Genomic DNA, 60948 nt, shown 5'->3' on the forward strand with positions numbered 1-60948 from the left:
TTTTCCACATTTTGGAAAAATTCTCGATATTGATGCATCTGGGAGCAAAAATGTTACAGACCATTGCGTTAAGGGCACAATTTGCTACAATTTTTGTAGTAAAAGTTTTTCTGTACTATGCTTCCGATACCGTTTTTTTTCAACTCTCTTCTATCTTTAACATTCTTGAAAAATTTTCGACATTGATGCATCTGGGATCAAAAATGTTACAGACCATTGCGTTAAGGGCACAATTTGCTACAACTTTTGTAGTAAAAGTTTTTCTGTACTCTGCTTCCGATACCGTTTTTTTCAACACTCTTCTATTTTCCACATTTTTGAAAAATTTTCGACATTGATGCATCTAGGAGCAAAAATGTTACAGACCATTGCGTTAAGGGTACAATTTGCTACAACTTTTGTAGTAAAAGTTTTGCTGTACTCTGCTTCCGATACCGTTTTTTTTCAACACTCTTCTATTTTCCACATTTTGGAAAAATTCTCGATATTGATGCATCTGGGAGCAAAAATGTTACAGACCATTGCGTTAAGGGCACAATTTGCTACAATTTTTGTAGTAAAAGTTTTTCTGTACTATGCTTCCGATACCGTTTTTTTTCAACTCTCTTCTATCTTTAACATTCTTGAAAAATTTTCGACATTGATGCATCTGGGAGCAAAAATGTTACAGACCATTGCGTTAAGGGCACAATTTGCTACAACTTTTGTAGTAAAAGTTTTTCTGTACTCTGCTTCCGATACCGTTTTTTTCAACACTCTTCTATTTTCCACATTTTGGAAAAATTCTCGATATTGATGCATCTGGGAGCAAAAATGTTACAGACCATTGCGTTAAGGGCACAATTTGCTACAATTTTTGTAGTAAAAGTTTTTCTGTACTATGCTTCCGATACCGTTTTTTTTCAACACTCTTCTATTTTTAACATTCTTGAAAAATTTTCGACATTGATGCATCTGGGAGCAAAAATGTTACAGACCATTGCGTTAAGGGCACAATTTGCTACAATTTTTGTAGTAAAAGTTTTTCTGTACTATGCTTCCGATACCGTTTTTTTTCAACTCTCTTCTATCTTTAACATTCTTGAAAAATTTTCGACATTGATGCATCTGGGAGCAAAAATGTTACAGACCATTGCGTTAAGGGCACAATTTGCTACAACTTTTGTAGTAAAAGTTTTTCTGTACTCTGCTTCCGATACCGTTTTTTTCAACACTCTTCTAGTTTCCACATTTTTGAAAAATTCTCGATATTGATGCATCTGGGAGCAAAAATGTTACAGACCATTGCGTTAAGGGCACAATTTGCTACAACTTTTGTAGTAAAAGTTTTTCTGTACTATACTTCCGATACCGTTTTTTTTCAACACTCTTCTATTTTTAACATTCTTGAAAAATTTTCGACATTGATGCATCTGGGAGCAAAAATGTTACAGACCATTGCGTTAAGGGTACAATCTGCTACAACTTTTGTAGTAAAAATTTTTCTGTACTCTGCTTCCGATACCGTTTTTTTTCAACACTCTTTTATTTTCCACATTTTTGAAAAATTTTCGACATTGATGCATCTAGGAGCAAAAATGTTACAGACCATTGCGTTAAGGGTACAATTTGCTACAACTTTTGTAGTAAAAGTTTTTCTGTACTCTGGTTCCGATACCGTTTTTTTTCAACACTCTTCTATTTTCCATATTTTTGAAAAATTCTCGATATTGATGCATCTGGGAGAAAAATGTTACAGACCATTGCGTTAAGGGTACAATTTGCTACAACTTTTGTAGTAAAAGTTTTTTCTGTACTCTGCTTCCGATACCGTTTTTTTTCAACACTCTTCTATTTTCCACATTTTGGAAAAATTCTCGATGTTGATGCATCTGGGAGCAAAAATGTTACAGACCATTGCGTTAAGGGCACAATTTGCTACAATTTTTGTAGTAAAAGTTTTTCTGTACTACGCTTCCGATACCGTTTTTTTTCAACTCTCTTCTATCTTTAACATTCTTGAAAAATTTTCGACATTGATGCATCTGGGAGCAAAAATGTTACAGACCATTGCGTTAAGGGTACAATTTGCTACAACTTTTGTAGTAAAAGTTTTTCTGTACTCTGCTTCCGATACCGTTTTTTTTCAACACTCTTCTATTTTCCACATTTTTGAAAAATTTTCGACATTGATGCATCTAGGAGCAAAAATGTTACAGACCATTGCGTTAAGGGTACAATTTGCTACAGCTTTTGTAGTAAAAGTTTTTCTGTACTCTGGTTCCGATACCGTTTTTTTTCAACACTCTTCTATTTTCCACATTTTTGAAAAATTCTCGATATTGATGCATCTGAGAGCAAAAATGTTACAGACCATTGCGTTAAGGGTACAATTTGCTACAACTTTTGTAGTAAAAGTTTTTCTGTACTATGCTTCCGATACCGTTTTTTTTCAACTCTCTTCTATCTTTAACATTCTTGAAAAATTTTCCACATTGATGCATCTGGGAGCAAAAATGTTACAGACCATTGCGTTAAGGGTACAATTTGCTACAACTTTTGTAGTAAAAGTTTTTCTGTACTCTGCTTCCGATACCGTTTTTTTTCAACACTCTTCTATTTTCCACATTTTTGAAAAATTTTCGACATTGATGCATCTAGGAGCAAAAATGTTACAGACCATTGCGTTAAGGGTACAATTTGCTACAGCTTTTGTAGTAAAAGTTTTTCTGTACTCTGGTTCCGATACCGTTTTTTTTCAACACTCTTCTATTTTCCATATTTTTGAAAAATTCTCGATATTGATGCATCTGGGAGCAAAAATGTTACAGACCATTGCGTTAAGGGTACAATTTGCTACAACTTTTGTAGTAAAAGTTTTTTCTGTACTCTGCTTCCGATACCGTTTTTTTTCAACACTCTTCTATTTTCCACATTTTGGAAAAATTCTCGATGTTGATGCATCTGGGAGCAAAAATGTTACAGACCATTGCGTTAAGGGTACAATTTGCTACAGCTTTTGTAGTAAAAGTTTTTCTGTACTCTGCTTCCGATACCGTTTTTTTTCAACACTCTTCTATTTTCCACATTTTTGAAAAATTCTCGATATTGATGCATCTGGGAGCAAAAATGTTACAGACCATTGCGTTAAGGGCACAATTTGCTACAACTTTTGTAGTAAAAGTTTTTCTGTACTATGCTTCCGATACCGTTTTTTTTCAACACTCTTCTATTTTTAACATTCTTGAAAAATTTTCGACATTGATGCATCTGGGAGCAAAAATGTTACAGACCATTGCGTTAAGGGTACAATTTGCTACAACTTTTGTAGTAAAAGTTTTGCTGTACTTTGCTTCCGATACCGTTTTTTTTCAACACTCTTCTATTTTCCACATTTTGGAAAAATTCTCGATATTGATGCATCTGGGAGCAAAAATGTTACAGACCATTGCGTTAAGGGCACAATTTGCTACAATTTTTGTAGTAAAAGTTTTTCTGTACTATGCTTCCGATACCGTTTTTTTTCAATTCTCTTCTATTTTTAACATTCTTGAAAAATTTTCGACATTGATGCATCTGGGAGCAAAAATGTTACAGACCATTGCGTTAAGGGCACAATTTGCTACAACTTTTGTAGTAAAAGTTTTTCTGTACTCTGCTTCCGATACCGTTTTTTTCAACACTCTTCTATTTTCCACATTTTTGAAAAATTCTCGATATTGATGCATCTGGGAGCAAAAATGTTACAGACCATTGCGTTAAGGGCACAATTTGCTACAATTTTTGTAGTAAAAGTTTTTCTGTACTATGCTTCCGATACCGTTTTTTTTCAACTCTCTTCTATCTTTAACATTCTTGAAAAATTTTCGACATTGATGCATCTGGGAGCAATAATGTTACAGACCATTGCGTTAAGGGTACAATTTGCTACAACTTTTGTAGTAAAAGTTTTTCTGTACTCTGCTTCCGATACCGTTTTTTTTCAACACTCTTCTATTTTCCACATTTTTGAAAAATTTTCGACATTGATGCATGTAGGAGCAAAAATGTTACAGACCATTGCGTTAAGGGTACAATTTGCTACAGCTTTTGTAGTAAAAGTTTTTCTGTACTCTGGTTCCGATACCGTTTTTTTTCAACACTCTTCTATTTTCCATATTTTTGAAAAATTCTCGATATTGATGCATCTGGGAGCAAAAATGTTACAGACCATTGCGTTAAGGGTTCAATTTGCTACAACTTTTGTAGTAAAAGTTTTTTCTGTACTCTGCTTCCGATACCGTTTTTTTTCAACACTCTTCTATTTTCCACATTTTGGAAAAATTCTCGATGTTGATGCATCTGGGAGCAAAAATGTTACAGACCATTGCGTTAAGGGCACAATTTGCTACAATTTTTGTAGTAAAAGTTTTTCTGTACTATGCTTCCGATACCGTTTTTTTTCAACACTCTTCTATTTTTAACATTCTTGAAAAATTTTCGACATTGATGCATCTGGGAGCAAAAATGTTACAGACCATTGCGTTAAGGGTACAATTTGCTACAACTTTTGTAGTAAAAGTTTTTCTGTACTCTGCTTCCGATACCGTTTTTTTTCAACACTCTTCTATTTTCCACATTTTTGAAAAATTCTCGATATTGATGCATCTGGGAGCAAAAATGTTACAGACCATTGCGTTAAGGGCACAATTTGCTACAACTTTTGTAGTAAAAGTTTTTCTGTACTATGCTTCCGATACCGTTTTTTTTCAACACTCTTCTATTTTTAACATTCTTGAAAAATTTTCGACATTGATGCATCTGGGAGCAAAAATGTTACAGACCATTGCGATAAGGGTACAATTTGCTACAACTTTTGTAGTAAAAGTTTTGCTGTACTCTGCTTCCGATACCGTTTTTTTTCAACACTCTTCTATTTTCCACATTTTGGAAAAATTCTCGATATTGATGCATCTGGGAGCAAAAATGTTATAGACCATTGCGTTAAGGGCACAATTTGCTACAATTTTTGTAGTAAAAGTTTTTCTGTACTATGCTTCCGATACCGTTTTTTTTCAATTCTCTTCTATCTTTAACATTCTTGAAAAATTTTCGACATTGATGCATCTGGGAGCAAAAATGTTACAGACCATTGCGTTAAGGGCATAATTTGCTACAACTTTTGTAGTAAAAGTTTTTCTGTACTCTGCTTCCGATACCGTTTTTTTCAACACTCTTCTATTTTCCACATTTTTGAAAAATTCTCGATATTGATGCATCTGGGAGCAAAAATGTTACAGACCATTGCGTTAAGGGCACAATTTGCTACAACTTTTGTAGTAAAAGTTTTTCTGTACTATGCTTCCGATACCGTTTTTTTTCAACACTCTTCTATTTTTAACATTCTTGAAAAATTTTCGACATTGATGCATCTGGGAGCAAAAATGTTACAGACCATTGCGTTAAGGGTACAATTTGCTACAACTTTTGTAGTAAAAGTTTTTCTGTACTCTGCTTCCGATACCGTTTTTTTTTCAACACTCTTCTATTTTCCACATTTTTGAAAAATTTTCGACATTGATGCATCTAGGAGCAAAAATGTTACAGACCATTGCGTTAAGGGTACAATTTGCTACAGCTTTTGTAGTAAAAGTTTTTCTGTACTCTGGTTCCGATACCGTTTTTTTTCAACACTCTTCTATTTTCCATATTTTTGAAAAATTCTCTATATTGATGCATCTGGGAGCAAAAATGTTACAGACCATTGCGTTAAGGGTACAATTTGCTACAACTTTTGTAGTAAAAGTTTTTTCTGTACTCTGCTTCCGATAACGTTTTTTTTCAACACTCTTCTATTTTCCACATTTTGGAAAAATTCTCGATGTTGATGCATCTGGGAGCAAAAATGTTACAGACCATTGCGTTAAGGGCACAATTTGCTACAACTTTTGTAGTAAAAGTTTTTCTGTACTATGCTTCCGATACCGTTTTTTTTCAACACTCTTCTATTTTTAACATTCTTGAAAAATTTTCGACATTGATGCATCTGGGAGCAAAAATGTTACAGACCATTGCGTTAAGGGTACAATTTGCTACAACTTTTGTAGTAAAAGTTTTTCTGTACTCTGCTTCCGATACCGTTTTTTTTTCAACACTCTTCTATTTTCCACATTTTTGAAAAATTTTCGACATTGATGCATCTAGGAGCAAAAATGTTACAGACCATTGCGTTAAGGGTACAATTTGCTACAGCTTTTGTAGTAAAAGTTTTTCTGTACTCTGGTTCCGATACCGTTTTTTTTCAACACTCTTCTATTTTCCATATTTTTGAAAAATTCTCGATATTGATGCATCTGGGAGCAAAAATGTTACAGACCATTGCGTTAAGGGTACAATTTGCTACAACTTTTGTAGTAAAAGTTTTTTCTGTACTCTGCTTCCGATACCGTTTTTTTTCAACACTCTTCTATTTTCCACATTTTGGAAAAATTCTCGATGTTGATGCATCTGGGAGCAAAAATGTTACAGACCATTGCGTTAAGGGCACAATTTGCTACAATTTTTGTAGTAAAAGTTTTTCTGTACTATGCTTCCGATACCGTTTTTTTTCAACACTCTTCTATTTTTAACATTCTTGAAAAATTTTCGACATTGATGCATCTGGGAGCAAAAATGTTACAGACCATTGCGTTAAGGGTACAATTTGCTACAACTTTTGTAGTAAAAGTTTTTCTGTACTCTGCTTCCGATACCGTTTTTTTTCAACACTCTTCTATTTTCCACATTTTTGAAAAATTTTCGACATTGATGCATCTAGGAGCAAAAATGTTACAGACCATTGCGTTAAGGGTACAATTTGCTACAGCTTTTGTAGTAAAAGTTTTTCTGTACTCTGGTTCCGATACCGTTTTTTTTCAACACTCTTCTATTTTCCACATTTTTGAAAAATTTTCGACATTGATGCATCTAGGAGCAAAAATGTTACAGACCATTGCGTTAAGGGTACAATTTGCTACAACTTTTGTAGTAAAAGTTTTTCTGTACTCTGCTTCCGATACCGTTTTTTTTCAACACTCTTCTATTTTCCACATTTTTGAAAAATTTTCGACATTGATGCATCTAGGAGCAAAAATGTTACAGACCATTGCGTTAAGGGTACAATTTGCTACAGCTTTTGTAGTAAAAGTTTTTCTGTACTCTGGTTCCGATACCGTTTTTTTTCAACACTCTTCTATTTTCCATATTTTTGAAAAATTCTCGATATTGATGCATCTGGGAGCAAAAATGTTACAGACCATTGCGTTAAGGGTACAATTTGCTACAACTTTTGTAGTAAAAGTTTTTTCTGTACTCTGCTTCCGATACCGTTTTTTTTCAACACTCTTCTATTTTCCACATTTTGGAAAAATTCTCGATGTTGATGCATCTGGGAGCAAAAATGTTACAGACCATTGCGTTAAGGGCACAATTTGCTACAATTTTTGTAGTAAAAGTTTTTCTGTACTATGCTTCCGATACCGTTTTTTTTCAACACTCTTCTATTTTTAACATTCTTGAAAAATTTTCGACATTGATGCATCTGGGAGCAAAAATGTTACAGACCATTGCGTTAAGGGTACAATTTGCTACAACTTTTGTAGTAAAAGTTTTTCTGTACTCTGCTTCCGATACCGTTTTTTTTCAACACTCTTCTATTTTCCACATTTTTGAAAAATTTTCGACATTGATGCATCTAGGAGCAAAAATGTTACAGACCATTGCGTTAAGGGTACAATTTGCTACAGCTTTTGTAGTAAAAGTTTTTCTGTACTCTGGTTCCGATACCGTTTTTTTTCAACACTCTTCTATTTTCCATATTTTTGAAAAATTCTCGATATTGATGCATCTGGGAGCAAAAATGTTACAGACCATTGCGTTAAGGGTACAATTTGCTACAACTTTTGTAGTAAAAGTTTTTTCTGTACTCTGCTTCCGATACCGTTTTTTTTCAACACTCTTCTATTTTCCACATTTTGGAAAAATTCTCGATGTTGATGCATCTGGGAGCAAAAATGTTACAGACCATTGCGTTAAGGGCACAATTTGCTACAATTTTTGTAGTAAAAGTTTTTCTGTACTATGCTTCCGATACCGTTTTTTTTCAACACTCTTCTATTTTTAACATTCTTGAAAAATTTTCGACATTGATGCATCTGGGAGCAAAAATGTTACAGACCATTGCGTTAAGGGTACAATTTGCTACAACTTTTGTAGTAAAAGTTTTTCTGTACTCTGCTTCCGATACCGTTTTTTTTCAACACTCTTCTATTTTCCACATTTTTGAAAAATTTTCGACATTGATGCATCTAGGAGCAAAAATGTTACAGACCATTGCGTTAAGGGTACAATTTGCTACAGCTTTTGTAGTAAAAGTTTTTCTGTACTCTGGTTCCGATACCGTTTTTTTTCAACACTCTTCTATTTTCCATATTTTTGAAAAATTCTCGATATTGATGCATCTGGGAGCAAAAATGTTACAGACCATTGCGTTAAGGGTACAATTTGCTACAACTTTTGTAGTAAAAGTTTTTTCTGTACTCTGCTTCCGATACCGTTTTTTTTCAACACTCTTCTATTTTCCACATTTTGGAAAAATTCTCGATGTTGATGCATCTGGGAGCAAAAATGTTACAGACCATTGCGTTAAGGGCACAATTTGCTACAATTTTTGTAGTAAAAGTTTTTCTGTACTATGCTTCCGATACCGTTTTTTTTCAACACTCTTCTATTTTTAACATTCTTGAAAAATTTTCGACATTGATGCATCTGGGAGCAAAAATGTTACAGACCATTGCGTTAAGGGTACAATTTGCTACAACTTTTGTAGTAAAAGTTTTTCTGTACTCTGCTTCCGATACCGTTTTTTTTCAACACTCTTCTATTTTCCACATTTTTGAAAAATTTTCGACATTGATGCATCTAGGAGCAAAAATGTTACAGACCATTGCGTTAAGGGTACAATTTGCTACAACTTTTGTAGTAAAAGTTTTTCTGTACTCTGGTTCCGATACCGTTTTTTTTCAACACTCTTCTATTTTCCACATTTTGGAAAAATTCTCGGTGTTGATGCATCTGGGAGCAAAAATGTTACAGACCATTGCGTTAAGGGCACAATTTGCTACAATTTTTGTAGTAAAAGTTTTTCTGTACTATGCTTCCGATACCGTTTTTTTTCAACTCTCTTCTATCTTTAACATTCTTGAAAAATTTTCGACATTGATGCATCTGGGAGCAAAAATGTTACAGACCATTGCGTTAAGGGTACAATTTGCTACAACTTTTGTAGTAAAAGTTTTTCTGTACTCTGCTTCCGATACCGTTTTTTTTCAACACTCTTCTATTTTCCACATTTTTGAAAAATTTTCGACATTGATGCATGTAGGAGCAAAAATGTTACAGACCATTGCGTTAAGGGTACAATTTGCTACAGCTTTTGTAGTAAAAGTTTTTCTGTACTCTGGTTCCGATACCGTTTTTTTCAACACTCTTCTATTTTCCATATTTTTGAAAAATTCTCGATATTGATGCATCTGGGAGCAAAAATGTTACAGACCATTGCGTTAAGGGGTCAATTTGCTACAACTTTTGTAGTAAAAGTTTTTCTGTACTCTGCTTCCGATACCGTTTTTTTTCAACACTCTTCTATTTTTAACATTCTTGAAAAATTTTCGACATTGATGCATCTGGGAGCAAAAATGTTACAGACCATTGCGTTAAGGGTACAATTTGCTACAGCTTTTGTAGTAAAAGTTTTTCTGTACTCTGGTTCCGATACCGTTTTTTTTCAACACTCTTCTATTTTCCATATTTTTGAAAAATTCTCGATATTGATGCATCTGGGAGCAAAAATGTTACAGACCATTGCGTTAAGGGTACAATTTGCTACAACTTTTGTAGTAAAAGTTTTTTCTGTACTCTGCTTCCGATACCGTTTTTTTTCAACAATCTTCTATTTTCCACATTTTGGAAAAATTCTCGATGTTGATGCATCTGGGAGCAAAAATGTTACAGACCATTGCGTTAAGGGCACAATTTGCTACAATTTTTGTAGTAAAAGTTTTTCTGTACTATGCTTCCGATACCGTTTTTTTTCAACACTCTTCTATTTTTAACATTCTTGAAAAATTTTCGACATTGATGCATCTGGGAGCAAAAATGTTACAGACCATTGCGTTAAGGGTACAATTTGCTACAACTTTTGTAGTAAAAGTTTTTCTGTACTCTGCTTCCGATACCGTTTTTTTTCAACACTCTTCTATTTTCCACATTTTTGAAAAATTTTCGACATTGATGCATCTAGGAGCAAAAATGTTACAGACCATTGCGTTAAGGGTACAATTTGCTACAGCTTTTGTAGTAAAAGTTTTTCTGTACTCTGGTTCCGATACCGTTTTTTTTCAACACTCTTCTATTTTCCATATTTTTGAAAAATTCTCGATATTGATGCATCTGGGAGCAAAAATGTTACAGACCATTGCGTTAAGGGTACAATTTGCTACAACTTTTGTAGTAAAAGTTTTTTCTGTACTCTGCTTCCGATACCGTTTTTTTTCAACACTCTTCTATTTTCCACATTTTGGAAAAATTCTCGATGTTGATGCATCTGGGAGCAAAAATGTTACAGACCATTGCGTTAAGGGCACAATTTGCTACAATTTTTGTAGTAAAAGTTTTTCTGTACTATGCTTCCGATACCGTTTTTTTTCAACACTCTTCTATTTTTAACATTCTTGAAAAATTTTCGACATTGATGCATCTGGGAGCAAAAATGTTACAGACCATTGCGTTAAGGGTACAATTTGCTACAACTTTTGTAGTAAAAGTTTTTCTGTACTCTGCTTCCGATACCGTTTTTTTTCAACACTCTTCTATTTTCCACATTTTTGAAAAATTTTCGACATTGATGCATCTAGGAGCAAAAATGTTACAGACCATTGCGTTAAGGGTACAATTTGCTACAGCTTTTGTAGTAAAAGTTTTTCTGTACTCTGGTTCCGATACCGTTTTTTTTCAACACTCTTCTATTTTCCACATTTTTGAAAAATTTTCGACATTGATGCATCTAGGAGCAAAAATGTTACAGACCATTGCGTTAAGGGTACAATTTGCTACAACTTTTGTAGTAAAAGTTTTTCTGTACTCTGCTTCCGATACCGTTTTTTTTCAACACTCTTCTATTTTCCACATTTTTGAAAAATTTTCGACATTGATGCATCTAGGAGCAAAAATGTTACAGACCATTGCGTTAAGGGTACAATTTGCTACAGCTTTTGTAGTAAAAGTTTTTCTGTACTCTGGTTCCGATACCGTTTTTTTTCAACACTCTTCTATTTTCCATATTTTTGAAAAATTCTCGATATTGATGCATCTGGGAGCAAAAATGTTACAGACCATTGCGTTAAGGGTACAATTTGCTACAACTTTTGTAGTAAAAGTTTTTTCTGTACTCTGCTTCCGATACCGTTTTTTTTCAACACTCTTCTATTTTCCACATTTTGGAAAAATTCTCGATGTTGATGCATCTGGGAGCAAAAATGTTACAGACCATTGCGTTAAGGGCACAATTTGCTACAATTTTTGTAGTAAAAGTTTTTCTGTACTATGCTTCCGATACCGTTTTTTTTCAACACTCTTCTATTTTTAACATTCTTGAAAAATTTTCGACATTGATGCATCTGGGAGCAAAAATGTTACAGACCATTGCGTTAAGGGTACAATTTGCTACAACTTTTGTAGTAAAAGTTTTTCTGTACTCTGCTTCCGATACCGTTTTTTTTCAACACTCTTCTATTTTCCACATTTTTGAAAAATTTTCGACATTGATGCATCTAGGAGCAAAAATGTTACAGACCATTGCGTTAAGGGTACAATTTGCTACAGCTTTTGTAGTAAAAGTTTTTCTGTACTCTGGTTCCGATACCGTTTTTTTTCAACACTCTTCTATTTTCCATATTTTTGAAAAATTCTCGATATTGATGCATCTGGGAGCAAAAATGTTACAGACCATTGCGTTAAGGGTACAATTTGCTACAACTTTTGTAGTAAAAGTTTTTTCTGTACTCTGCTTCCGATACCGTTTTTTTTCAACACTCTTCTATTTTCCACATTTTGGAAAAATTCTCGATGTTGATGCATCTGGGAGCAAAAATGTTACAGACCATTGCGTTAAGGGCACAATTTGCTACAATTTTTGTAGTAAAAGTTTTTCTGTACTATGCTTCCGATACCGTTTTTTTTCAACACTCTTCTATTTTTAACATTCTTGAAAAATTTTCGACATTGATGCATCTGGGAGCAAAAATGTTACAGACCATTGCGTTAAGGGTACAATTTGCTACAACTTTTGTAGTAAAAGTTTTTCTGTACTCTGCTTCCGATACCGTTTTTTTTCAACACTCTTCTATTTTCCACATTTTTGAAAAATTTTCGACATTGATGCATCTAGGAGCAAAAATGTTACAGACCATTGCGTTAAGGGTACAATTTGCTACAGCTTTTGTAGTAAAAGTTTTTCTGTACTCTGGTTCCGATACCGTTTTTTTTCAACACTCTTCTATTTTCCATATTTTTGAAAAATTCTCGATATTGATGCATCTGGGAGCAAAAATGTTACAGACCATTGCGTTAAGGGTACAATTTGCTACAACTTTTGTAGTAAAAGTTTTTTCTGTACTCTGCTTCCGATACCGTTTTTTTTCAACACTCTTCTATTTTCCACATTTTGGAAAAATTCTCGATGTTGATGCATCTGGGAGCAAAAATGTTACAGACCATTGCGTTAAGGGCACAATTTGCTACAATTTTTGTAGTAAAAGTTTTTCTGTACTATGCTTCCGATACCGTTTTTTTTCAACACTCTTCTATTTTTAACATTCTTGAAAAATTTTCGACATTGATGCATCTGGGAGCAAAAATGTTACAGACCATTGCGTTAAGGGTACAATTTGCTACAACTTTTGTAGTAAAAGTTTTTCTGTACTCTGCTTCCGATACCGTTTTTTTTCAACACTCTTCTATTTTCCACATTTTTGAAAAATTTTCGACATTGATGCATCTAGGAGCAAAAATGTTACAGACCATTGCGTTAAGGGTACAATTTGCTACAGCTTTTGTAGTAAAAGTTTTTCTGTACTCTGGTTCCGATACCGTTTTTTTTCAACACTCTTCTATTTTCCATATTTTTGAAAAATTCTCGATATTGATGCATCTGGGAGCAAAAATGTTACAGACCATTGCGTTAAGGGTACAATTTGCTACAACTTTTGTAGTAAAAGTTTTTTCTGTACTCTGCTTCCGATACCGTTTTTTTTCAACACTCTTCTATTTTCCACATTTTGGAAAAATTCTCGATGTTGATGCATCTGGGAGCAAAAATGTTACAGACCATTGCGTTAAGGGCACAATTTGCTACAATTTTTGTAGTAAAAGTTTTTCTGTACTATGCTTCCGATACCGTTTTTTTTCAACACTCTTCTATTTTTAACATTCTTGAAAAATTTTCGACATTGATGCATCTGGGAGCAAAAATGTTACAGACCATTGCGTTAAGGGTACAATTTGCTACAACTTTTGTAGTAAAAGTTTTTCTGTACTCTGCTTCCGATACCGTTTTTTTTCAACACTCTTCTATTTTCCACATTTTTGAAAAATTTTCGACATTGATGCATCTAGGAGCAAAAATGTTACAGACCATTGCGTTAAGGGTACAATTTGCTACAACTTTTGTAGTAAAAGTTTTTCTGTACTCTGGTTCCGATACCGTTTTTTTTCAACACTCTTCTATTTTCCACATTTTGGAAAAATTCTCGGTGTTGATGCATCTGGGAGCAAAAATGTTACAGACCATTGCGTTAAGGGCACAATTTGCTACAATTTTTGTAGTAAAAGTTTTTCTGTACTATGCTTCCGATACCGTTTTTTTTCAACTCTCTTCTATCTTTAACATTCTTGAAAAATTTTCGACATTGATGCATCTGGGAGCAAAAATGTTACAGACCATTGCGTTAAGGGCACAATTTGCTACAACTTTTGTAGTAAAAGTTTTTCTGTACTCTGCTTCCGATACCGTTTTTTTTTCAACACTCTTCTATTTTCCACATTTTTGAAAAATTTTCGACATTGATGCATGTAGGAGCAAAAATGTTACAGACCATTGCGTTAAGGGTACAATTTGCTACAGCTTTTGTAGTAAAAGTTTTTCTGTACTCTGGTTCCGATACCGTTTTTTTTCAACACTCTTCTATTTTCCATATTTTTGAAAAATTCTCGATATTGATGCATCTGGGAGCAAAAATGTTACAGACCATTGCGTTAAGGGGTCAATTTGCTACAACTTTTGTAGTAAAAGTTTTTCTGTACTCTGCTTCCGATACCGTTTTTTTCAACACTCTTCTATTTTCCACATTTTTGAAAAATTCTCGATATTGATGCATCTGGGAGCAAAAATGTTACAGACCATTGCGTTAAGGGCACAATTTGCTACAACTTTTGTAGTAAAAGTTTTTCTGTACTCTGCTTCCGATACCGTTTTTTTTTCAACACTCTTCTATTTTCCACATTTTTGAAAAATTTTCGACATTGATGCATCTAGGAGCAAAAATGTTACAGACCATTGCGTTAAGGGTACAATTTGCTACAGCTTTTGTAGTAAAAGTTTTTCTGTACTCTGGTTCCGATACCGTTTTTTTTCAACACTCTTCTATTTTCCATATTTTTGAAAAATTCTCGATATTGATGCATCTGGGAGCAAAAATGTTACAGACCATTGCGTTAAGGGTACAATTTGCTACAACTTTTGTAGTAAAAGTTTTTTCTGTACTCTGCTTCCGATACCGTTTTTTTTCAACAATCTTCTATTTTCCACATTTTGGAAAAATTCTCGATGTTGATGCATCTGGGAGCAAAAATGTTACAGACCATTGCGTTAAGGGCACAATTTGCTACAATTTTTGTAGTAAAAGTTTTTCTGTACTATGCTTCCGATACCGTTTTTTTTCAACACTCTTCTATTTTTAACATTCTTGAAAAATTTTCGACATTGATGCATCTGGGAGCAAAAATGTTACAGACCATTGCGTTAAGGGTACAATTTGCTACAACTTTTGTAGTAAAAGTTTTTCTGTACTCTGCTTCCGATACCGTTTTTTTTCAACACTCTTCTATTTTCCACATTTTTGAAAAATTTTCGACATTGATGCATCTAGGAGCAAAAATGTTACAGACCATTGCGTTAAGGGTACAATTTGCTACAGCTTTTGTAGTAAAAGTTTTTCTGTACTCTGGTTCCGATACCGTTTTTTTTCAACACTCTTCTATTTTCCATATTTTTGAAAAATTCTCGATATTGATGCATCTGGGAGCAAAAATGTTACAGACCATTGCGTTAAGGGTACAATTTGCTACAACTTTTGTAGTAAAAGTTTTTTCTGTACTCTGCTTCCGATACCGTTTTTTTTCAACACTCTTCTATTTTCCACATTTTGGAAAAATTCTCGATGTTGATGCATCTGGGAGCAAAAATGTTACAGACCATTGCGTTAAGGGCACAATTTGCTACAATTTTTGTAGTAAAAGTTTTTCTGTACTATGCTTCCGATACCGTTTTTTTTCAACACTCTTCTATTTTTAACATTCTTGAAAAATTTTCGACATTGATGCATCTGGGAGCAAAAATGTTACAGACCATTGCGTTAAGGGTACAATTTGCTACAACTTTTGTAGTAAAAGTTTTTCTGTACTCTGCTTCCGATACCGTTTTTTTTCAACACTCTTCTATTTTCCACATTTTTGAAAAATTTTCGACATTGATGCATCTAGGAGCAAAAATGTTACAGACCATTGCGTTAAGGGTACAATTTGCTACAGCTTTTGTAGTAAAAGTTTTTCTGTACTCTGGTTCCGATACCGTTTTTTTTCAACACTCTTGTATTTTCCACATTTTTGAAAAATTTTCGACATTGATGCATCTAGGAGCAAAAATGTTACAGACCATTGCGTTAAGGGTACAATTTGCTACAACTTTTGTAGTAAAAGTTTTTCTGTACTCTGCTTCCGATACCGTTTTTTTTCAACACTCTTCTATTTTCCACATTTTTGAAAAATTTTCGACATTGATGCATCTAGGAGCAAAAATGTTACAGACCATTGCGTTAAGGGTACAATTTGCTACAGCTTTTGTAGTAAAAGTTTTTCTGTACTCTGGTTCCGATACCGTTTTTTTTCAACACTCTTCTATTTTCCATATTTTTGAAAAATTCTCGATATTGATGCATCTGGGAGCAAAAATGTTACAGACCATTGCGTTAAGGGTACAATTTGCTACAACTTTTGTAGTAAAAGTTTTTTCTGTACTCTGCTTCCGATACCGTTTTTTTTCAACACTCTTCTATTTTCCACATTTTGGAAAAATTCTCGATGTTGATGCATCTGGGAGCAAAAATGTTACAGACCATTGCGTTAAGGGCACAATTTGCTACAATTTTTGTAGTAAAAGTTTTTCTGTACTATGCTTCCGATACCGTTTTTTTTCAACACTCTTCTATTTTTAACATTCTTGAAAAATTTTCGACATTGATGCATCTGGGAGCAAAAATGTTACAGACCATTGCGTTAAGGGTATAATTTGCTACAACTTTTGTAGTAAAAGTTTTTCTGTACTCTGCTTCCGATACCGTTTTTTTTCAACACTCTTCTATTTTCCACATTTTTGAAAAATTTTCGACATTGATGCATCTAGGAGCAAAAATGTTACAGACCATTGCGTTAAGGGTACAATTTGCTACAGCTTTTGTAGTAAAAGTTTTTCTGTACTCTGGTTCCGATACCGTTTTTTTTCAACACTCTTCTATTTTCCATATTTTTGAAAAATTCTCGATATTGATGCATCTGGGAGCAAAAATGTTACAGACCATTGCGTTACGGGTACAATTTGCTACAACTTTTGTAGTAAAAGTTTTTTCTGTACTCTGCTTCCGATACCGTTTTTTTTCAACACTCTTCTATTTTCCACATTTTGGAAAAATTCTCGATGTTGATGCATCTGGGAGCAAAAATGTTACAGACCATTGCGTTAAGGGCACAATTTGCTACAATTTTTGTAGTAAAAGTTTTTCTGTACTATGCTTCCGATACCGTTTTTTTTCAACACTCTTCTATTTTTAACATTCTTGAAAAATTTTCGACATTGATGCATCTGGGAGCAAAAATGTTACAGACCATTGCGTTAAGGGTACAATTTGCTACAACTTTTGTAGTAAAAGTTTTTCTGTACTCTGCTTCCGATACCGTTTTTTTTCAACACTCTTCTATTTTCCACATTTTTGAAAAATTTTCGACATTGATGCATCTAGGAGCAAAAATGTTACAGACCATTGCGTTAAGGGTACAATTTGCTACAGCTTTTGTAGTAAAAGTTTTTCTGTACTCTGGTTCCGATACCGTTTTTTTTCAACACTCTTGTATTTTCCACATTTTTGAAAAATTTTCGACATTGATGCATCTAGGAGCAAAAATGTTACAGACCATTGCGTTAAGGGTACAATTTGCTACAACTTTTGTAGTAAAAGTTTTTCTGTACTCTGCTTCCGATACCGTTTTTTTTCAACACTCTTCTATTTTCCACATTTTTGAAAAATTTTCGACATTGATGCATCTAGGAGCAAAAATGTTACAGACCATTGCGTTAAGGGTACAATTTGCTACAGCTTTTGTAGTAAAAGTTTTTCTGTACTCTGGTTCCGATACCGTTTTTTTTCAACACTCTTCTATTTTCCATATTTTTGAAAAATTCTCGATATTGATGCATCTGGGAGCAAAAATGTTACAGACCATTGCGTTAAGGGTACAATTTGCTACAACTTTTGTAGTAAAAGTTTTTTCTGTACTCTGCTTCCGATACCGTTTTTTTTCAACACTCTTCTATTTTCCACATTTTGGAAAAATTCTCGATGTTGATGCATCTGGGAGCAAAAATGTTACAGACCATTGCGTTAAGGGCACAATTTGCTACAATTTTTGTAGTAAAAGTTTTTCTGTACTATGCTTCCGATACCGTTTTTTTTCAACACTCTTCTATTTTTAACATTCTTGAAAAATTTTCGACATTGATGCATCTGGGAGCAAAAATGTTACAGACCATTGCGTTAAGGGTATAATTTGCTACAACTTTTGTAGTAAAAGTTTTTCTGTACTCTGCTTCCGATACCGTTTTTTTTCAACACTCTTCTATTTTCCACATTTTTGAAAAATTTTCGACATTGATGCATCTAGGAGCAAAAATGTTACAGACCATTGCGTTAAGGGTACAATTTGCTACAGCTTTTGTAGTAAAAGTTTTTCTGTACTCTGGTTCCGATACCGTTTTTTTTCAACACTCTTCTATTTTCCATATTTTTGAAAAATTCTCGATATTGATGCATCTGGGAGCAAAAATGTTACAGACCATTGCGTTAAGGGTACAATTTGCTACAACTTTTGTAGTAAAAGTTTTTTCTGTACTCTGCTTCCGATACCGTTTTTTTTCAACACTCTTCTATTTTCCACATTTTGGAAAAATTCTCGATGTTGATGCATCTGGGAGCAAAAATGTTACAGACCATTGCGTTAAGGGCACAATTTGCTACAATTTTTGTAGTAAAAGTTTTTCTGTACTATGCTTCCGATACCGTTTTTTTTCAACACTCTTCTATTTTTAACATTCTTGAAAAATTTTCGACATTGATGCATCTGGGAGCAAAAATGTTACAGACCATTGCGTTAAGGGTACAATTTGCTACAACTTTTGTAGTAAAAGTTTTTCTGTACTCTGCTTCCGATACCGTTTTTTTTCAACACTCTTCTATTTTCCACATTTTTGAAAAATTTTCGACATTGATGCATCTAGGAGCAAAAATGTTACAGACCATTGCGTTAAGGGTACAATTTGCTACAGCTTTTGTAGTAAAAGTTTTTCTGTACTCTGGTTCCGATACCGTTTTTTTTCAACACTCTTCTATTTTCCATATTTTTGAAAAATTCTCGATATTGATGCATCTGGGAGCAAAAATGTTACAGACCATTGCGTTAAGGGTACAATTTGCTACAACTTTTGTAGTAAAAGTTTTTTCTGTACTCTGCTTCCGATACCGTTTTTTTTCAACACTCTTCTATTTTCCACATTTTGGAAAAATTCTCGATGTTGATGCATCTGGGAGCAAAAATGTTACAGACCATTGCGTTAAGGGCACAATTTGCTACAATTTTTGTAGTAAAAGTTTTTCTGTACTATGCTTCCGATACCGTTTTTTTTCAACACTCTTCTATTTTTAACATTCTTGAAAAATTTTCGACATTGATGCATCTGGGAGCAAAAATGTTACAGACCATTGCGTTAAGGGTACAATTTGCTACAACTTTTGTAGTAAAAGTTTTTCTGTACTCTGCTTCCGATACCGTTTTTTTTCAACACTCTTCAATTTTCCACATTTTTGAAAAATTTTCGACATTGATGCATCTAGGAGCAAAAATGTTACAGACCATTGCGTTAAGGGTACAATTTGCTACAGCTTTTGTAGTCAAAGTTTTTCTGTACTCTGGTTCCGATACCGTTTTTTTTCAACACTCTTCTATTTTCCATATTTTTGAAAAATTCTCGATATTGATGCATCTGGGAGCAAAAATGTTACAGACCATTGCGTTAAGGGTACAATTTGCTACAACTTTTGTAGTAAAAGTTTTTTCTGTACTCTGCTTCCGATACCGTTTTTTTTCAACACTCTTCTATTTTCCACATTTTGGAAAAATTCTCGATGTTGATGCATCTGGGAGCAAAAATGTTACAGACCATTGCGTTAAGGGCACAATTTGCTACAATTTTTGTAGTAAAAGTTTTTCTGTACTATGCTTCCGATACCGTTTTTTTTCAACACTCTTCTATTTTTAACATTCTTGAAAAATTTTCGACATTGATGCATCTGGGAGCAAAAATGTTACAGGCCATTGCGTTAAGGGTACAATTTGCTACAACTTTTGTAGTAAAAGTTTTTCTGTACTCTGCTTCCGATACCGTTTTTTTTCAACACTCTTCTATTTTCCACATTTTTGAAAAATTTTCGACATTGATGCATCTAGGAGCAAAAATGTTACAGACCATTGCGTTAAGGGTACAATTTGCTACAGCTTTTGTAGTAAAAGTTTTTCTGTACTCTGCTTCCGATACCGTTTTTTTTCAACACTCTTCTATTTTCCACATTTTGGAAAAATTCTCGATGTTGATGCATCTGGGAGCAAAAATGTTACAGACCATTGCGTTAAGGGTACAATTTGCTACAACTTTTGTAGTAAAAGTTTTTCTGTACTCTGCTTCCGATACCGTTTTTTTTCAACACTCTTCAATTTTCACATTTTTGAAAAATTTTCGACATTGATGCATCTAGGAGCAAAAATGTTACAGACCATTGCGTTAAGGGTACAATTTGCTACAGCTTTTGTAGTCAAAGTTTTTCTGTACTCTGGTTCCGATACCGTTTTTTTTCAACACTCTTCTATTTTCCATATTTTTGAAAAATTCTCGATATTGATGCATCTGGGAGCAAAAATGTTACAGACCATTGCGTTAAGGGTACAATTTGCTACAACTTTTGTAGTAAAAGTTTTTTCTGTACTCTGCTTCCGATACCGTTTTTTTTCAACACTCTTCTATTTTCCACATTTTGGAAAAATTCTCGATGTTGATGCATCTGGGAGCAAAAATGTTACAGACCATTGCGTTAAGGGCACAATTTGCTACAATTTTTGTAGTAAAAGTTTTTCTGTACTATGCTTCCGATACCGTTTTTTTTCAACACTCTTCTATTTTTAACATTCTTGAAAAATTTTCGACATTGATGCATCTGGGAGCAAAAATGTTACAGGCCATTGCGTTAAGGGTACAATTTGCTACAACTTTTGTAGTAAAAGTTTTTCTGTACTCTGCTTCCGATACCGTTTTTTTTCAACACTCTTCTATTTTCCATATTTTTGAAAAATTCTCGATATTGATGCATCTGGGAGCAAAAATGTTACAGACCATTGCGTTAAGGGTACAATTTGCTACAACTTTTGTAGTAAAAGTTTTTTCTGTACTCTGCTTCCGATACCGTTTTTTTTCAACACTCTTCTATTTTCCACATTTTGGAAAAATTCTCGATGTTGATGCATCTGGGAGCAAAAATGTTACAGACCATTGCGTTAAGGGCACAATTTGCTACAATTTTTGTAGTAAAAGTTTTTCTGTACTATGCTTCCGATACCGTTTTTTTTCAACACTCTTCTATTTTTAACATTCTTGAAAAATTTTCGACATTGATGCATCTGGGAGCAAAAATGTTACAGACCATTGCGTTAAGGGTACAATTTGCTACAACTTTTGTAGTAAAAGTTTTTCTGTACTCTGCTTCCGATACCGTTTTTTTTCAACACTCTTCTATTTTCCACATTTTTGAAAAATTTTCGACATTGATGCATGTAGGAGCAAAAATGTTACAGACCATTGCGTTAAGGGTTCAATTTGCTACAGCTTTTGTAGTAAAAGTTTTTCTGTACTCTGGTTCCGATACCGTTTTTTTTCAACACTCTTCTATTTTCCATATTTTTGAAAAATTCTCGATATTGATGCATCTGGGAGCAAAAATGTTACAGACCATTGCGTTAAGGGGTCAATTTGCTACAACTTTTGTAGTAAAAGTTTTTCTGTACTCTGCTTCCGATACCGTTTTTTTCAACACTCTTCTATTTTCCACATTTTTGAAAAATTCTCGATATTGATGCATCTGGGAGCAAAAATGTTACAGACCATTGCGTTAAGGGCACAATTTGCTACAACTTTTGTAGTAAAAGTTTTTCTGTACTCTGCTTCCGATACCGTTTTTTTTTCAACACTCTTCTATTTTCCACATTTTTGAAAAATTTTCGACATTGATGCATCTAGGAGCAAAAATGTTACAGACCATTGCGTTAAGGGTACAATTTGCTACAGCTTTTGTAGTAAAAGTTTTTCTGTACTCTGGTTCCGATACCGTTTTTTTTCAACACTCTTCTATTTTCCATATTTTTGAAAAATTCTCGATATTGATGCATCTGGGAGCAAAAATGTTACAGACCATTGCGTTAAGGGTACAATTTGCTACAACTTTTGTAGTAAAAGTTTTTTCTGTACTCTGCTTCCGATACCGTTTTTTTTCAACAATCTTCTATTTTCCACATTTTGGAAAAATTCTCGATGTTGATGCATCTGGGAGCAAAAATGTTACAGACCATTGCGTTAAGGGCACAATTTGCTACAATTTTTGTAGTAAAAGTTTTTCTGTACTATGCTTCCGATACCGTTTTTTTTCAACACTCTTCTATTTTTAACATTCTTGAAAAATTTTCGACATTGATGCATCTGGGAGCAAAAATGTTACAGACCATTGCGTTAAGGGTACAATTTGCTACAACTTTTGTAGTAAAAGTTTTTCTGTACTCTGCTTCCGATACCGTTTTTTTTCAACACTCTTCTATTTTCCACATTTTTGAAAAATTTTCGACATTGATGCATCTAGGAGCAAAAATGTTACAGACCATTGCGTTAAGGGTACAATTTGCTACAGCTTTTGTAGTAAAAGTTTTTCTGTACTCTGGTTCCGATACCGTTTTTTTTCAACACTCTTCTATTTTCCATATTTTTGAAAAATTCTCGATATTGATGCATCTGGGAGCAAAAATGTTACAGACCATTGCGTTAAGGGTACAATTTGCTACAACTTTTGTAGTAAAAGTTTTTTCTGTACTCTGCTTCCGATACCGTTTTTTTTCAACAATCTTCTATTTTCCACATTTTGGAAAAATTCTCGATGTTGATGCATCTGGGAGCAAAAATGTTACAGACCATTGCGTTAAGGGCACAATTTGCTACAATTTTTGTAGTAAAAGTTTTTCTGTACTATGCTTCCGATACCGTTTTTTTTCAACACTCTTCTATTTTTAACATTCTTGAAAAATTTTCGACATTGATGCATCTGGGAGCAAAAATGTTACAGACCATTGCGTTAAGGGTACAATTTGCTACAACTTTTGTAGTAAAAGTTTTTCTGTACTCTGCTTCCGATACCGTTTTTTTTCAACACTCTTCTATTTTCCACATTTTTGAAAAATTTTCGACATTGATGCATCTAGGAGCAAAAATGTTACAGACCATTGCGTTAAGGGTACAATTTGCTACAGCTTTTGTAGTAAAAGTTTTTCTGTACTCTGGTTCCGATACCGTTTTTTTTCAACACTCTTCTATTTTCCATATTTTTGAAAAATTCTCGATATTGATGCATCTGGGAGCAAAAATGTTACAGACCATTGCGTTAAGGGTACAATTTGCTACAACTTTTGTAGTAAAAGTTTTTTCTGTACTCTGCTTCCGATACCGTTTTTTTTCAACACTCTTCTATTTTCCACATTTTGGAAAAATTCTCGATGTTGATGCATCTGGGAGCAAAAATGTTACAGACCATTGCGTTAAGGGCACAATTTGCTACAATTTTTGTAGTAAAAGTTTTTCTGTACTATGCTTCCGATACCGTTTTTTTTCAACACTCTTCTATTTTTAACATTCTTGAAAAATTTTCGACATTGATGCATCTGGGAGCAAAAATGTTACAGACCATTGCGTTAAGGGTACAATTTGCTACAACTTTTGTAGTAAAAGTTTTTCTGTACTCTGCTTCCGATACCGTTTTTTTTCAACACTCTTCCATTTTCCACATTTTTGAAAAATTTTCGACATTGATGCATCTAGGAGCAAAAATGTTACAGACCATTGCGTTAAGGGTACAATTTGCTACAGCTTTTGTAGTAAAAGTTTTTCTGTACTCTGGTTCCGATACCGTTTTTTTTCAACACTCTTCTATTTTCCACATTTTTGAAAAATTTTCGACATTGATGCATCTAGGAGCAAAAATGTTACAGACCATTGCGTTAAGGGTACAATTTGCTACAACTTTTGTAGTAAAAGTTTTTCTGTACTCTGCTTCCGATACCGTTTTTTTTCAACACTCTTCTATTTTCCACATTTTTGAAAAATTTTCGACATTGATGCATCTAGGAGCAAAAATGTTACAGACCATTGCGTTAAGGGTACAATTTGCTACAGCTTTTGTAGTAAAAGTTTTTCTGTACTCTGGTTCCGATACCGTTTTTTTTCAACACTCTTCTATTTTCCATATTTTTGAAAAATTCTCGATATTGATGCATCTGGGAGCAAAAATGTTACAGACCATTGCGTTAAGGGTACAATTTGCTACAACTTTTGTAGTAAAAGTTTTTTCTGTACTCTGCTTCCGATACCGTTTTTTTTCAACACTCTTCTATTTTCCACATTTTGGAAAAATTCTCGATGTTGATGCATCTGGGAGCAAAAATGTTACAGACCATTGCGTTAAGGGCACAATTTGCTACAATTTTTGTAGTAAAAGTTTTTCTGTACTATGCTTCCGATACCGTTTTTTTTCAACACTCTTCTATTTTTAACATTCTTGAAAAATTTTCGACATTGATGCATCTGGGAGCAAAAATGTTACAGACCATTGCGTTAAGGGTATAATTTGCTACAACTTTTGTAGTAAAAGTTTTTCTGTACTCTGCTTCCGATACCGTTTTTTTTCAACACTTCTATTTTCCACATTTTTGAAAAATTTTCGACATTGATGCATCTAGGAGCAAAAATGTTACAGACCATTGCGTTAAGGGTACAATTTGCTACAGCTTTTGTAGTAAAAGTTTTTCTGTACTCTGGTTCCGATACCGTTTTTTTTCAACACTCTTCTATTTTCCATATTTTTGAAAAATTCTCGATATTGATGCATCTGGGAGCAAAAATGTTACAGACCATTGCGTTAAGGGTACAATTTGCTACAACTTTTGTAGTAAAAGTTTTTTCTGTACTCTGCTTCCGATACCGTTTTTTTTCAACACTCTTCTATTTTCCACATTTTGGAAAAATTCTCGATGTTGATGCATCTGGGAGCAAAAATGTTACAGACCATTGCGTTAAGGGCACAATTTGCTACAATTTTTGTAGTAAAAGTTTTTCTGTACTATGCTTCCGATACCGTTTTTTTTCAACACTCTTCTATTTTTAACATTCTTGAAAAATTTTCGACATTGATGCATCTGGGAGCAAAAATGTTACAGACCATTGCGTTAAGGGTACAATTTGCTACAACTTTTGTAGTAAAAGTTTTTCTGTACTCTGCTTCCGATACCGTTTTTTTTCAACACTCTTCAATTTTCCACATTTTTGAAAAATTTTCGACATTGATGCATCTAGGAGCAAAAATGTTACAGACCATTGCGTTAAGGGTACAATTTGCTACAGCTTTTGTAGTCAAAGTTTTTCTGTACTCTGGTTCCGATACCGTTTTTTTTCAACACTCTTCTGTTTTCCATATTTTTGAAAAATTCTCGATATTGATGCATCTGGGAGCAAAAATGTTACAGACCATTGCGTTAAGGGTACAATTTGCTACAACTTTTGTAGTAAAAGTTTTTTCTGTACTCTGCTTCCGATACCGTTTTTTTTCAACACTCTTCTATTTTCCACATTTTGGAAAAATTCTCGATGTTGATGCATCTGGGAGCAAAAATGTTACAGACCATTGCGTTAAGGGCACAATTTGCTACAATTTTTGTAGTAAAAGTTTTTCTGTACTATGCTTCCGATACCGTTTTTTTTCAACACTCTTCTATTTTTAACATTCTTGAAAAATTTTCGACATTGATGCATCTGGGAGCAAAAATGTTACAGGCCATTGCGTTAAGGGTACAATTTGCTACAACTTTTGTAGTAAAAGTTTTTCTGTACTCTGCTTCCGATACCGTTTTTTTTCAACACTCTTCTATTTTCCACATTTTTGAAAAATTTTCGACATTGATGCATCTAGGAGCAAAAATGTTACAGACCATTGCGTTAAGGGTACAATTTGCTACAGCTTTTGTAGTAAAAGTTTTTCTGTACTCTGCTTCCGATACCGTTTTTTTTCAACACTCTTCTATTTTCCACATTTTGGAAAAATTCTCGATGTTGATGCATCTGGGAGCAAAAATGTTACAGACCATTGCGTTAAGGGTACAATTTGCTACAACTTTTGTAGTAAAAGTTTTTCTGTACTCTGCTTCCGATACCGTTTTTTTTCAACACTCTTCAATTTTCACATTTTTGAAAAATTTTCGACATTGATGCATCTAGGAGCAAAAATGTTACAGACCATTGCGTTAAGGGTACAATTTGCTACAGCTTTTGTAGTCAAAGTTTTTCTGTACTCTGGTTCCGATACCGTTTTTTTTCAACACTCTTCTATTTTCCATATTTTTGAAAAATTCTCGATATTGATGCATCTGGGAGCAAAAATGTTACAGACCATTGCGTTAAGGGTACAATTTGCTACAACTTTTGTAGTAAAAGTTTTTTCTGTACTCTGCTTCCGATACCGTTTTTTTTCAACACTCTTCTATTTTCCACATTTTGGAAAAATTCTCGATGTTGATGCATCTGGGAGCAAAAATGTTACAGACCATTGCGTTAAGGACACAATTTGCTACAATTTTTGTAGTAAAAGTTTTTCTGTACTATGCTTCCGATACCGTTTTTTTTCAACACTCTTCTATTTTTAACATTCTTGAAAAATTTTCGACATTGATGCATCTGGGAGCAAAAATGTTACAGGCCATTGCGTTAAGGGTACAATTTGCTACAACTTTTGTAGTAAAAGTTTTTCTGTACTCTGCTTCCGATACCGTTTTTTTTCAACACTCTTCTATTTTCCACATTTTTGAAAAATTTTCGACATTGATGCATCTAGGAGCAAAAATGTTACAGACCATTGCGTTAAGGGTACAATTTGCTACAGCTTTTGTAGTAAAAGTTTTTCTGTACTCTGCTTCCGATACCGTTTTTTTTCAACACTCTTCTATTTTCCACATTTTGGAAAAATTCTCGATGTTGATGCATCTGGGAGCAAAAATGTTACAGACCATTGCGTTAAGGGCACAATTTGCTACAATTTTTGTAGTAAAAGTTTTTCTGTACTATGCTTCCGATACCGTTTTTTTTCAACACTCTTCTATTTTTAACATTCTTGAAAAATTTTCGACATTGATGCATCTGGGAGCAAAAATGTTACAGACCATTGCGTTAAGGGTACAATTTGCTACAACTTTTGTAGTAAAAGTTTTTCTGTACTCTGCTTCCGATACCGTTTTTTTTCAACACTCTTCTATTTTCCACATTTTTGAAAAATTTTCGACATTGATGCATCTAGGAGCAAAAATGTTACAGACCATTGCGTTAAGGGTACAATTTGCTACAGCTTTTGTAGTAAAAGTTTTTCTGTACTCTGGTTCCGATACCGTTTTTTTTCAACACTCTTCTATTTTCCATATTTTTGAAAAATTCTCGATATTGATGCATCTGGGAGCAAAAATGTTACAGACCATTGCGTTAAGGGTACAATTTGCTACAACTTTTGTAGTAAAAGTTTTTTCTGTACTCTGCTTCCGATACCGTTTTTTTTCAACACTCTTCTATTTTCCACATTTTGGAAAAATTCTCGATGTTGATGCATCTGGGAGCAAAAATGTTACAGACCATTGCGTTAAGGGCACAATTTGCTACAATTTTTGTAGTAAAAGTTTTTCTGTACTATGCTTCCGATACCGTTTTTTTTCAACACTCTTCTATTTTTAACATTCTTGAAAAATTTTCGACATTGATGCATCTGGGAGCAAAAATGTTACAGACCATTGCGTTAAGGGTACAATTTGCTACAACTTTTGTAGTAAAAGTTTTTCTGTACTCTGCTTCCGATACCGTTTTTTTTCAACACTCTTCTATTTTCCACATTTTTGAAAAATTTTCGACATTGATGCATCTAGGAGCAAAAATGTTACAGACCATTGCGTTAAGGGTACAATTTGCTACAACTTTTGTAGTAAAAGTTTTTCTGTACTCTGCTTCCGATACCGTTTTTTTTCAACACTCTTCAATTTTCCACATTTTTGAAAAATTTTCGACATTGATGCATCTAGGAGCAAAAATGTTACAGACCATTGCGTTAAGGGTACAATTTGCTACAGCTTTTGTAGTCAAAGTTTTTCTGTACTCTGGTTCCGATACCGTTTTTTTTCAACACTCTTCTATTTTCCATATTTTTGAAAAATTCTCGATATTGATGCATCTGGGAGCAAAAATGTTACAGACCATTGCGTTAAGGGTACAATTTGCTACAACTTTTGTAGTAAAAGTTTTTTCTGTACTCTGCTTCCGATACCGTTTTTTTTCAACACTCTTCTATTTTCCACATTTTGGAAAAATTCTCGATGTTGATGCATCTGGGAGCAAAAATGTTACAGACCATTGCGTTAAGGGCACAATTTGCTACAATTTTTGTAGTAAAAGTTTTTCTGTACTATGCTTCCGATACCGTTTTTTTTCAACACTCTTCTATTTTTAACATTCTTGAAAAATTTTCGACATTGATGCATCTGGGAGCAAAAATGTTACAGGCCATTGCGTTAAGGGTACAATTTGCTACAACTTTTGTAGTAAAAGTTTTTCTGTACTCTGCTTCCGATACCGTTTTTTTTCAACACTCTTCTATTTTCCACATTTTTGAAAAATTTTCGACATTGATGCATCTAGGAGCAAAAATGTTACAGACCATTGCGTTAAGGGTACAATTTGCTACAGCTTTTGTAGTAAAAGTTTTTCTGTACTCTGCTTCCGATACCGTTTTTTTTCAACACTCTTCTATTTTCCACATTTTGGAAAAATTCTCGATGTTGATGCATCTGGGAGCAAAAATGTTACAGACCATTGCGTTAAGGGCACAATTTGCTACAATTTTTGTAGTAAAAGTTTTTCTGTACTATGCTTCCGATACCGTTTTTTTTCAACACTCTTCTATTTTTAACATTCTTGAAAAATTTTCGACATTGATGCATCTGGGAGCAAAAATGTTACAGACCATTGCGTTAAGGGTACAATTTGCTACAACTTTTGTAGTAAAAGTTTTTCTGTACTCTGCTTCCGATACCGTTTTTTTTCAACACTCTTCTATTTTCCACATTTTTGAAAAATTTTCGACATTGATGCATCTAGGAGCAAAAATGTTACAGACCATTGCGTTAAGGGTACAATTTGCTACAGCTTTTGTAGTAAAAGTTTTTCTGTACTCTGGTTCCGATACCGTTTTTTTTCAACACTCTTCTATTTTCCATATTTTTGAAAAATTCTCGATATTGATGCATCTGGGAGCAAAAATGTTACAGACCATTGCGTTAAGGGTACAATTTGCTACAACTTTTGTAGTAAAAGTTTTTTCTGTACTCTGCTTCCGATACCGTTTTTTTTCAACACTCTTCTATTTTCCACATTTTGGAAAAATTCTCGATGTTGATGCATCTGGGAGCAAAAATGTTACAGACCATTGCGTTAAGGGTACAATTTGCTACAACTTTTGTAGTAAAAGTTTTTCTGTACTCTGCTTCCGATACCGTTTTTTTTCAACACTCTTCTATTTTCCACATTTTTGAAAAATTTTCGACATTGATGCATCTAGGAGCAAAAATGTTACAGACCATTGCGTTAAGGGTACAATTTGCTACAACTTTTGTAGTAAAAGTTTTTCTGTACTCTGCTTCCGATACCGTTTTTTTTCAACACTCTTCAATTTTCCACATTTTTGAAAAATTTTCGACATTGATGCATCTAGGAGCAAAAATGTTACAGACCATTGCGTTAAGGGTACAATTTGCTACAGCTTTTGTAGTCAAAGTTTTTCTGTACTCTGGTTCCGATACCGTTTTTTTTCAACACTCTTCTATTTTCCATATTTTTGAAAAATTCTCGATATTGATGCATCTGGGAGCAAAAATGTTACAGACCATTGCGTTAAGGGTACAATTTGCTACAACTTTTGTAGTAAAAGTTTTTTCTGTACTCTGCTTCCGATACCGTTTTTTTTCAACACTCTTCTATTTTCCACATTTTGGAAAAATTCTCGATGTTGATGCATCTGGGAGCAAAAATGTTACAGACCATTGCGTTAAGGGCACAATTTGCTACAATTTTTGTAGTAAAAGTTTTTCTGTACTATGCTTCCGATACCGTTTTTTTTCAACACTCTTCTATTTTTAACATTCTTGAAAAATTTTCGACATTGATGCATCTGGGAGCAAAAATGTTACAGGCCATTGCGTTAAGGGTACAATTTGCTACAACTTTTGTAGTAAAAGTTTTTCTGTACTCTGCTTCCGATACCGTTTTTTTTCAACACTCTTCTATTTTCCACATTTTTGAAAAATTTTCGACATTGATGCATCTAGGAGCAAAAATGTTACAGACCATTGCGTTAAGGGTACAATTTGCTACAGCTTTTGTAGTAAAAGTTTTTCTGTACTCTGCTTCCGATACCGTTTTTTTTCAACACTCTTCTATTTTCCACATTTTGGAAAAATTCTCGATGTTGATGCATCTGGGAGCAAAAATGTTACAGACCATTGCGTTAAGGGCACAATTTGCTACAATTTTTGTAGTAAAAGTTTTTCTGTACTATGCTTCCGATACCGTTTTTTTTCAACACTCTTCTATTTTTAACATTCTTGAAAAATTTTCGACATTGATGCATCTGGGAGCAAAAATGTTACAGACCATTGCGTTAAGGGTACAATTTGCTACAACTTTTGTAGTAAAAGTTTTTCTGTACTCTGCTTCCGATACCGTTTTTTTTCAACACTCTTCTATTTTCCACATTTTTGAAAAATTTTCGACATTGATGCATCTAGGAGCAAAAATGTTACAGACCATTGCGTTAAGGGTACAATTTGCTACAGCTTTTGTAGTAAAAGTTTTTCTGTACTCTGGTTCCGATACCGTTTTTTTTCAACACTCTTCTATTTTCCATATTTTTGAAAAATTCTCGATATTGATGCATCTGGGAGCAAAAATGTTACAGACCATTGCGTTAAGGGTACAATTTGCTACAACTTTTGTAGTAAAAGTTTTTTCTGTACTCTGCTTCCGATACCGTTTTTTTTCAACACTCTTCTATTTTCCACATTTTGGAAAAATTCTCGATGTTGATGCATCTGGGAGCAAAAATGTTACAGACCATTGCGTTAAGGGCACAATTTGCTACAATTTTTGTAGTAAAAGTTTTTCTGTACTATGCTTCCGATACCGTTTTTTTTCAACACTCTTCTATTTTTAACATTCTTGAAAAATTTTCGACATTGATGCATCTGGGAGCAAAAATGTTACAGACCATTGCGTTAAGGGTACAATTTGCTACAACTTTTGTAGTAAAAGTTTTTCTGTACTCTGCTTCCGATACCGTTTTTTTTCAACACTCTTCTATTTTCCACATTTTTGAAAAATTTTCGACATTGATGCATCTAGGAGCAAAAATGTTACAGACCATTGCGTTAAGGGCACAATTTGCTACAATTTTTGTAGTAAAAGTTTTTCTGTACTATGCTTCCGATACCGTTTTTTTTCAACTCTCTTCTATCTTTAACATTCTTGAAAAATTTTCGACATTGATGCATCTGGGAGCAATAATGTTACAGACCATTGCGTTAAGGGTACAATTTGCTACAACTTTTGTAGTAAAAGTTTTTCTGTACTCTGCTTCCGATACCGTTTTTTTTCAACACTCTTCTATTTTCCACATTTTTGAAAAATTTTCGACATTGATGCATCTAGGAGCAAAAATGTTACAGACAAAAATACAAAAATGTTACAGAATGCCGGTTCTAGACCGGAAGTTAATCCTGCCAATCCTGCGGTGACGTCACGCCTCAATGTATTAGGTATAGGGGGGATACCAACCAAAGTTTGGGGGAAAAAAAATTAGGTTGGTATTAAAAGTAACTAGAGATCTAGGGATTTTTAGAAAATTAAATAGAAAAATTTAAATACAATGGCGCCACCTATGATTGAGTGGGAATATGGGATTAAAAATAAAAAAAAATCATTACATTTCAAATTAACAATAAATTATATTAGCATAATATATAAAAAAACCAATATATAATATAATCTGTGATTAACTTGAAATGACTACATTTAAGAAATAGATGCCGATGGAATTTCATCATTTGAACCAATATTCTTTTTCTTCTTCTTTATAAATTCAATCTTTTGCACAGTACATGTCTTGTTAAGTTCAAGTTCTCCAAGATATACCAAACACATTTCACGTAGTTCAACAATTTCAGCATCGGAAATCACTTCAGCAATACGTTTAGGTAGAAACACAATAAATCCAGCTTCCAGTTCAACAATTACCGTAGGCCAAGCTCGGCTTGGAATACGTTTAGCTGCTACAATTGGATACGGTGTATGTAAATGTAAATCACTCACTTTTTTCTTAGGTAAAAATTCACACTGTCCTAAACGATTTAGATGTTCCATCTTTTCAATAAGCGGTGTATAAACTTCAAGTGAACAGTTTGGAGTGTAAGTTCGGAATGAATAAATTTCGCACCAGGCGGTAGAGATAATGTAACCGCAAAAAAAAATAATGTGGTTAGACGCAATAACATCTCTCTAGATAAACAAATTTCCAATAACAACTGTTGATAAAATTAAAAAAAACAAAATTATCAAAAGGAAAATTCAAGAAACAATAGAAATTACTCACAGTATAAAAAATAAATCGATCCTAAGTGTTCCCAACACATCCCAATGGTTGGTAAACCATGTTCTCCACAATCTCAATATGATTTCGATGGGCAACATCCCGTAAAGCTCAAATACATGAATTCTTTTTTTAGTCTTAAATTCACAAAGAATTGATTGAAGATTTTAAAATTGCAAACGTATCGTCCTTTAAAATCTCATTTTCATAACGTTTAGGTATATAGACTTTAAAATCCTGCAATTGAATTAAAACAATAAAAAAAATCTTGATGGTGTAAATTAACATACTTACCAATGAGATTTGAACCATAGCTAAAGTGTGATGTAAACAGAAAGTAAAGCGAATAAACAATTAAACCATCGAGAACTTTTCAATAAATTACAATAAATACGAATAAATTAACTTAAAATTAAACTATGTACTATCGTCATTAATACTATAATGACCCCAAGCGAATGTATTAATTCCATTATTACAAATATATCGCTTGGAATCATTTGGTGATAGAACCAATTTATTTTGTAATGCTGTAAATATGTTATGATTGAAACTTCTAAATAACGTTTGTTTTTTAAATAAAACCGATTTTGAATTTAAACAATCTAAATAATTTTGAAAAGATATGTTATGTTTAACAATAGCTTTCTTAACACCTTTAGATTTCTTTGTAACCCGACCATCAGCGACCCTATTCGCATACACTTTAGACCTCAAACCGATAAATTCAACCATTATGTTTCCGCAATTCTCGTCTTTCATTTTACCCAAAACAGCTTTATTATGTAACGGTATGTCAAACTGATTATCAGGACTGTAGTTCGATGTGTCAAATTTATCTAAATTCAATTTCACGTCTCTATAAACATCATCGGAATCAATTAGTACGGTGAAGCTATCGGTATCCATGTAACATAAGCGAATAGATTCACCGTACTTTGGTTTTAAGAAATCATAATAAAAATTATACATTAACAATTTAGACAATTCTAAAACCGTAAAACCAACATATAGAGGTTTATCGTAAACGACATGGAGACGATCCACTTGAATTGCCGAAAACGTTTCTGTGAATATGCTTATGCTTTTAAAATTTAATTTCGCAATTAAACTCCGAGCTCCTAAACGAGGACGACCGGAGATTTCGCTAGTATGAACATCATCCCAACTGGTCACTAATCTTACATCGACTCGCTTATCTACATTTTCCATGGTTTTACCAAAAACCGCATTATTCATTAACTTGAAAAAATCTTTTTCAAAAGAATTATTAGCGGATTGGCGTAATGCTGTATTCTTATCGATGTAAGATTTCAACCAGATAGACTGTCTGAACGATAAAACTCTATTAATTTTAGAAACTTTAAGACCGTTAGCAACGGCCTGCTTTAAATTTCTATAATGCACAACATAATTTGTTTTATTAAATAAATTTGGAATCAATCTTTTATCGCTTTCACATCTACCGTTAGGTGGTAAAATGTTTTCACATAAAAAAGGTAAATCATTATGCGTATCATGCAAATACTCGGGGTATTCGATATCTACATCTAAAATGTAACCGTAATCTGAAGTATCGGATATATTATTAAAATTAAAATTTAGAATTTGGGTATCATCTAACCACTTGAAACTGGAAACCGGTAAATATTGCGACATCGCCCATCCATACAAATTATTCGCGTCCCAATACATTAAATGCGATGATGGTAAATTGGGGTTATAATTATCCATATATTTATTATTAGCTTTAGCGTACCGTAGGGAGCATTGAGAAATACCTCCACGGATACCTTTCTTAATAAAATGAACTTGATCTATATCCGTCAATAATTCTAATTTAATTTTGGTGAATTTTAACATGGCATCCCAAGATAGCCCCGGTGCCGTATAATAATGCGCGGGATCTAAATCGTAAGTTTTAAAACAAACTTGCCTGAATTTTTCAAATACATCAGTCAATAAAAGAACATCTGTCTTTAAATACAAGTCGGAATATTGTTTCAAATTTTGACAATTAAATTCTTTCCACACACATTGAGCGTGCGAATATTGCTCATCGCTTATGTCTTCTAAATTTAATTTGTTGTAAAACATGCTTTTAGATGGTAGTGATGTATCATTTAGTTTGTCGAAAGAGGCTATATAATTGTATGGAAATACACCCTTTTTCGTTAACAATTTAAAATGTTCCGGGTGTGGAAAGAATTTACGTATATTGATAAAGTCATTTATTTCGAGGTTACCGGCTAAAGAGTCTAATGAAGATGCCATAAATCTAAACGAATCAACAAATCTTAATTTTAAAAAAATATTTTCAACAGTTTTATCTTCATTGATTAATTTATCGACAAACACTCTTTTACTGAAACTGATATATTTTTCTTTATTGTTCGGCAATACATCAAGTCCATATTCATCAGCATCAGCCATTTCTTTAATAAATAAATGGCAATCATAACCGCTAAAATTATGAAAGAATATTGGAATAGAATTTGGAAGTTTGAAATTTAGATTGCAATTTGCATGGGCGGGTCCCCGGTATTTACCACCAATATGACAATGATCGCGTACCTTAACCTGGTCAGATGTGAAAGGATTTTGACAAATATAACAATTTTCAGCTGAATCGAAATTGCGTTGCTCATCGGTTGTTAAAGGTATCATTGGTTTTACGGTTTTCAAGTATTTATTATAAATAGATTTAACATCATCGATTAATTTTGTGATAAAAACGTGAGATGCATCAAGTCCTGTATACGTTTCAAATTTATTAAAACTACTATCAATCGTGGAAACGATATAATAAGCGAAACTATAGGGTTGATGCATCTCAACTTTTTCGGTAAAAGATTTAGATGAATTGGGCTCACAAAAATCGATGGGTTGTAGAATCGATTCGAAGTCTGCATATATAACGAACGGGACCATCTGTGTGAATTTATAGTTATTAAATGATAAAATATTTTCGGGAGTGTGTAAGCCAAAATAATTAGGTTTTGATTTTAAATTTATCGTGGGAACAATTGTTTTTATATGATTACAATCGTGATTCTGATGTGTAATTAATTTTTCAGCAGATGGAAATCGGGTTAAACATCCATCACAAAGGTGTATAGAATGCTCATGGCGTGAAAACTGACGTGATATAAGCCTGGATAGGTTCTTAATTAATACAAAATGACTTTTCCCGCCGGTTTCATATAAATAGAGTAAATTTATATGAATTTCGCGTCTTTGTTTGGTAAAATAAATTGGTCCTTCCACCGTATACTTATTCGAATTCCTAACTAACTCATACACATTAATGCTTAAATTATTTAACTTTTCCACTTTAACAATGTCGTTAAAAGTAATGGGGAATCTAATACCTTGTAAATTAAGTGTTTCACTATAGTGAGGGTAGCTTGAAGTCCGGTCTTGATGAAGTTTTGCGGGATAAAGAGCTGCCATCAAACACCACGCTAGACATGCATCGTCTTCATAATTCTTAATATTGATGCATGCCTTTTTCTTTTCGATATCATGAGGTAAACGAATATATGATGACCCGGGTATGGGCTCAAATTTATTGATGTTCAGGAGCAGGTGAGATATAGAGTGGAAAGCCCACCCCGACCCACGCTCCTGAAACTCTTCGCTTTGAGTTAGAATATCCCGAGTCATCTCATCATAAACCTCATTCAACACAGTGGCGGCAGTGATAATTCTAAATTTTGTATTAAAATTTTTCTCCGACATAATAATTTCCTCATTCCCGTCATCATCATCAAATCCGGACTTAATATAATTTGCTAATAACTCAATTTGAGCTTTTACCGAACCATTCCTATTGAGATGTTGTTCAATCAGTCGATTAACTGTTTCACAACATTTCAATAGATATGACGGTATATCATCATCAGGTTGAGCTCCATCAATTCTATAGCAAACTACCCTATTTTTATAGCAAGACTTAAATTTTTTAACATTATCATCGATTATTTCAACATGCTCAGTTCTAAGATGGCATTCAAGCGAGATAAGTGATGGTAGTAAATCGCCACAAACTTGACATACCCTTCCATCGTTTTCGATCATGGACTCTAGACGTGCTGAATATCGATGACGCTTATTACCTAGTGGTGGTGGGGATGTTAATGGTGTTGGTACTACCATCTCCAAATTTGATTGATGTTTAGTAGATGTACCGGGAACTTCCATTTCTAGATTTGATCGATGTTCGATGGTTGATGGTAATGGTGGTGGTGGTGCTTGACGTTTCATAGATAACCCATGAGATCGTTTCAGATGTACGTTCAAGTTATCTCGTCTTGAAAATTTTCCTCCACACACGGTACAATCGAAATTAGTTTGACCATGTTTACCTCGCATATGCCTGTCAAGATTATGTTTCGCCGTAAAAGACACTTGACAGAACTCACAAATAAACATGTTTAGAGTTTTTTCTTTTCACTTTCGGAAATAAAAAATAACACGGTGTCTACGCGATCACGAACAAATGCTATTAACTATTAACTTTTCGGTAACCAGAACATCCTTTATATATCTATTGTCTTTAAATAATAAAACAAGTTGTAGATAATTGCGGTGAAAAACAGATAGTAGTTTCAAAAGAAAACAAAAAACCACAAACGGATGACAGTTGGACAAGATAATTAATTCTACTTCAAAAAACAAAAAACCACAAATGTATAAACAAGTGGAAAAATTTTTATTTACATAGAACCCAAATAAGTTTGTCGTTACATAGATTAAATCACATTTGATACATAACATATTTAATTTTCCGCTGGAATTGTGATATTTGATGAAATTATTGTAGATAATATATATTTGAGTTGATCAATTAAAGACTTATAGGGACAAGATATACCCAATAAAGATAGGTTCTTTTCCGAACTACTCACAACCTCTTTTAAATATTCATTGTAACGGATAATTATATTCCCAACAAAGAAATTTAATAAACCATCAGACGTTTTATATACACCACTGAAGTTGTTTGGAATTCCCGGAAAGAATTCATCTGCAGACATTATAATCTTTTTTCTTCTGTAAAAGTACTCATCTACCTGGATGATGTAATGTTTATCGAAAAAGATGTATGTCGAACCGTAATTACTGGTAACCACACCTCTAATTTTACTTACATCAGTTAAACCTAATTCCGTTTCAGAAAATCTATATTTATACCTTACAGTTAAACTCTTAATTTCAATTATATATATTTCATTTTTGATAATAAATGTGAATAGGCCATTTGAATCTACTGACACTACATAGTCATAGTCGCTATTGTCTAAAACCCCTCTCAAGGGGTGTATCCAATCTAAAATGTTTACAGCTTCGGATTGAATCGGTTTTTTAGTCTTTAGATCAATTAACCAAACCCACTGCTTAAAGAAAACGTAGTCTATTTTATCGTAAATTAAAAATGCTGTGAACTTTTCATCCACATCACATATATGGGAGACGTTTACAGTTGAGACTGATGTTGACCTTATTGTTGTTGTTGATGGTGATGGCCTTACTGTTGTTGTTCTTGTTGTTGTTGTTCTTGTTGTAGTCGAAGTTTGAGTTCTATTTGTAGTGGGAATTGAGGTTGTTGTAGAGATACTAGGTTTATCAAGTGATTTACGTCCATAGATTCTCTGTATATTATCAATGTCATGCCGACTTAAGGTTTCAACTCCACCATAATATGCATACATTACGGAATCATTTCGATTATTATGATCTAACCCTAAAGAGTGTCCAATTTCATGTATAATAACTGGTAATAAATTGACTTCATTTTCGTTATTATTAGTGAAATTCCAATTCTCGTCTATGTCTATATGAATTTCAACTTTATCTTTATGTATACTCGGATACTCTGCGTGAGCTAGCACACCTCCTTTACAGTCAAATTTAGCGGGGCAATTTATCCTAGGATTTTGGATAAGTGTATGATTCACACTTCGAAACCCGATTAAAATGTTAATATCTCGATAAGTTTTTTGAAATTGTAAATTTATATGCTCAGACCAAACGTTAAACGCCTTTCTAAATAGCTCTACGGACTGTAGATGATATGGTTGGAACAAACCCCATTTAATTTTAGTAAAGTTCCACTTACGCGTTATATGTTTATAGTTTAAATTTGTATAAACATCCAAATTACCACATCGGAGTTTTAACAGTAGCTTTAACGTATCATTATCAGCCTCCCCTGTTATAGGGAGATGATAGTAATTTTGAAAGTGAGATAGACCTTCAGCTAATATTTCCTGACGATCTAAATGTAAATTGGGTTGTTCGTCAAAGTCCACCGCCGAAATATGTCCATACTTAACAAGAAGGTTATAAATATCATCAGTATCGTCGTTTAACATTCCAGATATATATTTCAATATATATATCAACAGGTAAATAGATTTAAAATTAATATGGGGGTACATCTTAACTTGTTGTATGTTAAGGACTGAATGAATGAAAGTTCAATAGTTTACAAAATATATATATTTATTTTTTATAGTACAATACATTTTGATTGGTTTACAGCATAAATTTCGATTGGTTTACATAATTTTTTAATATTAATGCGTTGTTTTGCGAACATACGGCTGGGAACCCGTTATGACACCAACACACATCTAACGAAACATTTAATTTAATCTCTTCGGCTACATTACATTTTTCTAGCGATAGGTCGATAATCTTTAAATTCCTACAACATCGATTTGGATGGCATGGACGATTTTTCAAAAAATGTGCCTTCTGGTTCCCCTTCACATAGATGAGATCATAGTTTGAAATGGTATCATCGAGCAGCTTCAAACCCATACCTTGACTGATCCAGCCATCGTTAAAACCCAATCGATGATGATGCCGTTCTAAATATCTACAAGACTTCTGGTCCTTTTCGTTCAGCGCTCGGAATGGTTTGCTTGACTGAAGATGTAAATGTAACGTGTGGGATGTGTCTAAATCTATGAGAGTGACTTCTCTGGCTTCAAATTCTGAATCGACTTGAACACCTTGAATATCTACAACTGCCGTACGTCTGAATGTCATGATGGTAACTAATGTGTGTGCATAGCATGGACGTCATATATATAGTCAATGGTAGTTGTTTTTTTCCACGGTTAACCACATTTTATCATTGTGGACATCCTGTTTGTCTATAACGTCCTGCACCTGCATCTGCACAGTTGTTTTTCTCTGTGGCTGACCACATTTTTTTATCAATGTGGATATCCTGTTAGTTTATGATTACCGACACCTCACCACTCAATGGTTTATATGTATACATGCAGTCTCGAATTTGTTTTTTCTAAAGGGGTTGTTACTGCTATATATTGCTCTTGAAGCAAAGGTTCAGATGTATGGTTCCTTGTTTTAATGGGGTTTGTTCCAACCATATCCTCCACAGTCCGTAGACGTTCCCCATTAACTATAAGAATTCCATCCGCCAACGGTATAATTTGATCAGAAACCAATCTGTTTTACCCATCCAACCGATTTTCAGTTTGAAAAAGTATCGGTGTTACAACCGATAAAAGCGGTTGGTCAGATAAAACAGATCGGTTAAAACCGGCCTGTTAAAATTTATCTGTTAAAACAGTTTATATAACAACTTGCGACAATCCTTAACGTCCCCCAGTAACTATAAGAATTCCATCCGTCAACGGTATAATTTGATCAGAAACCAATCTGTTTTACCCATCCAACCGCTTTTCAGTTTGAAAAAGTATCGGTGTTACAACCGATAAAAGCGGTTGGTCAGATAAAACAGATCGGTTAAAACCGGCCTGTTAAAATTTATCTGCTAAAACAGTTTATATAACAACCTGTGACAATCCTTAACGTCCCCCAGTAATTATAAGAATTCCATCCGTCAACGGTATAATTTGATCAGAAACCAATCTGTTTTACCCATCCAACCGCTTTTCAGTTTGAAAAAGTATCGGTGTTACAACCGATAAAAGCGGTTGGTCAGATAAAACAGATCGGTTAAAACCGGCCTGTTAAAATTTATCTGTACCAATCTGTTTTACCCATCCAACCGCTTTTCAGTTCGAAAAAGTATCGGTGCCGATAAAAGCGGTTGGTCAGATAAAACAGAAGGCTCTATAAATACTTTAGTCTTTACGGGAATCATAAATGGTTACATCTTTTGAATGACGTAGCTAAAATTTATAACGCTTCAAAGCATAGGACTACAAAGCTAGCTCCTAATTTAATAAATTCTAAATCTATTGAAAATCAGCTTCTCAGTACAGTCTACAATTTCGTAAAAATTACTGGTAAATGAAAGTCTAAAGTTGGTGATACGGTACGAATCAGTAGACATAAACATGTTTTCGATAAAGGATACCTACCAAATTGGACTACTGAATTGTTTAAAATTGCTAAAGTTCAGATAACAAACCCTGTAACATATTTGTTGGAGGATATGAATGGTCAACCCATTTCAGGAGCATTTTATGAATTTGAGCTCAGTTTATCTAAACAACCTGACGTTTATCTCGTTGAAAAAGTGATAAGAAGGAGGAAAGGGGATAGATTGTACGTGAAATGGTTAGGTTTTGATTCGTCTCAGAACAGTTGGATTTCTAAAGAAAATGTATTGTAAAGATTAAATATACATTTTATTGGTTTAAATAAATTTTTTCATTTAATACATTGTTTTTTATTTAAAATATAGTTGTTTTTTCACGCGCATTTGCGCTTGTGGTTAACAAACTTTCCATAGCAACTGTTGGTAAAAGATAAAAAGATAAAAATAAAGATTATCGAAAGGAAAGTTCGAGAAACAATAGAAATACTCACATTATAAAAAAATTAAACTTCATTTAAATTTATAAAATTTAAAATATCCATTAGATAGGTAGAACCTTTAAAGATCAATCCGATAGAATTGATTGAAGATGTTAAAATTGTAAACGTATCATCCTTTAATATCTCATCTTCATAACATTTAGGTATATAGACTTTAAAATCCTCCAATTCAATTAAAACTTTGGGATATGTACTACTCGAATTAACATGTCTCTCAATTCCTATTATACGATATACTCTATTACACTCCAAACGAGAGACTCTAACCAAGGTTTTACTGGATCTTGCATATATATTGTTAAGTAAATCAAGTTTACTATTCAATGACGCACCAATTTGATTAAAATTTTCCATTTTTAACCGATATAGAACCGATGAAATCAATCTGTGGGACACAACTGATTAAAATGTTATTCTAAGTAAATAGATAATAAAATAAAAAAATAACACGTGCATAATAAAGTGAAACCACAAAAACCGCAATTATCACAACTGAGAAATACATCTGCAAAAAATACAGTGGCGAACAAACGAAATACCACGAAAAACAAATTACCACAAAAAAAACAGATAAATTTCTTCGGATGACAACATCGGGAAATAGGACAGATAGAAAATTAATATAAAATGTAGTGAAAAAGACATTATAGAATTAGTTCAATCTAAACCAGAACATAAACATCAAATTATAAAAGGATGAGTTATAAACAGCCATCAAGCCTATCTGATTCAGCAGCCGAGGTTGTGAATTTAAGACTAAAAAGAGAATTCATGTATTTGAGCTTTACGGGATGTTGCCCATCGAAATCATATTGAGATTGTGGAGAACATGGTTTACCAACCATTGGGATGTGTTGGGAACACTTAGGATCGATTTATTTTTTATACTGTGAGTAATTTCTATTGTTTCTCGAATTTTCCTTTTGATAATTTTATTTTTTTTAATTTTATCAACAGTTGTTATTGGAAATTTGTTTATCTAGAGAGATGTTATTGCGTGTAACCACATTATTTTTTTTTTGCGGTTACATTATCTCTACCGCCTGGTGCGAAATTTATTCATTCCGAACTTACACTCCAAGCTGTTCACTTGAAGTTTATACACCGCTTATTGAAAAGATGAAACATCTAAATCGTTTAGGACAGTGTGAATTTTTACCTAAGAAAAAAGTGAGTGATTTACATTTACATACACCGTATCCAATTGTAGCAGCTAAACGTATTCCAAGCCGAGCTTGGCCTACGGTAATTGTTGAACTGGAAGCTGGATTTATTGTGTTTCTACCTAAACGTATTGCTGAAGTGATTTCCGATGCTGAAATTGTTGAACTACGTGAAATGTGTTTGGTATATCTTGGAGAACTTGAACTTAACAAGACATGTACTGTGCAAAAGATTGAATTTATAAAGAAGAAGAAGAAGAATATTGGTTCAAATGATGAAATTCCATCGGCATCTATTTCTTAAATGTAGTCATTTCAAGTTAATCACAGATTATATTATATATTGGTTTTTTTATATATTATGCTAATATAATTTATTGTTAATTTGAAATGTAATGATTTTTTTTTATTTTTAATCGTATATTCACACCACCACCACCATTTAATTTTTCAGCTCAAGTTACGCTAATTTACAGTTCAATTCTCAATCATAGCTAGCGTCATTATATTTAAATTTTTCTGTTTAATTTTATAAAAAATTCCTAAATCTAGTACTTACACCACTCAATCATAGGTGGCGCCATTGTATTTAAATTTTTCTATTTAATTTTCTAAAAATCCCTAGATCTCTAGTTACTTTTAATACCAACCTAATTTTTTTTCCCCCAAACTTTGGTTGGTATCCCCCCCTATACCTAATACATTGAGGCGTGACGTCACCGCAGGATTGGCAGGATTAACTTCCGGTCTAGAACCGGCATTCTTACACTACTACAGACCATTGCGTTAAGGGTACAATTTGCTACAGCTTTTGTAGTAAAAGTTTTTCTGTACTCTGGTTCCGATACCGTTTTTTTTCAACACTCTTCTATTTTCCATATTTTTGAAAAATTCTCGATATTGATGCATCTGGGAGCAAAAATGTTACAGACCATTGCGTTAAGGGTACAATTTGCTACAACTTTTGTAGTAAAAGTTTTTTCTGTACTCTGCTTCCGATACCGTTTTTTTTCAACACTCTTCTATTTTCCACATTTTGGAAAAATTCTCGATGTTGATGCATCTGGGAGCAAAAATGTTACAGACCATTGCGTTAAGGGCACAATTTGCTACAATTTTTGTAGTAAAAGTTTTTCTGTACTATGCTTCCGATACCGTTTTTTTTCAACACTCTTCTATTTTTAACATTCTTGAAAAATTTTCGACATTGATGCATCTGGGAGCAAAAATGTTACAGACCATTGCGTTAAGGGTACAATTTGCTACAACTTTTGTAGTAAAAGTTTTTCTGTACTCTGCTTCCGATACCGTTTTTTTTCAACACTCTTCTATTTTCCACATTTTTGAAAAATTTTCGACATTGATGCATCTAGGAGCAAAAATGTTACAGACCATTGCGTTAAGGGCACAATTTGCTACAATTTTTGTAGTAAAAGTTTTTCTGTACTATGCTTCCGATACCGTTTTTTTTCAACTCTCTTCTATCTTTAACATTCTTGAAAAATTTTCGACATTGATGCATCTGGGAGCAAAAATGTTACAGACCATTGCGTTAAGGGTACAATTTGCTACAACTTTTGTAGTAAAAGTTTTTCTGTACTCTGCTTCCGATACCGTTTTTTTTCAACACTCTTCTATTTTCCACATTTTTGAAAAATTTTCGACATTGATGCATCTAGGAGCAAAAATGTTACAGACCATTGCGTTAAGGGTACAATTTGCTACAACTTTTGTAGTAAAAGTTTTTCTGTACTCTGCTTCCGATACCGTTTTTTTTCAACACTCTTCTATTTTCCACATTTTTGAAAAATTTTCGACATTGATGCATCTAGGAGCAAAAATGTTACAGACCATTGCGTTAAGGGTACAATTTGCTACAGCTTTTGTAGTAAAAGTTTTTCTGTACTCTGGTTCCGATACCGTTTTTTTTCAACACTCTTCTATTTTCCATATTTTTGAAAAATTCTCGATATTGATGCATCTGGGAGCAAAAATGTTACAGACCATTGCGTTAAGGGTACAATTTGCTACAACTTTTGTAGTAAAAGTTTTTTCTGTACTCTGCTTCCGATACCGTTTTTTTTCAACACTCTTCTATTTTCCACATTTTGGAAAAATTCTCGATGTTGATGCATCTGGGAGCAAAAATGTTACAGACCATTGCGTTAAGGGCACAATTTGCTACAATTTTTGTAGTAAAAGTTTTTCTGTACTATGCTTCCGATACCGTTTTTTTTCAACACTCTTCTATTTTTAACATTCTTGAAAAATTTTCGACATTGATGCATCTGGGAGCAAAAATGTTACAGACCATTGCGTTAAGGGTACAATTTGCTACAACTTTTGTAGTAAAAGTTTTTCTGTACTCTGCTTCCGATACCGTTTTTTTTCAACACTCTTCTATTTTCCACATTTTTGAAAAATTTTCGACATTGATGCATCTAGGAGCAAAAATGTTACAGACCATTGCGTTAAGGGTACAATTTGCTACAACTTTTGTAGTAAAAGTTTTTCTGTACTCTGCTTCCGATACCGTTTTTTTTCAACACTCTTCTATTTTCCACATTTTTGAAAAATTTTCGACATTGATGCATCTAGGAGCAAAAATGTTACAGACCATTGCGTTAAGGGTACAATTTGCTACAGCTTTTGTAGTAAAAGTTTTTCTGTACTCTGGTTCCGATACCGTTTTTTTTTCAACACTCTTCTATTTTCCATATTTTTGAAAAATTCTCGATATTGATGCATCTGGGAGCAAAAATGTTACAGACCATTGCGTTAAGGGCACAATTTGCTACAATTTTTGTAGTAAAAGTTTTTCTGTACTATGCTTCCGATACCGTTTTTTTTCAACACTCTTCTATTTTTAACATTCTTGAAAAATTTTCGACATTGATGCATCTGGGAGCAAAAATGTAACAGACCATTGCGTTAAGGGTACAATTTGCTACAACTTTTGTAGTAAAAGTTTTTCTGTACTCTGCTTCCGATACCGTTTTTTTTCAACACTCTTCTATTTTCCACATTTTTGAAAAATTCTCGATATTGATGCATCTGGGAGCAAAAATGTTACAGACCATTGCGTTAAGGGTACAATTTGCTACAACTTTTGTAGTAAAAGTTTTTTCTGTACTCTGCTTCCGATACCGTTTTTTTTCAACACTCTTCTATTTTCCACATTTTGGAAAAATTCTCGATGTTGATGCATCTGGGAGCAAAAATGTTACAGACCATTGCGTTAAGGGCACAATTTGCTACAATTTTTGTAGTAAAAGTTTTTCTGTACTATGCTTCCGATACCGTTTTTTTTCAACACTCTTCTATTTTTAACATTCTTGAAAAATTTTCGACATTGATGCATCTGGGAGCAAAAATGTTACAGACCATTGCGTTAAGGGTACAATTTGCTACAACTTTTGTAGTAAAAGTTTTTCTGTACTCTGCTTCCGATACCGTTTTTTTTCAACACTCTTCTATTTTCCACATTTTTGAAAAATTTTCGACATTGATGCATCTAGGAGCAAAAATGTTACAGACCATTGCGTTAAGGGTACAATTTGCTACAACTTTTGTAGTAAAAGTTTTTCTGTACTCTGCTTCCGATACCGTTTTTTTTCAACACTCTTCTATTTTCCACATTTTTGAAAAATTTTCGACATTGATGCATCTAGGAGCAAAAATGTTACAGACCATTGCGTTAAGGGTACAATTTGCTACAGCTTTTGTAGTAAAAGTTTTTCTGTACTCTGGTTCCGATACCGTTTTTTTTTCAACACTCTTCTATTTTCCATATTTTTGAAAAATTCTCGATATTGATGCATCTGGGAGCAAAAATGTTACAGACCATTGCGTTAAGGGCACAATTTGCTACAATTTTTGTAGTAAAAGTTTTTCTGTACTATGCTTCCGATACCGTTTTTTTTCAACACTCTTCTATTTTTAACATTCTTGAAAAATTTTCGACATTGATGCATCTGGGAGCAAAAATGTAACAGACCATTGCGTTAAGGGTACAATTTGCTACAACTTTTGTAGTAAAAGTTTTTCTGTACTCTGCTTCCGATACCGTTTTTTTTCAACACTCTTCTATTTTCCACATTTTTGAAAAATTTTCGACATTGATGCATCTAGGAGCAAAAATGTTACAGACCATTGCGTTAAGGGTACAATTTGCTACAGCTTTTGTAGTCAAAGTTTTTCTGTACTCTGGTTCCGATACCGTTTTTTTTCAACACTCTTCTATTTTCCATATTTTTGAAAAATTCTCGATATTGATGCATCTGAGAGCAAAAATGTTACAGACCGTTGCGTTAAGGGTACAATTTGCTACAACTTTTGTAGTAAAAGTTTTTTCTGTACTCTGCTTCCGATACCGTTTTTTTTCAACACTCTTCTATTTTCCACATTTTGGAAAAATTCTCGATGTTGATGCATCTGGGAGCAAAAATGTTACAGACCATTGCGTTAAGGGCACAATTTGCTACAATTTTTGTAGTAAAAGTTTTTCTGTACTATGCTTCCGATACCGTTTTTTTTCAACACTCTTCTATTTTTAACATTCTTGAAAAATTTTCGACATTGATGCATCTGGGAGCAAAAATGTTACAGACCATTGCGTTAAGGGTACAATTTGCTACAACTTTTGTAGTAAAAGTTTTTCTGTACTCTGCTTCCGATACCGTTTTTTTTCAACACTCTTCTATTTTCCACATTTTTGAAAAATTTTCGACATTGATGCATCTAGGAGCAAAAATGTTACAGACCATTGCGTTAAGGGTACAATTTGCTACAACTTTTGTAGTAAAAGTTTTTCTGTACTCTGGTTCCGATACCGTTTTTTTTCAACACTCTTCTATTTTCCACATTTTGGAAAAATTCTCGGTGTTGATGCATCTGGGAGCAAAAATGTTACAGACCATTGCGTTAAGGGCACAATTTGCTACAATTTTTGTAGTAAAAGTTTTTCTGTACTATGCTTCCGATACCGTTTTTTTTCAACTCTCTTCTATCTTTAACATTCTTGAAAAATTTTCGACATTGATGCATCTGGGAGCAAAAATGTTACAGACCATTGCGTTAAGGGTACAATTTGCTACAACTTTTGTAGTAAAAGTTTTTCTGTACTCTGCTTGCGATACCGTTTTTTTTCAACACTCTTCTATTTTCCACATTTTTGAAAAATTTTCGACATTGATGCATCTAGGAGCAAAAATGTTACAGACCATTGCGTTAAGGGTACAATTTGCTACAACTTTTGTAGTAAAAGTTTTTCTGTACTCTGCTTCCGATACCGTTTTTTTTCAACACTCTTCTATTTTCCACATTTTTGAAAAATTTTCGACATTGATGCATCTAGGAGCAAAAATGTTACAGACCATTGCGTTAAGGGTACAATTTGCTACAGCTTTTGTAGTCAAAGTTTTTCTGTACTCTGGTTCCGATACCGTTTTTTTTCAACACTCTTCTATTTTCCATATTTTTGAAAAATTCTCGATATTGATGCATCTGAGAGCAAAAATGTTACAGACCGTTGCGTTAAGGGTACAATTTGCTACAACTTTTGTAGTAAAAGTTTTTTCTGTACTCTGCTTCCGATACCGTTTTTTTTCAACACTCTTCTATTTTCCACATTTTGGAAAAATTCTCGATGTTGATGCATCTGGGAGCAAAAATGTTACAGACCATTGCGTTAAGGGCACAATTTGCTACAATTTTTGTAGTAAAAGTTTTTCTGTACTATGCTTCCGATACCGTTTTTTTTCAACACTCTTCTATTTTTAACATTCTTGAAAAATTTTCGACATTGATGCATCTGGGAGCAAAAATGTTACAGACCATTGCGTTAAGGGTACAATTTGCTACAACTTTTGTAGTAAAAGTTTTTCTGTACTCTGCTTCCGATACCGTTTTTTTTCAACACTCTTCTATTTTCCACATTTTTGAAAAATTTTCGACATTGATGCATCTAGGAGCAAAAATGTTACAGACCATTGCGTTAAGGGTACAATTTGCTACAACTTTTGTAGTAAAAGTTTTTCTGTACTCTGGTTCCGATACCGTTTTTTTTCAACACTCTTCTATTTTCCACATTTTGGAAAAATTCTCGGTGTTGATGCATCTGGGAGCAAAAATGTTACAGACCATTGCGTTAAGGGCACAATTTGCTACAATTTTTGTAGTAAAAGTTTTTCTGTACTATGCTTCCGATACCGTTTTTTTTCAACTCTCTTCTATCTTTAACATTCTTGAAAAATTTTCGACATTGATGCATCTGGGAGCAAAAATGTTACAGACCATTGCGTTAAGGGTACAATTTGCTACAACTTTTGTAGTAAAAGTTTTTCTGTACTCTGCTTCCGATACCGTTTTTTTTCAACACTCTTCTATTTTCCACATTTTTGAAAAATTTTCGACATTGATGCATCTAGGAGCAAAAATGTTACAGACCATTGCGTTAAGGGTACAATTTGCTACAACTTTTGTAGTAAAAGTTTTTCTGTACTCTGCTTCCGATACCGTTTTTTTTCAACACTCTTCTATTTTCCACATTTTTGAAAAATTTTCGACATTGATGCATCTAGGAGCAAAAATGTTACAGACCATTGCGTTAAGGGTACAATTTGCTACAGCTTTTGTAGTCAAAGTTTTTCTGTACTCTGGTTCCGATACCGTTTTTTTTCAACACTCTTCTATTTTCCATATTTTTGAAAAATTCTCGATATTGATGCATCTGAGAGCAAAAATGTTACAGACCGTTGCGTTAAGGGTACAATTTGCTACAACTTTTGTAGTAAAAGTTTTTTCTGTACTCTGCTTCCGATACCGTTTTTTTTCAACACTCTTCTATTTTCCACATTTTGGAAAAATTCTCGATGTTGATGCATCTGGGAGCAAAAATGTTACAGACCATTGCGTTAAGGGCACAATTTGCTACAATTTTTGTAGTAAAAGTTTTTCTGTACTATGCTTCCGATACCGTTTTTTTTCAACACTCTTCTATTTTTAACATTCTTGAAAAATTTTCGACATTGATGCATCTGGGAGCAAAAATGTTACAGACCATTGCGTTAAGGGTACAATTTGCTACAACTTTTGTAGTAAAAGTTTTTCTGTACTCTGCTTCCGATACCGTTTTTTTTCAACACTCTTCTATTTTCCACATTTTTGAAAAATTTTCGACATTGATGCATCTAGGAGCAAAAATGTTACAGACCATTGCGTTAAGGGTACAATTTGCTACAACTTTTGTAGTAAAAGTTTTTCTGTACTCTGGTTCCGATACCGTTTTTTTTCAACACTCTTCTATTTTCCACATTTTGGAAAAATTCTCGGTGTTGATGCATCTGGGAGCAAAAATGTTACAGACCATTGCGTTAAGGGCACAATTTGCTACAATTTTTGTAGTAAAAGTTTTTCTGTACTATGCTTCCGATACCGTTTTTTTTCAACTCTCTTCTATCTTTAACATTCTTGAAAAATTTTCGACATTGATGCATCTGGGAGCAAAAATGTTACAGACCATTGCGTTAAGGGTACAATTTGCTACAACTTTTGTAGTAAAAGTTTTTCTGTACTCTGCTTCCGATACCGTTTTTTTTCAACACTCTTCTATTTTCCACATTTTTGAAAAATTTTCGACATTGATGCATCTAGGAGCAAAAATGTTACAGACCATTGCGTTAAGGGTACAATTTGCTACAACTTTTGTAGTAAAAGTTTTTCTGTACTCTGCTTCCGATACCGTTTTTTTTCAACACTCTTCTATTTTCCACATTTTTGAAAAATTTTCGACATTGATGCATCTAGGAGCAAAAATGTTACAGACCATTGCGTTAAGGGTACAATTTGCTACAGCTTTTGTAGTAAAAGTTTTTCTGTACTCTGGTTCCGATACCGTTTTTTTTCAACACTCTTCTATTTTCCATATTTTTGAAAAATTCTCGATATTGATGCATCTGGGAGCAAAAATGTTACAGACCATTGCGTTAAGGGTACAATTTGCTACAACTTTTGTAGTAAAAGTTTTTTCTGTACTCTGCTTCCGATACCGTTTTTTTTCAACACTCTTCTATTTTCCACATTTTGGAAAAATTCTCGATGTTGATGCATCTGGGAGCAAAAATGTTACAGACCATTGCGTTAAGGGCACAATTTGCTACAATTTTTGTAGTAAAAGTTTTTCTGTACTATGCTTCCGATACCGTTTTTTTTCAACACTCTTCTATTTTTAACATTCTTGAAAAATTTTCGACATTGATGCATCTGGGAGCAAAAATGTTACAGACCATTGCGTTAAGGGTACAATTTGCTACAACTTTTGTAGTAAAAGTTTTTCTGTACTCTGCTTCCGATACCGTTTTTTTTCAACACTCTTCTATTTTCCACATTTTTGAAAAATTTTCGACATTGATGCATCTAGGAGCAAAAATGTTACAGACCATTGCGTTAAGGGTACAATTTGCTACAACTTTTGTAGTAAAAGTTTTTCTGTACTCTGGTTCCGATACCGTTTTTTTTCAACACTCTTCTATTTTCCACATTTTGGAAAAATTCTCGGTGTTGATGCATCTGGGAGCAAAAATGTTACAGACCATTGCGTTAAGGGCACAATTTGCTACAATTTTTGTAGTAAAAGTTTTTCTGTACTATGCTTCCGATACCGTTTTTTTTCAACTCTCTTCTATCTTTAACATTCTTGAAAAATTTTCGACATTGATGCATCTGGGAGCAAAAATGTTACAGACCATTGCGTTAAGGGTACTATTTGCTACAACTTTTGTAGTAAAAGTTTTTCTGTACTCTGCTTCCGATACCGTTTTTTTTCAACACTCTTCTATTTTCCACATTTTTGAAAAATTTTCGACATTGATGCATCTAGGAGCAAAAATGTTACAGACCATTGCGTTAAGGGTACAATTTGCTACAACTTTTGTAGTAAAAGTTTTTCTGTACTCTGCTTCCGATACCGTTTTTTTTCAACACTCTTCTATTTTCCACATTTTTGAAAAATTTTCGACATTGATGCATCTAGGAGCAAAAATGTTACAGACCATTGCGTTAAGGGTACAATTTGCTACAGCTTTTGTAGTAAAAGTTTTTCTGTACTCTGGTTCCGATACCGTTTTTTTTCAACACTCTTCTATTTTCCATATTTTTGAAAAATTCTCGATATTGATGCATCTGGGAGCAAAAATGTTACAGACCATTGCGTTAAGGGTACAATTTGCTACAACTTTTGTAGTAAAAGTTTTTTCTGTACTCTGCTTCCGATACCGTTTTTTTTCAACACTCTTCTATTTTCCACATTTTGGAAAAATTCTCGATGTTGATGCATCTGGGAGCAAAAATGTTACAGACCATTGCGTTAAGGGCACAATTTGCTACAATTTTTGTAGTAAAAGTTTTTCTGTACTATGCTTCCGATACCGTTTTTTTTCAACACTCTTCTATTTTTAACATTCTTGAAAAATTTTCGACATTGATGCATCTGGGAGCAAAAATGTTACAGACCATTGCGTTAAGGGTACAATTTGCTACAACTTTTGTAGTAAAAGTTTTTCTGTACTCTGCTTCCGATACCGTTTTTTTTCAACACTCTTCTATTTTCCACATTTTTGAAAAATTTTCGACATTGATGCATCTAGGAGCAAAAATGTTACAGACCATTGCGTTAAGGGTACAATTTGCTACAACTTTTGTAGTAAAAGTTTTTCTGTACTCTGGTTCCGATACCGTTTTTTTTCAACACTCTTCTATTTTCCACATTTTGGAAAAATTCTCGGTGTTGATGCATCTGGGAGCAAAAATGTTACAGACCATTGCGTTAAGGGCACAATTTGCTACAATTTTTGTAGTAAAAGTTTTTCTGTACTATGCTTCCGATACCGTTTTTTTTCAACTCTCTTCTATCTTTAACATTCTTGAAAAATTTTCGACATTGATGCATCTGGGAGCAAAAATGTTACAGACCATTGCGTTAAGGGTACAATTTGCTACAACTTTTGTAGTAAAAGTTTTTCTGTACTCTGCTTCCGATACCGTTTTTTTTCAACACTCTTCTATTTTCCACATTTTTGAAAAATTTTCGACATTGATGCATCTAGGAGCAAAAATGTTACAGACCATTGCGTTAAGGGTACAATTTGCTACAGCTTTTGTAGTAAACGTTTTTCTGTACTCTGGTTCCGATACCGTTTTTTTTCAAAACTCTTCTATTTTCCATATTTTTGAAAAATTCTCGATATTGATGCATCTGGGAGCAAAAATGTTACAGACCATTGCGTTAAGGGTACAATTTGCTACAACTTTTGTAGTAAAAGTTTTTTCTGTACTCTGCTTCCGATACCGTTTTTTTTCAACACTCTTCTATTTTCCACATTTTGGAAAAATTCTCGATGTTGATGCATCTGGGAGCAAAAATGTTACAGACCATTGCGTTAAGGGCACAATTTGCTACAATTTTTGTAGTAAAAGTTTTTCTGTACTATGCTTCCGATACCGTTTTTTTTCAACACTCTTCCATTTTTAACATTCTTGAAAAATTTTCGACATTGATGCATCTGGGAGCAAAAATGTTACAGACCATTGCGTTAAGGGTACAATTTGCTACAACTTTTGTAGTAAAAGTTTTTCTGTACTCTGCTTCCGATACCGTTTTTTTTCAACACTCTTCTATTTTCCACATTTTTGAAAAATTTTCGACATTGATGCATCTAGGAGCAAAAATGTTACAGACCATTGCGTTAAGGGTACAATTTGCTACAACTTTTGTAGTAAAAGTTTTTCTGTACTCTGGTTCCGATACCGTTTTTTTTCAACACTCTTCTATTTTCCACATTTTGGAAAAATTCTCGGTGTTGATGCATCTGGGAGCAAAAATGTTACAGACCATTGCGTTAAGGGCACAATTTGCTACAATTTTTGTAGTAAAAGTTTTTCTGTACTATGCTTCCGATACCGTTTTTTTTCAACTCTCTTCTATCTTTAACATTCTTGAAAAATTTTCGACATTGATGCATCTGGGAGCAAAAATGTTACAGACCATTGCGTTAAGGGTACAATTTGCTACAACTTTTGTAGTAAAAGTTTTTCTGTACTCTGCTTCCGATACCGTTTTTTTTCAACAATCTTCTATTTTCCACATTTTTGAAAAATTTTCGACATTGATGCATCTAGGAGCAAAAATGTTACAGACCATTGCGTTAAGGGTACAATTTGCTACAGCTTTTGTAGTAAACGTTTTTCTGTACTCTGGTTCCGATACCGTTTTTTTTCAAAACTCTTCTATTTTCCATATTTTTGAAAAATTCTCGATATTGATGCATCTGGGAGCAAAAATGTTACAGACCATTGCGTTAAGGGTACAATTTGCTACAACTTTTGTAGTAAAAGTTTTTTCTGTACTCTGCTTCCGATACCGTTTTTTTTCAACACTCTTCTATTTTCCACATTTTGGAAAAATTCTCGATGTTGATGCATCTGGGAGCAAAAATGTTACAGACCATTGCGTTAAGGGCACAATTTGCTACAATTTTTGTAGTAAAAGTTTTTCTGTACTATGCTTCCGATACCGTTTTTTTTCAACACTCTTCTATTTTTAACATTCTTGAAAAATTTTCGACATTGATGCATCTGGGAGCAAAAATGTTACAGACCATTGCGTTAAGGGTACAATTTGCTACAACTTTTGTAGTAAAAGTTTTTCTGTACTCTGCTTCCGATACCGTTTTTTTTCAACACTCTTCTATTTTCCACATTTTTGAAAAATTTTCGACATTGATGCATCTAGGAGCAAAAATGTTACAGACCATTGCGTTAAGGGTACAATTTGCTACAGCTTTTGTAGTAAAAGTTTTTCTGTACTCTGGTTCCGATACCGTTTTTTTTCAACACTCTTCTATTTTTAACATTCTTGAAAAATTTTCGACATTGATGCATCTGGGAGCAAAAATGTTACAGACCATTGCGTTAAGGGTACAATTTGCTACAACTTTTGTAGTAAAAGTTTTGCTGTACTCTGCTTCCGATACCGTTTTTTTTCAACACTCTTTTATTTTCCACATTTTGGAAAAATTCTCGATATTGATGCATCTGGGAGCAAAAATGTTACAGACCATTGCGTTAAGGGCACAATTTGCTACAATTTTTGTAGTAAAAGTTTTTCTGTACTCTGGTTCCGATACCGTTTTTTTTCAATTCTCTTCTATCTTTAACATTCTTGAAAAATTTTCGACATTGATGCATCTGGGAGCAAAAATGTTACAGACCATTGCGTTAAGGGCACAATTTGCTACAACTTTTGTAGTAAAAGTTTTTCTGTACTCTGCTTCCGATACCGTTTTTTTTTCAACACTCTTCTATTTTCCACATTTTTGAAAAATTTTCGACATTGTTGCATCTAGGAGCAAAAATGTTACAGACCATTGCGTTAAGGGTACAATTTGCTACAACTTTTGTAGTAAAAGTTTTTCTGTACTCTGCTTCCGATACCGTTTTTTTTCAACACTCTTCTATTTTCCACATTTTTGAAAAATTCTCGATATTGATGCATCTGGGAGCAAAAATGTTACAGACCATTGCGTTAAGGGCACAATTTGCTACAACTTTTGTAGTAAAAGTTTTTTTGTACTATGCTTCCGATACCGTTTTTTTTCAACACTCTTCTATTTTCCACATTTTTGAAAAATTTTCGACATTGATGCATCTGGGAGCAAAAATGTTACAGACCATTGCGTTAAGGGTACAATTTGCTACAACTTTTGTAGTAAAAGTTTTTCTGTACTCCGTTTCCGATACCGCCTTCTTTCAACACTCTTCTATTTTCCACATTCTTGAAAAATTTTCGACATTGATGCATCTGGGAGAAAAAAAACGGTATCGGAAGCATGGTACAGAAAAATTTTCACAACAAAAGTTGTAGCAAATTGTGCCCTTAACGCAATGGTATGTAGCATTTTTGCTCTCAGATCCATCAATGTCGAAAATTTTTCAAAAATGTTAAAAATGGAAAAGTGTTGAAAAAAAAACGGTATCGGAAGCATAGTACAGAAAAACTTTTACTACAAAAGTTGTAGCAAATTGTGCCCTTAACGCAATGGTCTATAACATTTTTGCTCCCAGATGCATCAATATCGAGAATTTTTCAAAAATGTGGAAAATAGAAGAGTGTTGAAAAAAGACGGTATCGGAAGCATAGTACAGAAAAACTTGTACAACAAAAGTTGTAGCAAATTTTGCCCTTAATGCAGTGGTCTGTAACATTTTTGCTCCCAGATACATCAATATCGAGAACTTTTCAAAAATGTGGAAAATAGAAGAGTGTTGAAAAAAAACGGTATCGGAAGCATAGTACAGAAAAACTTGTACAACAAAAGTTGTAGCAAATTTTGCCCTTAATGCAGTGGTCTGTAACATTTTTGCTCCCAGATCCATCAATGTCGAAAATTTTTCAAGAATGTTAAAAATGAAAGAGTGTTGAAAAAAAACGGTATCGGAAGCATAGTGCAGAAAAACTTTTACTACAAAAGTTGTAGCAAATTGTACCCTTAACGCAATGGTCTGTAAAATTTTTATTCCCAGATGCATCAATGTCGAGAATTTTTCAAAAATGTGAAAAATAGAAGTGTGTTGAAAAGAATGGTATCCGGAGCATAGTACAGAAAAACTTTTACTACAAAAGTTGTAGCAAATTGTATCCTTAACGCAATGGTCTGTGACATTTCGGCTCCTAGATGCATCAATATGGAGAATTTTTCAAAAATATTAAAAGTTGATGAGTGTTGAAAAAAAAACGGTATCCGGAGAATAATACAGAAAAACATTTACTACAAAAGTTGTAGCAAATTGTACCCTTAACGCAATGGTCTGTAACATTTTTGCTCTTAGATGCATCAATGTGGAGAATCTTTCAAAAATGTTAAAATTAAAAGAGTGTTGAAAAAAAACGGTATCCGGAGCATAAGACAGAAAAACTTTTACTACAAAAGTTGTAGCAAATTGCACCCTTACCGCAATGGTCTGTAACAATTTGGTATAATTTAAGAATAGACATTTCGCTTAAAAATCGACAATCTTTCTTTTATCGATGTAAAATCGTCCAAGTAAGTCGTTAAAGAATAAATAAAAAGTGCGGAAAAGTGATAAACGACCGAAAAAAGAGTTTGAAATTTCGATGTGACGTCACGTTTTGTGACGTCACGGACTGTCATGTATGCACATGACCAAAAGAAAACGTGCTCGCCACGTTTCGAGCGCGCCAAGCAGTCTGTTCTGTGGCAGTACCTCCAAGGGAGAATGCACAAGGTGCCCACTGAGACCTAAGTGCGAGCGTAAAAATTACGCACTCCTCGCTTACATACATACATAGGTTTTTCATTGGAAAAGCAAACCTCCACGGGATTTTGAAACTGTTCTGGTCTCTCCTCTATATATCCAGATGCAAACCAGGCGTATTTAAAAACATTAATAAATCGTGGGGAAGACAACTGGTTATTCGTTAACGATTGCAATTTTATAATATTATCTCGCTGATGCAAATTGACACCGTACTGGTAGAGAATAACTTGATCAGAAAATCTTCTAATGAAATTTTTCCATATTCTTAAACCAAATACATCCAGGGGTTGAATTTGACCTGTTGTCCCTGCAGGTATAGACAAATATTTAAACTTAACATCCGATGGAGTAACTTCACTAACAATTTCAGGGCAGTAACCACTCCAAGAATCCAGCAATAGTAATGATTTGGGTCGAATATGATGGGTTGAATTGTGTAGCTATGTGTTGTCGATGACACCGACTGGACCACGCTTTCCACGGTTTTAACCCTTAAAACACCTTTTAAATAAAAATAAATTAAAAAGAAACTAAACTAACAGTGTAGAATACAATTTGTGATACTTGACCATTTTTCTTCAGTTGCTTTTTAACTCATTATTAATTAATATTTATATAATTATCCTAACTTTTGTGTTATTAAATAGAATAAGGATAAAGCAGCTTTTTCTGTAGGAATATGAAAGTTATTAGCGAAAATATATTTTCTACCCCAAACTTCTAACCCTTGTAAGTTCTTATAATAGTACTACCTAACATATAGCAAAATCATCGTGGTAAATTGCACCAAAATCGACAAATAATTTTCGTAAAAAAAAAATAACGACAATGCTGGGAAGAAACAATGTCATTTGTTGAAAAGCTCTCTGAAAAGCATCGTCTTCCTCATTTAGTCTCTTTGTCTGCCTCTTTATGGATAATACAGAACCCGTGTCCAAAATTGTTTCATCAGTTTGCGAGCCCCACATTAGATATTTTTGTGTCCGGATATTTTTGCTAGAATTAAAATTTAAACAAATAAAAAAATCGATAACAAAGTACCTGACATTTTTCTTCCAAACGATTTAAATAATTATTTTGTTCACGGCGATTCTTCACTTTATATCCAGACTGATCTCGAATTACCCATATTTTATCAAAATAATGTAACCCCGAGAGTGCAGATAATGCAAGGTTTTATGCCTGTTGATGAACATGAAGTATCTATAATAATTAATAACATTAAAACTGCAACGGTGGGTTCTGATGGTATCTTAGTCTGGATGATTGACTTGTGTACCCCTTTTCTCATTCCTTATAAGGGTCCGGCAGTGAAACGGAAAGATTTCGTACATAATTTTATTGTTAAAGAATATTTTTTTAAATAATTTTTAATACATTAATGGAAAATAAGAGAGTAACCATTTGGTTTACAATGTTAAAAAATTATTTTTGGAATACTACATCCGCCAAATATCCTCTGTTACAAGTTATGAATTCTTGGAGTCGTGCCTGCAAGTTTTGCATAATTCTGCGCAGCATATCGACAGGTACTGCTGCAATCTGTCAATATTGTCATGTCGACTTGTCAAGACTGGTCAAGACTTGCATGATTTGCCATTTAGTTTACAATGTACAGGTGTTACATTGTACAGGTGAGCATCGTGGTTACGCAGTTAAAGTTTATTTTCAAAATGGTGAGAGTTTAGTGTAAACGCGTCGTTACTTTCGACGGCATTTTAATATACCGCGCCACCAACCTGTTCCGTCAGATAAAGCGATAAGAAAATGGGTAAACAAGCTAGAACAAACAGGATCGACTTCTAAACAAAGGGGTGGTAGTGAGAAAACAGTTCGAACCCCTGAAAATATCGAACGTGTTCGACAAGCAACGATAAGAAGTCCACGCCGATCGGCAATCCGTCACGCCACACGTCTTGGAATAAGTGACAGATCGATGAGAAGGATTCTCCATAAGGATCTTGGATATCAACCTTACAAAATACAGGTTGTTCAATCACTTAAACCGGGTGATTATCCATAACGTATTCGTTTTTGTGAGATTATGCTTGCCAGACTGGAAGAAAACGACAACTACATTAACAATTTGTGGATGAGTGATGAGGCACACTTTCACCTCTCTGGTTTTGTTAATAAACCAAATTTTAGATACTGGGCGGAGGAAAACCCTCGTTTGCTTCATGAAACACCTCTTCAAGCACAGAAAGCGACAGTATGGTGTGCAATTTCGGCAAATGGGATCATGGGTCCATATTTTTTTGAGAATGAGGCTGAAAATGCCGTTACCGTTAATTCTGTACGATATGTTGCAATGATTCAGAATTTTCTCACACCACAACTTGAGGGCTTTTCAGTAAATGAACACACACTTTTTCAACAAGACGGGGCAACAAGTCATACTGCAAGAATTTCAATGAATGCTGTAAATGCTTTGTTCCCAGGGCGTATCGTTTCTCGAAACGGGGATATCAGTTGGCCCCCTCGGTCTCCCGACATAACCACCTGCGACTTCTTTCTTTGGGGACACCTAAAGACGAATGTGTTTGCAAATGATCCACCCAGGACAATCCCAGCTCTCAAACAATGGATTCGTGACGAGATTGCAGCCATAGCTGTGGATATGCTGCGCAGAGTTATGCAAAACTTTCAGGCACTACTCCAAGAATGCATAAATTGTAAGGGAGGACATTTGGCGGATGTAGTATTCCAAATATAATTTTTTTGATATTGTAAACCAAATGACTACTCTTATTTTCAATTAATGTATTAAAAATTATTTAAAAAAAAATTCTTTAACAATAAAATTATGTACGAAATCTTTCCGTTTCATTGCCGGACCTTGCTGGACTCACGTAATAAACGCTGCTATTTATCAATCAGTTTTTCCGGATGCCTGGAAGATGGCTGCAGTAATTGCGTTACCTAAAGTATCTTCCCCTTCTGCCCTAAGGGATTTTAGACCGATCAGTATCCTACCAGTAATGTCAAAAATTTTAAAGAAACTCTTGGAAATGCAACTTAGAGCACACTGCGATAGTTATGATATACTGCTAGATCAACAATCTGGGTTTCGTTCGGGTTACAGCTGCGCAACAGCTTTATTGAACCTTACTGATGAGGTATTTGCTTCTAGAGAGGCCGGGCAAGTCGCACTTTTGTTATCGTTGGACTTCACCAAAGCATTTGATACAATAAATCATAATACGCATACATCTAAACTTCATTATTTTGGTCTTGGATATCAGGCTGTAATTTTAATAAAGTCATTTTTGTTGGATAGGTCTCAGGTTGTGAAGATTAATAGTCAAATATCGAGCGCTCTATCTGTTACTCGTGGAGTCCATCAGGGGTCCATTTTGGGGCTACTATTGTTCTCTTTTTATATATCTGATTTTGACCAAGTTTTTGAGCATTCGCAGATTCACTTGTATGCAGATGATACACAGCTTCTGCTGAAATTTAATCCAAATAATTGGGATGATGCCTGCATAAAATTTAACTCAGATATAGCATTATTTTCTGATGTTGCGAAACGCCATAAGCTTGTGCTTAATCCATCTAAGTCTTCTGTTCTTCTGTTTTGCGCTAGTGTCACAAGGAGATCAATTAAACCTTTGATATCCGGTCAATTGGTGGTGGATGGCGAACCTCTTACAGTTTCTGATGATATAAAAATTTTAGAAGTTACATTGGATTATCAGTTGAGGTTTGAGGAGGATGTGGCCAGTTGCTCGAGGGGTGGGTATGGCGCCCTCCGTCTCTTGTATGCCCATAGGAATGTCTTAAGTAAAAAATTAAAAATTATGCTGTGTGATAGCTTGGTTCTAAGCAAATTAAATCACTGCAACGTTGTTTATGGCCCAAATTTAACGGGGGCGAGTGGGCGTCGTATCCAGAACCTCCAGAACGGTTGTCTAAAGTTTATTTGCGGTATTCGTAAATATGGC

The 60948-nt window shown here is 33.9% G+C and overlaps 2 protein-coding genes across 3 annotated transcripts; both read right to left on the minus strand.

Annotated features, from left to right (window-relative positions):
* Positions 1-32012: 32012 nt before the first annotated feature.
* On the minus strand, positions 32013-36010 carry LOC139432394 (uncharacterized). 2 transcript variants are annotated; one of them, XM_071200912.1, is made up of 3 exons: positions 32973-36010; positions 32682-32915; positions 32013-32613 (listed from the first exon to the last, which is right to left on the minus strand). In XM_071200912.1, exon 1 carries the CDS (start codon positions 35607-35609, stop codon positions 33096-33098), a length of 2514 nt encoding a protein of 837 aa, XP_071057013.1. In that variant the 5' UTR covers positions 35610-36010; the 3' UTR covers positions 32013-32613; positions 32682-32915; positions 32973-33095. The 2 variants fall into 2 exon arrangements, with proteins under 2 accessions (XP_071057013.1, XP_071057012.1); XM_071200911.1 differs by having other exon boundaries at positions 32682-36010.
* A 1449-nt stretch (positions 36011-37459) lies between these two features.
* Positions 37460-39055, minus strand: LOC139432342 (matrix metalloproteinase-16-like). The gene has a single exon (XM_071200822.1). The coding sequence runs from the start codon at positions 39053-39055 to the stop codon at positions 37460-37462; it is 1596 nt and encodes a 531-aa protein (XP_071056923.1).
* Between the last annotated feature and the right edge of the window lie 21893 nt (positions 39056-60948).

Source organism: Onthophagus taurus, unplaced genomic scaffold, assembly GCF_036711975.1.
Source record: "Onthophagus taurus isolate NC unplaced genomic scaffold, IU_Otau_3.0 ScKx7SY_15, whole genome shotgun sequence".
NCBI classification, from domain to species: Eukaryota; Metazoa; Arthropoda; class Insecta; order Coleoptera; family Scarabaeidae; genus Onthophagus; species Onthophagus taurus.

Coding starts and splice junctions, on each gene's coding strand:
- LOC139432394 (XM_071200912.1), bottom strand. CDS start 35,609: ATGGTCCCGTTCGTTATATATGCAGACTTCGAATCGATTCTACAACCC.
- LOC139432342 (XM_071200822.1), bottom strand. CDS start 39,055: ATGTTAAACGACGATACTGATGATATTTATAACCTTCTTGTTAAGTAT.